At 36.8% G+C, this 72,089-nt stretch overlaps 1 protein-coding gene and 1 long non-coding RNA gene across 3 annotated transcripts; both read right to left on the bottom strand.

Moving 5' to 3' along the window:
• Positions 1 to 2,013: 2,013 nt before the first annotated feature.
• LOC138699639 (ankyrin repeat domain-containing protein 23-like) lies at positions 2,014 to 27,115 on the bottom strand. Its single transcript, XM_069825673.1, has 8 exons — positions 26,923 to 27,115; positions 21,397 to 21,670; positions 21,026 to 21,088; positions 12,534 to 12,608; positions 11,941 to 12,045; positions 5,198 to 5,272; positions 4,882 to 4,986; positions 2,014 to 4,544 (listed from the first exon to the last, which is right to left on the bottom strand). Exons 2-8 carry the CDS (start codon positions 21,667 to 21,669, stop codon positions 4,023 to 4,025), a joined length of 1,218 nt encoding a protein of 405 aa, XP_069681774.1. The 5' UTR covers position 21,670; positions 26,923 to 27,115; the 3' UTR covers positions 2,014 to 4,022.
• A 24,106-nt stretch (positions 27,116 to 51,221) lies between these two features.
• LOC138699644 (uncharacterized) lies at positions 51,222 to 66,782 on the bottom strand. 2 transcript variants are annotated; one of them, XR_011332055.1, is made up of 3 exons: positions 55,155 to 66,782; positions 53,979 to 54,099; positions 51,222 to 53,288 (listed from the first exon to the last, which is right to left on the bottom strand). It is a non-coding gene; the product is annotated as an uncharacterized lncRNA (long non-coding RNA). The 2 variants fall into 2 exon arrangements; XR_011332054.1 differs by lacking the exon at positions 55,155 to 66,782 and having other exon boundaries at positions 53,979 to 54,880.
• Between the last annotated feature and the right edge of the window lie 5,307 nt (positions 66,783 to 72,089).

Consider the following 72,089-nt stretch of genomic DNA (forward strand, 5'->3'; position numbering starts at 1 on the left):
ACTTTCTCGATAAGAATAAGCACTAGTTTGTTATATTGTTAAATGGCTATTATTATTATTATGATTATTATTATTATTATTATTATTATTATTATTATTATTATTATCAGGGAACGGATTTATATGGACTAAAAAATATGAAATATGTAAATATATATGTAGTTATTTTTACCAAAATATGGAATTAAATATGGATTTTTACCAAAATATGGAATTAAATATGGACTTAAAATTATAAAAAAATGACTATGTACGTTAAATATTGGTACATTTTAATCAAACTAAACAAAAAATATAATGGACGTACCTTATCTTCCAATGTAGTTTCAACAAAACACAATTTTTATTGTCTGTTACCATAACAATAGGTTACAAACATTTCTTTCAAGTGCTGAAAAGTGAATCTTCTTCTATTGTCTCTGAGGATAGATTTATACTGACTAAAAGAGCGTTCGACGTCACAAGAAGTAACTGGTACATAATTCAATTTCACAATGTCTGCTGGGGATAAGTCCAAGTTAATCTTCACTGTTGATTCACCACTCATCACAGCAACAACCTTTTGTAGTTCTTCATATCCAGGGTTTTTTGAAAGTACAGTGTCCACCTTAGCTCTTACTGCATCTGCAACTTTACCTCTACCACGATTCAGTTGTTCCACAGTACTATTTATAATTTCAAAACTTTCAGATAGTGAAAGGTGCCTATTTTGGAGACTTTTGAGCGTTTTTATGATGCATGAAAATGTATGCTGAATGTGAGCTAAGTCATTCTTCACACTTATGTCACAGGTAACTGTTTTCGCAGTATCAATTGAGACTGCATCTTCAGAGTCCAATGCAAGGAGAACATTGTTAATAGAGTCTATATGTTCGGCATAATATTCAACTGCTTCTAGCCATGTACCCCATCTAGTTAAAATTGGCTTTGGTGGCAATGGAATTTCAGGGTACATTTCTTTCAACACGTTAACTCTACTGGGAGCTTTGAGAAATACTTTTTTCACTGATGAAATCAACAAATCTACTTTAGGGAAATTGTCTCTGACCACTTCTGCCACACGATGAAATGCATGCGCCACACAAGTAAAATGAGTCAATTTAGGATATACAACAGATAATGCTTGTCCAGCTTTGACCATATAAGGGGCAGCATCGCTAATAAAGAATAACACATTATCGTACATAATACCCTTTGGCCACAGGATACCCATAGCTTCGTTGAACAGTTTAACTATAGTTTTGTTATTGCACTTTTCTAGAACATCACAATGTAAAAGAATTCGTTCAGAATATTGTTCACTTAACAAACCGATAACTACATTACCAACAAGTCTACCTTCTTTGTCGGGAGTCTCATCAATGGAAACCCAAATTGAACTATCTTTAATTTCATCTCTTATCTTCTGTATTGTCTCATCGTAGATGGATGGAGCATACGTCTTCCTAAGTGTTGACTCATCCGGGATTGTATGTTGAGTATATTTTTCAAGGAATTCCCTGAAGACCTTATTCTTTAGTTTGTAGAGAGGAATATCAGCAGAGATGAGAGAACGGCACAGGTCGATGTTAAACTCAGATCTTACATTCGATGTTGTTGGTTGTGTTAAAAACAATTGTCTCTGCTTGGAATTTAGTTGTTTGTTGGCCTGATGTTTACTAGTTGTAATGTGTTGTTGCACCAGGAACTTTTGTGTAGATGATACTGCACACTGACACAAATTACAAAATAATATTTTATTGTCAGTTGATAAACCATCTTCTTTAAATTCTGAAATGTAACTTGTTAGTTTTGATTTTAAATTGACTGAATGACGTACTTTTGGCATATTTACCGTCTTTATAGTATGATTTACAAAACTGAACCTATGTGTACTCTGACTGGCATTTAACTGTTGAGCTGCACAACTGAAGTCTGTTAAAAATTTTAAATTAAATTAATACAGTTTTGTAACTTACTTTCCCATTGTTGATAGGACTGCTAATTTTCAAATAACTCTGATGTTAAAGGGATTACTGAACATGTGTTTAAATCTCTATTGTTGAAATGTATTTTTAAAAGTTAATGGAATTTTGTTTTGTTTTATTGTTAAACCTAATATAATATGGACTGTTTTATATGAAATATGGAAAATATATGGAAATTAACGAAAATATGTACTAAACTCTAAAATATGGAAAAATATGGAAAATAAAAGTAGGATTTTTCAACCCTACACATTGTGAAACATAAAGATAATGCAAAATATAAATTATATTAGCTTTATAAGTAAATATGTATTTACATATAAATCCTTTCCCTGATTATTATTATTATTTCATATACGAGTACGTTGGCTTTCTTAACTCTTAATAATAACTCTTTAATAATAATTTTTAATCACATACCTTAATGTTCGTCCTCAGCACAAGACATTGCAACCTCGGGTTTAGTCTACGTGGATTAGACAAGTAAGTGTCATTTAATAATAATTGAAGCAGCTTATTGGTTGCATTATTGAAATTGAGGCGAGTGATTGGAGCGGCGACACAAGAAATTGAAAACAATAATACAATTAATTTCAAAGATCTGCCGAACGCATGAGGCCGCTCAAAGACCTGCCGAATGTTAACCATGAGAGCGCGGCGATAATACCATCCCTGTTTAATTTTCCAAGCTATTTGCAAAAGGTACGATATAATATTATCTTTGTTGTTACAATATCAATATCATTAAAAATCAATCAGTAGTTTACGACAATAAAGAACACTTAATTGTTAGTACAGGTATATCAGACTGTAGAGAAATCCCACTGAGTGAATTATTTAGACTTACACATCAGATGTTAAAACATTAGTGGAAAGATAACTTTTTGTTTTTATTATGTAAATGAATTTATCTGCAAGATAATAAACTTTCATTCAAGATCCATATATGGATAAATAAATATACAGATAATAAATAAATTAATAGCTATAATAGCTAAGCCTCCTTTGTGAATTTATGATTCAGAGTTCACCTATAAATAACTCTTTTACATTTTTCCGGATATATTTTATTAACAAAAGCAAGGAATGGCATCTTATTGATATTGCATATGTGCATAAAAATTATGTACCATCACTCCGCAAGCAATGATAATATATCTATTTTATTTATTTAAAATAAAAATGCAATTTGTAAAAAATCCACACATAAAAAGTATGTGGTTTTTTTTTATCTTGCATAAAGTGATTGTTTAGTTTTTAGATCTTCACGTTACCTATTGTTTGCAATGTATTAGGTACCGATACTTTTTATAATTGATAGCATTCCCTTTATTAATTGAAGAATGAATTCAATGTAATTTGGCTACCTTCGCATATTATATTTTGCCAGATTACCTATGTCCTGTGATCTAAAAGTACCGGTAATATAATTTATTTTTGATTCTCTAAAACTTAACAACAAGTCTATACTGATTATCGCATATTTATTTCACTTAGGAATTTGATTATAACAAGAACTTGTGTAATCAAGGTGCATATATTTATGTCTTGTGATCTAAGAGTTAATATGTTAATATAATTTTAGATTCTCTGAAACCTAACAATTTGCTGATTATCGTAAAATTGTACAATCTATAATGTGTATTGTGTAGGCCTATTTATAGATGTATCAGTATGTTTTCTATAAATTGCTGCATACGTATTTTCTTTTCTTTAATGTTCTAACACATATCAATGAAACTTTGAATATGTTTATTTCGTCCTAATTTTACGTTAAACGTCGAAAATGGCCATAATATGTCAATTTTAGATCATCACAGCGTTAAATTGCGTGATTTACGCACTGCTATTATTTGTCTGCTCTCCAACAATATGGCGGCAAGCGCAGCGTTCAATTTGCCCCGGTTTCCTCGTTTCGCGCAGCCGAGACTGTAGGGGCTTGGTAACGACAACCTAGAGCAATGAAGTAACTGCATTACACACAGAGCACAACACATTCCCGCTGATTAGTATGGTATAATGGTATTGCTATCGTGTTGGCAACACTGCGCCTGCTCAGTCCTGCAGGATGGCCTCCACTTCGGTGCGGCTGAACCGACGCGCCACGTCCAGGGCCTTACGTCCCCTCTTACTCCTCGTCCCCCGCTCAGCACCATGCTGCAACAGCAGCTGGACCACTGAGGAGTGGCCACTACATGCTGCACAGTGAAGTGCAGTCCACTGGTTTGCATCAGCAGGCTTATTAGGCCGCGCCCCAGCTGCCAGCAGCAGCTCACACACTGCACGACGTCCACGGTATGCAGCTTCATGCAGAGCAGTGCAGCCAGATGGTCCTCCCTTCACATCGAGCCGCGCCCCGGCAGCCAGCAGCGCCCTGCACGTATCCTGGCGGCCTCCATATGCTGCCAGCCACAAGGGCGTGCGGCCAACATGATCCACGGCGTTCACCTGGCTGCCTCCATCCAGGAGCAGCTGCACCTTGTGTGTATCCCCCCGCTCTGCTGCCCGGTGTAGCTCAGTTCTGCCTTGCCTGTCCTTTTCCTGGTGAGGCCTGACCTCAGATGCAGCTCTGTGCTTCTGAAGCAGACAAAACAATCTGGTCACAGGAAGCTCAGTCAGCTAAGTGACAGTTCCACTAGGCTGAGTGAAGGAGATGACAGTAGTGGCGACAGTAGCCATAACTACAGTAATGTCAGTAGTGGTGGCAGTAGCCATAACTACAGTAATGTCAGTAGTAGTGGAAGTAGCCATAACTACAGTAATGTCAGCAGCAGCAATAGTAGTAGTAGTAGTAATTCTTCTGAAATCTGAAATTAAGTTTGCTCTCCAACTGCAGCTGGTCGCAATCTGTGTTGTAAACGTTTGTGTCAATCATTCCTCAGTAACTGTAACCATGGCAACAGCTCGCACTTACTGCTGTCTTCTGGCGCTCCGCCTGCAGTTCTTCTACCGTTTTCTTCAGTTCCTCCCCCTTCGCTTGCAGTTCTTCTTGCAGGACACGCAGTGCTTCCTCTTTACTCTGTAATTAAAAACAAATCTGGTTGAGAAGAAATGTCGCTAACTTGACTAGTAACATGACTGCTATGATGATGATGATGATGATGATGATGGCAAGATTACGATGACTTTATAATAATATTACTATCATCATCATTATTAAAATGACAAATGACTGAATAGAACTGGTGAACTCCCTCGTAATTGTAACCATGGCAACAGCTCTCACTTACTTCTTTCAGCTGGCGCCTCATCTCTCGCTCAGCCTTCGCTTCTTGTCTGAGCTTCTCCAGCTGATCCTGGTAACTCTGTAATATAAACAATTCTGGATTAGAGAAAGCTCAGCTAGTTGGGTGATAGACTTGAAGCAACAGGTTTCATGAAGGAATCAAGCTGATGGCCCGGTATACAGCATCAGGAAATGAGACAACAGCTACCAACGTATAACGTTTGCATAAAGACTTTAATGTAAAACCTCTCATCCTGTGTATGGTTTTCCCTAAAGAGTTAAATAAATGTTACGTGTCTTCAAATAAATTGGACATCTGACGGAACATAATCTTCATTTTCATGATGAAGTTTTCAGAAATGGGCCAAAGATCGAATATACTACCTGTACATACTGTAATTCGCATTTTCATGATTAACCCCAAAGAAAATTTTGTATTTTCATGATAAGCCCTAAAATAAATGGGTCGTGAATCATCTAACTACCCAGAACATAATTCCGACTTTCTTAAGCCAAAAAATAAGTGGGCCGCTGATCATCTAGACCAGTGTCTGTCAAACTTATAAGGATGTGGCTCATTTTTTGGCGAGACTTTTCATTGCACTGCCGTATATGTACCCCGTTTGAAAAATACAAAATCCGTGTACAATCAATAAAATTATGATTTTACTGAAAACCAGTCGATAGCAATCAACTTCTAATGTATCATATCTACAAGATGAGAGATCGGAATATGCAAATCTACCTTCCAATTTATTTTATTTTGCTTCTCAGACTTGCCTTCCTAGCTGACATATCTTTCAAAAACTTTCAATAGTAGTTTGCAAGGCCTAGATGTTAACATAATAAGAGCCAGCGATAAAACCGACAGATTTGTAAGGAAACTTGATGTCTGGTTGACATCACTTCACAAAAAGAAATTTGATTAATTCTACTGTATTAATTGAGCTGTGTAGTACGTATGGGAGAATCCAGAAATGCATAAAGAGTGTTAGTTGGGAGACCTAAGGGGAAAAGACCTTTGGGGAGGCCGAGATGCAGATGGGAAGATAATATTAAAATGGATTTGAGGGAGGTGGGATATGATGATAGAGAGTGGATTAATCTTGCACGAGATAGGGACCGATGGCGGACTTATGTGAGGGCGACAATGAACCTGCAGGTTCCTTAAAAGCCATTTGTAAGTAAGTAAGTATTAAATGAGCTGTTCAGAAGTAAAGTGGTACAACGCGAGTTTATTAAATGTTCGGGAATGTAAGGTTTTTCGTTTGCTTGCATTTAAAAATCGTCGTTAATTTTTTTCTCTAAATTATCCTCATCTTCATCAAAAATATTTAAAACATCTTATGGTATCGAAATTATAATTTTTCTTCCTTGATAAAGTCATATATTGTGCCTGTAACCCAAGGCATCACTTCATCGATAAACAAATAGATGGAAACTGTAGTAAAGTGGTATAACTCAATTAGGCCTACATATACAACTGTTCCTCTGTATAACATTGTCCATAGTAATGTAAAGTACCCAAATAAGAGACACTTTTTTTTTTAATTGCTTATAAATGAGGGTGGGAATAGGCATTTTTATTCTGAATGAGTGGAATACATACAGAACTTTGTCTATTTTTAGAATATACAATACAAATTATAGTCAGTTTTTATTATTATTTTAAATTGTAAAAAGTAGTAAAATTGGGAAATATTATGTTATGGAAAGAGGTTTCAAATAAGAGATACGTGTGTTATTTAACTTTATTTTTGAACATGGACAAAAATTATCATCATTGGGTGAAAATTGAAGCAATAGGGTAAACACTGGTAATTTCGTGATAATTTCATGAAAACTAATTTAAAATGCAAATGTGTAAATATATCCTTATTCCGGTTTTTTCACCTAAAAGACGATAACTTGCTGTACAAATCTGGAGACATAAAAGATTGGATACGTTCTTGAATATATGCCAAAAACCACTTTTACAACTTAAGCTGAAAGGTTGGTTATTTCGTGATAACCTTGGTAATTTCGTGATATTGCATTGATAATTTCGTGAGAGGTAGAAGAATTGTGGAAAAATTCATTAAATTCAAATGAAATTCTCATTTATTGTTACAAGACTTCAAACATAGTAATTCCGTCTAATATTCATAGCAAGAAAACATAGAAATACATATCAACACATAATATGAATGAAATAAAAGTAAAAATTGAAATTGAAAAGGGATCTTCTTTGCCCTGAAAGAATGAACACTTTTATTACGGACTTTACTATAGCCTATATTACTAGGGTAACTCCAAAAGTAATGCATAACATTTGTTTAAACATTATATTTTTATCCTACAGCTTTGCTATTTTCACAGAATGTAGATGCATCCTTTAGGAACAAATTGTCACTTTTTCACATAATCCCTGTCCCTTTCAACTGCCTTACGTAACCTAGGAACGAGGGCCTGTAGACCAGCACGGTAAAAGTCTGGACCAACACGTCTGAGCCACTCTTTAGCAGCGTGCACAAGGGAGTCATCTTCTAACCTCGTTCCGCGAAGGAATCCTTCAGTTTACCAAAGAGATGGTAATCGCATGGTGCCAGTTCAGGACTGTAAGGCGAGTGTTTCAGTGTTGTCTATCCGAATTTTCTGATCTGGTCTGTGGTCTTGTGACTGACATATGGCTGTGCGTTGTCGTGCAATATCAGAACATCCTGCTTCTCCCGATGTCGTCGAACACGACTCAGTCGAACTTGAAGTTTCTTGAGAGTTGCAACATACCCGTCAGAATTAATGGTGGTTCCGTGTGGCGTGATGTCCACAAGCAAGAGTCCTTCTGAATAGAAAAACTCAGTAGCCATAACGTTTCCTGCCGAAGGTGTACTTTTGAATTTCTATTTCTTTGGTGAATTTGCATGATGCCACTCCATTGTCTGCCTCTGTCTCCGGTCCAAAATGGTGGAGCCATGTTCCATCTTCTGTCACAATTCTTGCAAGTAAGTCATTTAGCACTTATCATTGACACTTAGCATAATAACAAATCAAACAGAAGCTACACTGAACCCATTGCGTCTCCGTTTTCTTTTTTGTTATCACATCTTGTCTTCAGATTTCTAAAATTCCTATTGTAATACATTTTATACTATTTTAAAAATTGTAACACTTAATACTCAACAAAATTTCGCCTCAAACAGTTAAGATTTCTATCAGTAAAGCTAAGCCTATATGGCGACTACAGATGTATCTAAAATTCCAAAAACATTTCCTAAAATTTCACGAAGATACAATAAATCTTTGTACAAAATATCATATGCTTACCTTTAGTAATAAGCCTGTAATGTAATTACGAACATCCACAAAATTTGTATGCCTGAGAAGTCGACGCAAACTTGCTCTCTCCAAACATAAAAGCTCACTGAAGCAACTACAATAGTCACACAAAGCTTAGGTGTATGTTTCTGGAAACTGGACAACATATGCAATCCCTTGGCGGAAATTTGGATCTCGCAACACCATTGGTTAGTTCACAAAAGAGCAAAGAAAAAGTATCACGAAATAACCGAAATTACCAATGTTTACCCTATATAACATTGTTAAATCATGTAGATACATTAATAAATTCAGGAATATTTTAAAATTGAAGGGTTCAGTGCAACAGTGGTCTAACTGCTCTCAACAAAACTTCTGTTGTTTATTTGAAAATTTTCCAAGTGAAATTAAGATAGTTTACGAAAATAACACAAGTCGGTCAAGTCGGACATGAATGTACTAATATTACTTAGGCTACTATTGCTAACGTTAATATTTTGCTAGAGAAAGAAAATATGATAGAAAATTAAACTTCGATCTCCATATTTTAATTTTAAGTTGATTGCGCTTATTTTGTGACTCTTTTAATTGACACAATTCTTATTTCGCTGGATTGAGCAAGTTGGACAAATAAAAAGTTCTTCATGAGTGTTGCAGTCTTCGTGTTCCCTACGACGATATTTTGAACAGTGAGTCTACTTCTCTCCCCTGGGCCCTGGTGTCCTATGAAAAAAATCCAGTGCAAAACAAGCTCTCTCCATCATCATAATTTTATCCATATTCCGAGTCACTAGAGTTAATTAATTGCACATCGGATTCTTCATCACTGGATGAACTCAAGCATTGCTTCTTGGACTGATGTTTTCTGTGGCTTTTGTTGTTTTTCGAACAACTTCTTACGAGCTGCATCTTTTCTTTATTTTTCCTTATCTAAACTCTTTCTCATTTAAATTTAAAGGTCATATTGTTTCAGAAAAGTGTTATGAAGTATCATTCAATAATAATTTATATTTTCAGTCAAAACACTTATCAATATGTGAAGTCAGAAAATAATTCTGTTACATCATATTACAATTTAAAAGTCACAAATATTTTCGACTTATACAAAAAGTCATCTTCAGGTGAATCCTTAAGCAAACAATTTTGAAAATCAGGTGCATTTTGATCTAATAGTTGAATGCACATGCAGACATTTTACAAATATATACTTGTCATGACTGAGGTTAAATGGTTCACATACAAAATAAGACACTTATTTACAAAGATAACTGAAATCTCTGACTTTTGCGTGTGTATAAAACTATTGGCATCTATGGCCTGACATTAAAAACTTGTGCAGTCAAGTAATAAACTTACACTATATGTCATGGGGTTAAAATTAACATATAACAGTATATAAATGATGAATTCTGCAATATTAATGTGTTGTAGGGTGGAGGGAATTCATAGTCTGTTTCACCGCGGTGGAAGAAAAAGAAGTAAAGAGCACCGAACTTCTCACAGTTCGAAGTGGGAATTCTTTTAGAACTCGTCAGCAAATTCTGCACCCATATTAGAGAATAAAAGTACTGACGGAAGTTCTCTAAGAGAAAAGCAGGCTACCTGGTTGGATTTAACCTCATAATTGAACATGAGTTACACGTGTTCACATAATTCCACATAATTTGTAACGTAATTTATGCAGTGGTTATTTCATATTATTGATAATAATTGGGAAAATTTCAGTATACGGATATCTCACTGACAATTATCTTGAAATAGGCTACTAAAAAGAGCAGATTTGTATCTGTTTGTCGAATGTTCATCATCTTGCTTACGAAAAGACACATTTCAGTGCCAATGATTTATTTCGGAAAATTTCAGTTTACGGATACCTCGCTAACAATTATTATAAAAAAAAAAAAAAAAAGCAATTCGTCTGTGTATATCGAATACGCATCATCATGCATACGAAAAGGAAATTTTTAGTGCCAATTTATTTTGTGTGCACAAGGTTGGAATTTTGGAGTAAGAGGGAAAGGAAAGTATCCTTGTTCTGAATTTTATCCATTTATTTTGTGTTCACAAGGTTGGAATTTTGGAGTAGGTAAGAGGGAAAGGAAGGTATCTCTTAATTCAAGCGTAAATAGCCTAATTGTCCAAAACGTCATGTAGGTCCTAATAGTTTCAAATGGCAAATCTATACCTAATAAGTGATAATCTCGCATTCTACAAAATTGTCATTTAGTTTTACTATATTATACCGGCATAGAATAACTACTTTATTATTATGTTAACAAAATTGGACAGTTAGGCCTAAATAATATTTTGTCCTCAAGTAAAGTCCCGATCTTCCAAAGCAGAAACATATATAAAACATTAGTCTATTTTGAGAAAAAAAAAATCATTTTTATTATTCATCTACAAACTTACTCTTTCTACAATAATACCAATTCTGTTATTTCCGCAGTGATTTGCGTGTTCAAGATACATCATTTCATCTTCAATTCCATCAAGTACGTCAAATCTTGCCGCCATTTTGGTTTTCTAGACTTGACCATGTTCAATTCAAGATAATCGGTCCCACACCCGTGATCAAATATGATCATCATCAACTCGCTTGTTTAACTTTGATCGAGATTGATACTCCGCAAATTGGCGTTGAAGATGGTCAAGTGCCGACTTAACCGTGGTCAAATTTTAATCGAGAATGGTGCACACGGGCATTTAGCTATTTCCTAACCTAACCCACTCAAACCTTCTCACTCTCCTCGGCCTCCTGTCAGTTAGCTGTCGCCATTTTCGTCTTTCAGATATTGCCAATGCGGTTACTGTCACTACATTGTGATATATATAATGGAGTACCCATAATTATCATTCAATTAAGTGCCCATTTGAGCAAAACTTAGCGCTTGCACGTCTGCCTATTTTAAAGCTCTGTGCTTCTGCAGCAGACAAAACAATCTGGTCAGAGGAAGCCCAGTCAGATAGGTGACAGTTCCACTAGGTTGAGTGAAGCAGATGACAGTAGTAGTGACAGTAGCCTTAACTACAGTAATATCAGTACTAGTGACAGTAGCCATAACTACAGTAGCCATAACTACATTAATGTCAGTAGTAGTGATAGTAGCTATAACTACAATAATATCAGCAGTAGTGACAGTAGCCATAACTGCAATAATGTCAGTAGTAGTGACAGTAGCCATAACTACAGTAATGTCAGTAGTAGTGACAGAAGCCATAACTACAGTAATGTCAGTACTAGTAACAATAGCGATAAGTACAGTAATTAATGTCACCATCCATAACTGCAGTAATGTCACTAGTATTAGCAGTAGTATTTGTTGTAGCAGTTCTAGTCAGAAAACCGAAATTAAGTTTACTCTCCAACTGCAGCTGGTCGCAATCTGTGTTGTAACAGTTTGAATCATTCATTGCTCAGTAAATGTAACCATGGCAACAGCTCACACTTACTGCTGTCTTCTGGCGCTCCACTTTCAGTTCCTCTACCATTTTCTCCAGTTCCTCCCCCTTCGCTTGCAATTCTTCTCGGAGAACTTGCAGTCCCTCCTCTTTATTCTATAATTAAAAACAAATCTGGTTGAGAAGAACCTCAGATGTCGATAACTTGACTAGAAACTTGATTACTGTGATGATGACAATGATGATTTTATAATAGTGATAATAATAATAATAATAATAATAATAATAATAATAATAATAATAATATGAGCCGTTCAGAGCAGAAGTGGTATAAGTCAAAATTGGGTAATGAGGTTTAAAGTAAAAATTCTGTAAAATACAGCGCAAAGTAGCAATTAATATGTCCTTCGTGCTATCCACTGACTACTAATAGTTTAAATAAATTGAATATTAATTGCTACTTTGCTATGTATTTTACAGAATGTTTACTTTAACCCTTATTATCCATTTGTGACTTACATCACTTCTGCTCTGAACGGTTCATATAAGTATTATTGTTTTTATCATTATTAATTATGTGCAATGTCTGAGTGGAGCTCATAAACTCCCTCGTAACTGTAACCATGGTAACATCTCACACTTACTTTTTCCAGCTGGCACCTCATCTCCCGCTCAGTCTCCACTTCTTGTCTGAGCTTCCCCAGCTGAGCCTGGTAATTCTGTAATACAAACAATTCTGGATTAGAGAAAGCTCAGCTGGTTAGGTGATATTCTGACTTGAAGCAACAGGTTTCATGAAGGAATCAAGCTGGTGGCCGGTATACAGCATCAGGAAATGAGACAACAGCTACCAACGTATAATGTTTGGATAGAGGCTTTAAAGCAAAATCTCTCATCCGTCTATGGATTTCCCTAAAGAGTGAAATGTTATGTGCCCTCAAATAAATAATTTATTATATTATTTATTATATTATTACTAATTTCAATTATTGAAAATATGCAGGAACATAATCTCATTTTTATGATGAACTTCTAAGAAATGACCCACAGGGAGAATACACTAGCAAAACAAATTGTAATTAACTCGTATTTTCATGATAAACCGTAAAAGAACTGGGCCGTGAATCATCTTACTTCCCAGAATGTAATTCGAATTTTCATAAAATAAATGGGCCGTGGATCATCTAGACCAGTCGTTGCCATCAAACATTTTGAAGATGAGGCCCACTTTTGAGCGAGCCTTTTATTACAACCCCCGATGGCTGCATTTATACAAGTTAAACGTCTAACACGGCTACATATTTTATATTCAAACACCTTAGCAGGTATTACCACACCCTTTTTTGTGACATACCCATTCCCAATATTACGATCTATCTTAGCTTTCGCTCTTTTAGTCTATGTATCGAATTATGACGCAAACGTTTCTTCCCCTATTCCACTTGAATTCGTCATTCACTGACATGATCAGTACAACTTGAAAATGATTTTGTAGATGTATACAAACATAAATTTAACTTAAACAATAACAGTGATAGCACACGATTGGCGGGGAAGCTACTAGCAGGCGTTGTGAGCTATACCGCTACACCAGTAGTGGCGCGGCGATTCCAGTTCCTGTAATAACATCTAATCGCTTTTCTATTGGCTAATTTTTTAAATAAAATTGTCACTTCACCAATTAATAGCTAACAACCTCATAGACGAGAACCTGGCTGAAACTCAAAATTAATAATTATTTTTTACTTATAACAATTTATCTCTCAAGGGCTCGAATAAATCATGGTAAATTTAGCTATGTAGCCTACTGCATGACACCACAAATACAGAGTTTCCTTTTACAGACATGCAATTAAGTTTACACAGTTTTAAACAATATATTACTGACCATCATCCAGAAGAAACTGAAAACAATTATGACAGTCGTAGATGGATACTGAATCCGTTTTTAGACAGAAAAGCTGAATTGACTGAAATTCCACATAAGCTTAATATTAAAGAGAAACTCATTCCAATATGTACCTACTTGCCAATCTGGAATGAGGTAAAAATACAAGTGGACAACTACTCAAATACTTGGGGTGTACTATAAGTAGTAACAAGAGCTGCTGCCAGGAAGACAAGAGCGGGATAGCAATTGCAAAGGAAGCTTTTAATAGAAAAAGGAGCATCTTCTGCGGACCTCTGGAGAAAGAACTAAGGAAGAGACTAGTGAAGTGCTTTTGTGTGGAGTGGGGCATTGTGTGATGAGGCAGAAACATAGACATTGCGACAAAATCAAGAGAAACGATGAAAAGCATTTGAAATGTGGATATGGAGAAAAATGAAGTGTGTGAAATGGACAGACAGAATAAGAAATGAAGTTGTTCTGGAAAGAGTGGGTAAAGAAGGAATAATGCTGAATCTGATCAGAAAGAGAAAAAGAATTTGGCTGCGTCACTGGCTAAGAAGGAACTGCCTACTGAAGGATGTACTGGAAGGAATGGTGAACGGGAAAACAGTTCTTGGCAGGAGAAGATAGCCTATCATGTGATAGACAACATTAAGATATAATTTTCGGATCATATGCGGAGAATAAGAGGAAGGCAGAAAAAACGGAAGATTGGAGAATGCTCGATTTGCAGCGAAATCTTCTTACACTTGTAAACGATATCACTGTGTGTGTTAGGGAATAGAGTGTCCAGATTTGAGAAGCAAATTTCTCAAAAACAGGCACATATTGTCGAGTTAATTATTTTTCACTTTACAACTATTGAAACATTTTTGTAGAGTTATGTTCAACGTTGTTGGTAAGTAGACATCGGAAGTTAAGTCACTAAAAAATTGTATTTTAGGTGCCTAAAAACGCTCTAAAAGCAACAAAAATAGGGCAATAAAAGGCATTAAAATTATATTGAACCACCCATAATTCATAAAGTAAACATCCATAAGACCATCAGTAGCTAACTTAATAAAGCACACCGGAAAAGTACTTTCTCTGTTCTATAGACTTGTTTCACTTGCACTTATTCATCCACAACTTCACGTCCATAATTTGAGGTACAATAAACAACAAGCAACTTTTCAAGATTAACACACAAACTTCTGTCACGTTTATTGGACAAAATCAGTGTGACGATGATTAATGTAACAATAATGAGACGTCGGTAGAGCGCGAAGTCCTACCAGCAAGCATCATGTTTGTCCACCACAAATTATAGTTGGACCCACCGGGATTCGAAACCGGGTTATCAGCGTGGAAATCCAACGCTTCATGTATTCGACTAATAACTGATGTTTGTTGTTTTTTTAGTCAACTGTACAAAGACAGGTTAGAACCTCAGAAGTGACACCAATAAGGCATCACTCATGAGGCAAATAAGCCAGGAATTAATAATGTAGGTCAGTGCTGGAGTCAGGTAGCAGTGCTGGGTAAGGCAAGGTCGATTCCGGAGCAAGCGAAACAACAACACTGCATTGCAACTGGGTGTTCCATAGCTATGGCTACTATAAGAACTGCAATTTCTTAGTTTCGAACGCAGAAATAAATGCAGTATTGTTGAGTGAGTAGTCATATGAAGAAAAAGGTAAAGAGAAATAAAAGCAAGAAAAGGCCAAAAAAAAAAAATAGGCCTACATGTTAAAGTAAAAAGACGTAAACGACAAAAGAGGTAAAAAAACACAAGATCAAACTTCATCAGAATGCTTCATTTCTCATATTCGAGCACATTTACTAAAAGTTTTAAAATATAAACATTCAAATAAAATAGGCATTTTTCCTAAACATCCGATGTCTATTAATAAGGCATTGTTTGTTTTATTTTATAATACATTGCTCAGCTCTTTACATGACAACCCAGAGTGATTTGGTTATGGCTGGAATGTGTTCTCTGTAACGTGTTTGATCTGACTGTCTGTCCTATTGTTGTATCCCCTCACTTAATCCTCTGTAATCTTGTCACAGTCATCTGCCTTCTGTCCCTTAAGCGTGATTTATATGTTGCTGATTTTAACGTTATTCGCTAGCTTCTTTTATTGTTATCGTTATCTTGATGCTTTTCCATAATAAATATCTGGCTGGAAATTCGCTAGCTCATAAACATTTACACGGTCTTATCTTCTCTTTCACTTCTTAACTGTTTATAAAAGTGGAATAGCCTATTTTAATAATAATAGTTCTCTCACATATATTTTTCTTTATCAGTAGTAGATAATTATTTCTTTTTTTATCTTCAGTTCTGGGGACATAACTTTTGCTTTTTAGGGAACTACTGCAGTGGCGGCTCGTGGGTATTGAATTCATACAAAAATAAACCATGCAACGTACTTTATTTAAAGATTAGTTCCATGCGCCTTGTTTTGTAGATTGCAAACTTTTGAATCATATTCTTATTAAAATCCAATATGTCCTTTAACATTGTCTTTACAATGGAAAACATAGCTAATGCGGGCAGTCTCTCTTCTCTCATCGTATTTCTGAGATAGGATTTTACTCTCTTCAAACACGAAAAACAACGTTCTGGTTCGGAAGTTGTCATTGGTATGGTGATAGTTAAGCGTAGTAGTTCCACAACTTCTGAAACTAAGGCCTGCAAGTTCTCAGATAGAAGAAACTGCAAGAGCTTGACTGCGTCACTGATATTTCTGAATTCTTGTCTCTGATATAACACAGTGAGTTCCGTTTTTAGTTTTTCATCGAACATTGGACATACATTTAGGTTATTTTCAGGAAATGAGGTTTTGTAGCATTCAAATTTTTGTTGACACAGAAGAGAAGATAATATAAGATGATCTATGAACTCAAATCGGGTGTTAGCTTGTGTGAAAATGAAGTCACACACTTCCTTGGCTGCCGCAACCCTTGTCTGAATCCCTTCGACCTTACGACGCTTTTTAGGGTTTTCATTTTCACAGATCTCGCTGCTCAACTGTGCACTGTTCCGTATTGTCTGTATGGCATTAACAAAGCTTGATATGCAGAGTCGACCTCGGTAGCATAGTCGGTTGCGGGTTCAATCCCGGCCCAGGTCGATGACATTTAAGTGTGTTTAATTGAGACAGGCTCATGTCAGTAGATTTACTGGCATTTAAAAGAATCCTGCGGGACAAAATTCCGGTACACCGGCGACGCTGATATAACCCCTGCAGTTGCGAGTGTCGTTAAATAAACCATAATTTAATTTTTTTATATGCAAATTTGAAACTTAGAAATATCTAACTGGCGATGTTGTAGTTGGTTGTATAATATATCTACATGATACATCAATAAATGAAAAAAAACTGAGCCTGCATTTGAATTCAGGATCTTCAAAAGTACGCACCAGGGCGCTTGCCTCTTTTATTGTGATGTTGTTATGTTTCAGATTCCATTATGGTTTGAAAACATTCTAGCAATGGCTCCTTCTTCTCATGAACATCATTTACTGTTCTTATTTTAAAACTCCATCTTGTTGCCCCAGCTGTTGGAATTGTCTTTAAAACACATTAATCTAATACAGACTGAGTGGAGATCGAGAGAAGAAAGCAGGGATACTGGGTAAATTAGCAAAAAATATGCGAGCTTTGTACGCTATTTCGTTTAGCGGCTCTTACCATTATGGCATTCCACTGATGGGCACTTAATTTCACAATTCTCCTGAATTGTTAAGGTTCTGAATTGAATAGACTGTAAATATTGTACAGAATGAAACATTGTTGCACTTGTTATACTCACAACATTAAACAAAATGTATTTAAAACTGCGCGTACTGACAAACTGCTGCAAATTTTGCAGCGCCTGGATTCATGGCGTGGGGCAGCAGGGGGATGGGTAAAGGGTAAAACTAACGCCCAAAGCATCCGAGACGAAACTGACAGCTCTAGGGGAGGAAGTGGCTTCACCAATCCGTCCTTGTCTCTCGTTTCGCTCTGGCAGCACCAAGGGAGGAAGTGACTTCACTAAGGATACGGCCACACGAGCTACATTTGTAGCAAGTTTTCTGCTACAAATGAAGCTGCCGTAATTGTCGCAAAATGGGTGGCCACACGGGCGCTACAATTACTGCCAGTTTCTGCGTTAAATGTCGCTACGTGTGGCCACATGACATGCCACACGTAGCGACATTTGTAGCTAGTTCTTTTGCGTTTTGCAGCACTCAGCCGTAGTAGTGGAAGCTTTCTTCCGAGATGGATTATGAAGCCAAAGTCGCTTTGTGTGTGTTGTTAGTGTATATTATTACGGTGACACAAAATTGTAATGCGCATGAGAAGAAAATTTATAGCAGTGCCATAAAGTTAACTTTTATTCCTGTGTCGATTTTACAACAGGCAATATTGTTCGTCAGTAACAATCGGAAGTACGGTGTGGGTGAATGGTTTGCTGAAAGGCTGTATGAAGACCTAATTTCTCGTGGTTCTGTAGAAGGGTCATTGGGATTGTACGACAGATTAGACATGCTCTTCCCTTTTCAATACATGAATTTCTGAAGCATCTCCAAGTAAAAAAGAGTTTTAAACATGACCCAAAACACAACTCAAAGAGGCAAATTGTTTGTAACATATTTGAGAGATCTGTCTTGTAAAAGAATTGTGTTCTTTCTTTTTTACCAAATGAAGTCGCTGTGAAGGGTTTACTGGAACGCTATTGTATAGATTTTATTATTAAAGGAAACCTTAGGTCGAAAATGAAAGAAAAAAATGTGTACTCTCAAAGAACGGTATTTTGAAAAGAGTATAAGTGAACACATCTATAATAAAAGTTCTCTTTTTCTTGGTTTTGCAGAATGCTTATTGGACGTTGCGGCAATTTAAACTTGATCCTTATATCCCAAAATACAACTCAAAGTGGAAATGTCTTTATAAACAATACTGATTTGTGTCCTGAAAAAGAATTGTACGTTTTTTTACGAAACAAAATTGCTGTGAAGGGTTTGCTAGAACGCTTTTGTATACATTTTATTATTGAAGAATTCTTTAGGTCGAAATTGAAAGAAGAAAAATGTATGTACTTTTTAAAGAAAGATATTTTGAAGAGAGTTAAACAATAAGTCAACTCAGCTGGACTATACATAAGCGAAGTAATATTTATTGGCATCGTATTGTTAGTAACAAAATATGTCATATAGGTCTATATGGGCATCGTATTGTTATAAATCTGTCATGATAATAATTTCCCATCTAAAAGTCAATCTCCCTCTCTACTTCACTCCCTGATAAACACAAGTTAATTCTGTTGTTATGATTACATATACATACTGAGAATTTAACCATTAAAAAAAACGGGTTTTCCTTCAAATTTGAGAATGCCTTTCTCCCATTGTAGGCCTACATCTTATCCAATAGAAAAAGAGTTTACGTTCTCTTAAACATGATAGATCACGTTTCTCAGATTATTAAATTTCGGGGGAGGGGGAAACTGAAATGTGAATCTTAGGGTATGTTACAGTTTCATGTCTCATAAAGTTTTTTTACCAACAAAAGACAATTTTAACGCTAAAAGATAAGCGGGGTGGTACAAATTGCGATATCTTATAGCTAATTCGAGAGACTAATTTCACTCCACTCATCAATGTCACTTGTTTTATTTTTAAATACATTAGGCCTGAATAAAATGCCAAAGTGTTGAATGCCTGGCTGCAAATTCAATTACCAGAAGGGAACTTATTGGCGATATTTACTTTTCCTTCTGGTGAAGTAACAAAAAACAGGAGTAAGATTAAGAAAATAGTATTTAAAATTAGCTTACGCGTGTATCCATACGCATTTGTAAACTTACATTGCGCTAAATTATTGTAATTCTCTACTGTAAAATGAATAACTTTGATTTGTTATTTCACTCTTTTTAAAGTCTTAATCTGTGTGTCCTTTACATGACATTTGATTTTCGCTTTCTATCTCATTCCTAAAAAATTAAAGCATAACCATTCATTTTACACGGTTGTTTGTACTTTTATTACAATATTTTTGTTTTCTTTTGCATGATATTTATTCTTAGTTTATTGTCAGTTAGTAGATAAAGTCTTTTGACATGTATATTCTTTGACTCGCTGAGTCTACTTTGGTAATTACTAAAGCGGAAATAAATATTAATATAAATTTAAAGTTTAAAAATATGGATTTTATAATAAGAAATTCCCAGTAACTAACAACAATGTTAATTCGTTTAAGGTGGAACATTATTGGTCACAAATAGACCTAACATATCAGACGGCTCCAAACTTGCTACACTTACTGCTCCGTGTGGCCGCTTCCATTTAACTCAATGCTGCCCATAATTCCAGCTACATTTGTCGCAGAAAACTTGCTACAAATGAAGCTGCCGTAATTGTCGCGTGCATGTCAATGAAAGCGACATTTTTTTTTTAATTCGAGCCGCTAAATAGAGACTGTATAATAAATGTATTTCACGACATAAAACGAGACAAGAGCCACAAATGTCTGGTGGTGGTGCTGCAGCTCCGCAGCCCCCCTTCTAAAGCCGCCCTGAGAACTAGCATTGAAGGACCAATTACACAGGACAAGGACACGACACATCATGCCACACATGCGTCTTAGCAATATGGTTTGTAGATAGCTGCTTATATCACCACTCCTGCGTGTACTAAAGGCAGATGTATTCAACAGTTGTTCAGAGATTCATTGCCTGAAGTCCTGACATCCCATTTCTTTGCAAGCTGCTAGTCAATCAATCGGCTTATCGCTTTGACTGAGCATTAATGTTGGACACGTTCAACTTGTCATTGAGTGTATTTTAGTCAATGGGAATTCAAAATAAGACGCTAGTGAAATAAATAAGAAGCTTCATTAGAATATTTTGCCAGCAAAATTGACCGGCGAAAAAGGAAACTTGTTCAAAGCAAATGCAAGCAGAACCATATAAATCACACTTTAGCTATCCCCTCACCTAACCCATTCAAACTTTCTCACTGTCCTCGGCCTCCTGTCAATTAGCCTATTCGGCTTTCAGATATTGCCAATACGGTTACTGTCACTACATTGTGATATATAATGGAGTACGCATATTTTTCATTCAATTAAGTGTCCATTTCAACACACCTTAGAATCTGCATGTCTGGCTATTTTAAAGTTTTTCGTGCTTACTGCTCCAACCTTTAATATACCCTTTAACTGTCCAATTACTAGGCTATGTCTGTAAACATGGTAACAGCTCGCCACTTACCTTTTCCTGCTGGAGCCGCAACTCGTGCTGTTCTTCATATTTCTGCCTCAGTTCTACTTTCTCCTGTAATCACAAAGGAATCAGGTTCAGAAGTAGCCCAGTCAGTAAGGTGGCAGTACGGTGAGAAACAGAATAACACACAACTATTGAATGTACTGTCATCTACTAAACAATACGACTTTCTAATATTATCTTCACATTTTGTACTTGGTTGGGTATACAGATTGGTCTTAACTCTTCTTCATTTTCCCACTCACCCATTTCGTGAATGTCTGGTATGAGCAAATACTTCTGTGGAATAAAGCCTTAACTGTGACCCAAAGTAAGGTGTTCAGCAGTAACTGTAAATATGACAACAGCAGATCTCTTACCCTTTCAGATTGTTCTTTCAACTTTTCCAGTTCAGCTTGCGTCTGTCTCAATTCCCTCTCTTTCTGCTTCAATCTCTCTTGCAGCTCCTTAAGGTCGTTGCTGCTCCATACGTTATCTTCTTCCTTCTTTGCCTCCAGACCATGCAGGGACCGCGAGTCCATCCTCTCTTTGAGGACTCTCACCTCCTCTATGAGAGGAAGCAGCAGTCGTACCTGTCCCTCCAGGGTCTTCACCCGTTGTTTGAGGTCGGGTATTGGGTTGGATTTTGCCATCCTACACACCAGAAAGTAAGAATAACAGAAGCCACTAGTGACCTTCCGTTAACAGCTAATTCATCTATCTTAAGGAACGGTAACTGATGTGTGGGATTACAGGTTTCAAGGTAATTTCTGTGCATCAAGTACTTAGCTTTGGTCAAATATGTTACCAAGTACGTAAAACTTCGCTCTCAAAGTTGCACCGGAATAATACATCTTCACTCTGCTGACTAATATCAAGGGCTAGCTCCAGAATATCATATTTCTGGGGATACATTATATACCTTCCCTTATTTAGATAAATCGTCTCTAGGTTACCTTAACATTTATTTCTGATTTTCTTTTATTTGTAATTCAGTACAATATTTGACAAGTAAAAACTTGCAACAACTTTACAAGTTCGTGACCGTGGGAACCTACAGTTGCTCTGTAACACATTTTGGGATATCAGCAGTGCTAGAACAATACCATAACCACCAGGGTCTGGACGTTGCTAGCATGTCATATTTTATTTCAGAAGCTGCAGACATTGTTAATATATACATAAACTAGTCATAGATTTCTGGCTGCAAAACACACAGTTTGAAGATAAATTTTACAATTTGGACTTCTTTCGTTTTCAGTTAATTTTTGTAGTTTTGATACATTTTTAACCATTTGTTTATATTTTTGTTTTCATCTTAATTTTTGTTTTGTTTTTTAGTTAAATTTAATAAAATTGTATTTTATTTTGTTTTGTGGTTGCTTCATCCTCTCCATTTACAGTAAAGGTAGGATGGAATTTATTTTTCATGGAAGAGGAATCCAACAACAGAGAGTAAGCGTGGCCCACAGAAGAATGCCAAGGCTTTAGAGAGAGAAAGCTGCAGAAACCGATCAACTGTTCCTCACTTTACAAATACAACAAAAAACCAACATAATGTTTTAAGATTTTCCGGGTTTGAGTCAGATGTGACACTGAAGAAATATCTTCTTCACTTTCTAAGATTCTATACAGAGAGCAGTTTATCTTGGTAACTTTTATTTCCACATTCCCCACCCTAGAGTCAAATACCAAACTGTCGCGAATGGTTCCAAAGAGAAATGATCAGCAAGAACAGTACTGTTAACGCGAACTACACCCAGTCACAGTAAATCATCTCAGAATATAGATGTTTAGCGAAACAATGTATCTCATTTTTTTTATCCACGAATTCATTGTGCTTGAGAATGGAAGATCTGCAGCCATCACCAAACTGTTACCTGATGTTAATTTTGCTTAAAATAAACTTATTTCACAGCCGCCAGTGGTGCCCAGACGGTAGCACGTTTTCCTGTTATCCAGAGTTTCCCTCGGAAGTGAGTTCGATTCTCGCTTGGTCTGATTACCTGCTTGGCTTTCTTCAGAGATTTATTCAAACGTAAGGGGAATGTCATGTAATCTATGGCGAAAACTTGGCCTCATCTCGCCAAATACCATCTCACTATCAACAATTTCATCGACGCTAAAAAACCAGTAGTTGAAACGGAGTCATTTAGTAACCAAGTTAAAAAACTTCTTTCACTCTCTATAATAAATGTAATTTTGAGGTGGCATGCTTCCTATATATATATATATTTTGCAAAAGTTTCAAGTCTTTGATACCGTTCTTCGCCAGCACACGCACAGTATTTTATAGCGGTAGCACACGCGTTGGGTATTTTTTACCCCAAAATAAATAAAGTGTTGCTAAAAACAAAATATAATTAATACTGAAATGCTATAATTTTATAATTGTTAGGAATATTTTAAAGTAATTTGAACACCTCTTTTTAATTTAACAATTAATCATATGGATACTGACTTTGAGTGAAAGTCTTCCACAGAAAAACACCACAATATTATATTTTTTATCTCAGTGCTAACACAAATGTAAAAATGAAATAAAAAGTATTTATGGGCATCATTCGTCCACTCACTCACTATCACCACTTCCGGTATCAGCACACTTCTCACAAAAAGGCACCGAATGTTCTTTACAAGTTATCTTGTTGCACCTATGGCATGAAGTATTAGTTTTACGATCCTTCTTCCTAGGACATACCTCACATCGACTTCAGGACATCTTCATTCGTTTCCGTGTTGGTTGGGTTAGTTCCTCCACACCATTCATTCTTCGAATAGTGGATCTGATTTCCAAAGGCAAATTCTTCAATGTCAAGCGATGAGCCAAATAATTTTTCACCAATCCAAGAGCCAGTTCCTTCAGAAATGATCGGCGGATGATTGGTCCTCGTGAAGTAGCATTGTGAGTTTTATAAATAACTAAAGCATTAATTGCTGTGATGTTGAGAAGACCAAAAAACACGGTAAGTGGCCAACGTCGGGATTTCCTGGAGACGTTGTATGTAATGCATAGTTCATCCACTACATCAATGCCTCCTTTAGTAGCATTGTAAAAGGTTATTATTTCCGGTTTCTTTTCCTCTCTGGTGTCTGGATCAATTGCATCATCATAATGCATAGTGGAAGCTACTAGAACAACTTTTCCTGGTTTTGGAACATAGGAAGTGAGAGTCAGTCTATCCTGGAATCCAAAAATACTGGAAAATTGTTCACGCCTTTTCTGCACAAATTCAGGAGGAATTTCACGTTTATTTAGTCTTACAGTTCCAACATATGTTAAGTTGTGATCACTGAGAAGTTCTTTGGCAAGTGGCACACTCATAAACCAGTTATCAAACGTAACATTTCTTCCAGTTCCACTAATAGGAGTAATCAGCCGTTTGACCACATCAGATGGAGAATTTGATTGACGGTATTGGCCTTCTGGTTGCATACCACAGTATATTTTCAAGTTCAACACATAGAAAGTGCGGGAATCAGTTAGTCCAAATATTTTTATGCTATATTTGGCTGGTTTGCTTTTGATATACTGTCTGAATAAGCAGTGTCCTCGGAAGGGCTCGAATTTTTCATCGATAGTGCAATATTCAGCAACTGTATAACTTTTCTGGAAGTTTTTTTTATGATAGAGTCAAAAATACTTCTTATTGGAGCGAGTCTATCAGTCGCTTTTCTAATTTCTCTTGTAATAATGTCGTCGAAACGAAGGCACCGCAAAAGAAAGAAGACTCTGTTTATTCCCATTGTTGCTAGAAACAAAGGAATTTATATTCCATCAGTTGTCCACAAATCTTTAGCGTTGAGTTTAGCTGACCTCAGTGCACCAGAAAAATATAACAGACCAAAAAGTGTTTTTATCTCAGTCTGATCAGTTATCGAAGCATCACGTTCGCGAACGAAGTTGTTCTGGATAGATCTGATGTAAATATTTGTGTACTTGACAATATCATCTATGATGTTATCATCTATTAGACACGACCAGGTTTCTAGTGGTGACTTTGCTTGGCGAGCTTGTTCCTTACAGACCGGAAGGTGAGTAACTATATTGCACGCTCTGGTCTTAACATTTCGAGGTGGTACACTCTTCCTCCAAGAAGCCCGTCTTTACCTTTGTAAGTAGCAAACTGAGATAGTGGAGCGTTGTCGTCACAGTCATCACTACTCTCTGCTTCCTATTCCTGTTCGTGCTCTGTATCGGTATTATGTTCACTTTCCGAAATATGATCATCTTCATCTTCCGATTCACCTTGAATAATTTCTTGTTCGTCTTCTTCATCCAGCCAGCCTACTATTTGACGACTTTGTCTAGACTCTAAGTCCATTTTGAAAATGTAAAATACAAATGGAACACTATCAAAATTATTCGCTACTACTGCTTCTTAAGCACACGCGCGGGGTATTTCTTACCCGGTCTTTATATAAAGATGTGTAAACTTGTGCAGCCACAAGAAAACTCACTCAATCATACGTACAACAATGCACAAAGATCTGAAAGAAAGATACTGAAAACGCGGGATGAATTTAAAATTGATGGACAGTGTTGACAACAAATAAAATAACGCCTGGGTATTTTTTACCCCAGCGCGTGTGCTTACGGGTTAAATCACGTGTCATCACCACCAAACAAGATTCAGGATAAACAAAACAACACGTCTTTATTTTGTACCGCAAATCCAGCCCCAATTTTCATAAATGAATTTTATTAAGAGCTCTATTGTAAGTTCTACATTTGTCGCTGAAAGTTTATTTTACCTGTAATTCTGATTTCTGAAAGTCTAACCCCTCTGCTAAAAGTAACCTATGACCTCATTGCATAAAAGTTTTTTGTGATTTTTTTTTCATTATTTATTTAATTTTGAACCTCAACACACATTGGCAATCACTTTGAAACAAGATTTTCACTCATAGGTCTAACTGAATCAAATGAAAAAAAAACATAGTTGGTCACTCCATTGATATTTGTTAATTAAATCTAAATGCCAGTTTATCGCTTAATAGTAAAATTCGGCTTCAGTCTTGAGTATCTCACAAAGAAACTGGCTAAAGAAACATGCAGTGACCTCCGATTACCTAAGTGGCGGTAAACCTTTATTTATGACCAGTGGCGTCATTAAGAGGGACGGGGGTGAAAATTGAGACCCCCCCCCCCACGAAGTTAAAAAAAAAACAATTAAGTACTAATGCTATAAACGCTTGATAAATAAAGGACGAACTAGTCAATGGTTTTCCTTAATTGAAACAAAGGCGTTACTCTTTGCTACATTAGTGGTTCTTATCTATTGTAAATAATTCATTAATTAATGGAATGCTCACAACATTGAATTTTCCACGTCATTTGTTTTCTAAGATGTCAGTAAACGTCTGCGATGTCATTAACACTTTTATCTGAAATGTTGATAGCTTTGCAGTTCATTCTGTGCTACAAATTCATAGCTGAATCTTCTACTCTCCACAGGACACGGTTTGGAGATGTTTAAATTCCAATTCTACAGAGATGCGCTGCCAGACAGTCATGTCCAGTTATTGGTCTGAAGAAAGCCACTGCTGTTATTATGGGGGAATTAGGACTTAAATATTTATGTTTTTTTATGTCTGATCAGAATTTTATTTTCACTGAACTTTTTTTTTATTATTTAATACTTTCCGTTTATAATTTTTCTGTATTAATAATTTTGCTGCATAATGCGAAAAACTCAGAATAAAATCTTTGTTGGATTGTTATTTGTTTCTTGCTCAATGTTTCAATTTTCATTTCCTTCCAATCCACATATATGAGAAAACAGACTATTCATTGTAAAGCAACTATTTTTGTCTGTTTTTCTACAAATCTAAACGATCAATTTCTATGTGGTTATAATATGTGATTATGAAGAAGAAGCTGATGTTATATAGCCAGAACTTACCTGTGAGTTGAAAATGAAGTTATGTTAACACTGAGCGAAACGAAGAACGGTGCTACCAACAGTGACGGAGTTCTTGTGAATTCCGAACACAATCGTCCACAGACTTTGTACACGGAGAGAAAAGTGAAGAAGTTCGAACCAAAAACTACTTCGTTGAAAACGAGAATGAGTAGTGATGCACGCCTGCTTCTGAGGAGTTACATAGTGCCTTATCTAATATTAACAAATATCCAGATAAAGGTGTCAGATAGCTTACACAAGCAAGGAAAAGGAGATCATACAAATGGCGCTTAAAGACAGGCAATAGGAGAAAGAATTGTTATTAAATAAAGTTAAAACGTAACGGTAAGATAAAGCAGTGAATTTCATTTTAAAATAAATATTAATAAGATAATAGAATAGATAAATCACGTGACTGGTATACCACAAGTCAAGAGCTTTTTATCGTGTTCAGAGGTTGCACAACAATCCACTTACCGTGTGATAATGATTCTGTCTTTCTTAAATACCGTATAAAATCTCATTCCTATCGACACATTTTCCTCCGCTTCCAAGAGTTGAAAATAATCCTGTAGTAAAAGTTTCTTGTGGTATTCCATAGAGAAGAATATCACGGCCACTCATCACTTTTAGTTGGTTTCGACATTGCATTGTCATATTTGTTCATTCATCGATGGTGTTTTGTGAAAAGAGCTCTATCAACAAAATCAAGAGATCGAAAAAATTGTTTAAGATCCATAATTTCATAAAATGTGTTACTTACGTTATGTTAGTATTTTCATATTTTTTCATACATCAAGGAAATGAGTTGATATAAAAATGATTTATAACCATTTATTAACGTAAAATCACAAAATTATTGATAACGCTGTTCTTAAAGAACGCCATCGATATGAAGACAATGCTAATACGATTCTGGCAAATCCGGGCTGTATGTTGAGAGGTACAGAATTTAGCTATCCCTCTACAGTTATGTGTGGAGACACGTTTATAATCAGATCATGCTTTGTCGAAATGGAAAGATAGAAAACTTGATTACTGCAACATAACACTTAGCATTTAAAATAAATGTTTTCAATAAACATTTGAGATACGATTTGCCATTGGACTTGTTTGGCGTAACTAGCATTACGAGCCCCACAGAGTAAGTAATCATGCAAATCTTGAAGATGTTATACAGGATGGACCACCAAGAAATCTGCTTATAAACTACACTAAATGAAACACATTACGCTACATAGCAAATAAAGAGTCCGTGTAAACTACAGCAAGAATCTATAGGAAAACAGACAATGTTACAAAATAGGCTCACAGAAATCTTCATGTGGTAACAGTTGCCAGGGTTCTTCAGAAATCCCTCAATTATTTTTAATAACGTTATAACGCACGTAAAATCATAACTTTGTTAATAAAAGAATGAAGCGCAACATCACGGTCTTGTTTCAGCTGTTTTCTTTCGGTTGCTCTGGCAACGTGTAGGCTTATCTGAAGATACAAGAATAGAAATCATCTCGTAGGGAATCCTTTACTCCCACAGTCTTATTTATTGTCCTGTAGCCAGTACGCCCTATCACTATCTTCCTTAATAATTCCTTTCAGGCACTCCAACTGCTCGTGTTTATATTTTTGTAGGGCGATCATGCAATACGATTTGAAATTGTATCTGTTGTACTGCGAACATCTTCATTAAGTGAATTTATTTCTTTATGGTACAGTATAGAACTTCTAAAACATATTATTTAAATAATTTCTCAGTCTTGAAGTTACTTATAGATATGAAAAATGTCATGTTTTTAGATTAATTAATACTTCCATGCGATTTGTTTTCCCTATGAACGACTCCCTTGTGTGGGTTGCCTATCGTTCAGGCTTAAGATGAAGGTCTTTGTACTGTAACAGTTAATAAACAATTCAACGTTATCAGAACATAAACGCGTTTTGTGATACCTTTTACATGAACACAAGAAATTTAATTCATTGTTTATTTTGTACAATGTTGTTGTTGTTGTTTAGTCAACTGTCCGAAGAGAGGTCTGAACCTTACAAGTGATACCATCAAGGCACCACTTATCAGGCAACTATTCCAGCAGACAATGGGGTTAAAATTACAGATTTTAGTGGGTTATTTTACGACGCTGTATCAATATCTCTGCTTATTTAGCGTCTGAATGAAACGAAGGTAAGAATGCCGGTGAAATGAGTCCGGGGTCCAGCACCGATAGTTACCCAGCATTTGTTCATATTGGGTTGAATTAAAAGCACCGGAAAAAACGTCAACCAGGTAACTTGTTCTGACTGGGATTCTAACTCGAGTTACATGGTTTCGTGGTCAGACACGGTAAACGTTACTCCACAGGTGCGGACTAGAATATCAAGCACAGCCTACATTTTTATTCTGATAAAGTTGTTAGAGCGCAATGAAACAAAAGCATGAAATGTAATGTTATCTAAATTAACGATATTTTTAAGAAGGTTTTATAAACAGTTTGGCATTCTCTTTTAAGAAGAATTTGGTGTGATAAATCGATTTTTGGATATATGTTTTTCGTAATCTACATAGTGTAATTATTTAAATTGTGTATGACTTTTATAGCTATAGAAGGTCTGGAAGTATATTAAAAACGTTTAAATGTTAAACTCTGCACTACCACGAATTCTTTTAAAGTTTCGGTGCATTTCTTTTGAATATATATTTTTCTATGATGTAAAGACTTTTCTCAAAAACTATAAATCACAGTGCTATGATTTTTTAGGAGTTTTTCATTGCATATTGCAGAACATTTAGAACCACAATTATATTAATTCATTACTTAAATTTTTATTTTTAGGGTATTATATGAAGAAAGAAAATATTTTTGCAACACTAAGTTCAAAATTTTACAAATAAAAAACTAATATGCATATCGTATTTATCAGTATAAGGTGCTTAGGAAAATATTTGGGGGTAAGAGGGATTAAGTTATAGGATAATTAAAAAAGTCACACAATGCAAAACTGTCCGCATTGTATTCTTCACCTGACGTAATTAGGAACATTAAATCCAGACGTTTGAGATAGGCAGGGCATGTAGCACGTAAGGGCGAATCCAGACGTAGATTTGAAGAAAGTGGGATATGATGATAGAGACTGGATTAATTTTGTTCACGTTAGATACTGATAGCGGGCTTAAGTGAAGGCGGCAATGAACCTCTAAGTTCTTTAAAAACTATTTGTAAGGAAGTAATCTTATAGCAGTATTAGCTTCATACAGACCGAGCGAGGTGGCACTTGCGATCCGGACTCGCATTTGGGAGGTCCGCGGATCGATCCCAGGACCGTCCAACCCGATTGTGTTTTTTTCGGTGATTTTCCACAGTTACTTACACAAATGCCGGTTTGGAATTTTCATTTCCACGGTACATTTCCTGTGCCCTACCGTGTAGAAAAATAATTTAGATATCATGTTATTCATCTTCATCTCATTCCATAGACATATTCAGGTCAAGACGCATGTCTTCGTCCGCTTACGGGAGAGGGCGTCCTATCTGCAATCGTCCCTGGGTTCCCAGCATTCCGCAATATTTCTACCAAGATTCATCCCCTAAGAGTATCTCCAAGGGCGCTTCGACATCTTGGAAGGACAATTGGAATGGATCGTTGGCTGCTTGGTCACCTTGGCATTATGAACATAGAGCGGGAGGTAGGGGGGCCTCCATTGGATGAACGAGTGAGGAGTCACATGCGACCGGTGGCCTAACCCGTCCCTAGCAACCGTTACCTAACCTAACCTCACCTAGCTATATACAGTAAAAATTTCAAATTAATTGCATAATTAGGATTCATATTATGGCTTTTTCACACACAAAGCGTACAACTATTAAATATTTGTAACATACTTATGCGTATATCTTACACTTATGTATTAGATTGTATTTTCTTTCCATTGAATACAGTTCTTTGTCTTTACGAATAAAAGATTTCATGCCTTTAAATTAAAAACTATGCTGGTAATGATTTTTAAAAAAGTTGTATTTCCAATGAAATCTTCCATGAAACTGACACGAGAAGAAAATAAAATCGCCTTTCAAATATTGTTACTGAAATAAAAGAAACACAGAAAATCAAATAATCTCTCAAATATTGTCAACAGAAGTTAATATTTTCTTAACTGGCGAAGAATTTGTTTTAGAAAAGTGGTGTTACCTTACGAAACGAAATATGTTTCGTGCCGTCCACGATCCTCGATCCGAGGAAGAACAGAGCAAGTCTTTGGTGCACAGCAACGAATATCAGTCTAATTGTAAGCCCGCTATTTGTAAATCGTAGCCAATAGAGCTCCCTTGCCACGATTGCTGATTCTCTTGCTGTTCTCTACATTAAATGAATATCGACTAATTCAGCATCTGTGAATCCTCTCATTACGTCGAATGTTGGCAAGCCAGGTTTCTACCAGGTCAATGACCGTTTACTGACGAAGTAGAACATATGATTGCAAGACGTGCGTATAGTCTAAACTGACAGGCGTTCCATAGTACGTTTACGATCACGTCTGATCTGAGTTTCGTTATGAGTTTTATGTGTTAAATCGAGGGCTTAATGTGAAATTAACGTAATTACAAAAATATTATATTTTCAGATTTTTACACCAATCGATAATAATTCGTTCTTCTATTTGGTCACAAAATCGCAACTCAGTTCCGAACAGTCTTGTATGGAATAGAAATCATAACTACAAAACATGATTCTATAGTTCACGTGAAATAAGCGTATAACCTGTTAGGTAATTTTGTTGTGACTAAAACATCGATTGTGGGTATGTTAGTTCCACATTAAGCCCTCGAAATTAGGGAATAGCTAAGTGACGACGGGTCGAGGTATGTGCATATGTTTGAATGATGTAAAATGCATCTTCTCTCCCGTGTGTAGTGTGGAGGGATATCGAAGTTTCACATACAGAATGTTTCTAAATTAGACTGACAAACTTTTGGATCTGATATCCCAGTTAGTTTACTCCATCAGCGGAGTATCATTCCTCGACCGCGTTTGTTTATTGCCTGAGCTCGGTATCATGTATTAATCCAATTTGATTACTACTAATGGTTTATGAAGATCTTGCAACACTCAATGTCTGGGCAGTAGCTGAAATTAGGGAAATGCTTGGCCTGGCCGAATATTTGTTCGTAGAAATGCAAGCAAGTCTTCATAAATGTCTCTTAGCAGTTATTTATAAGCCTCCCAAAGCTGGACATTCATCTGATTTAGAAAGCCCGTTAGCCGATCTTTTACCGCAATATGAACATGTCTTAGTTATGGGGGATTTCACTATTAATCTTGTGGCTGTCAGATCAAATGGGACTAATCAACTCCGTAATTTGTTCGAAACTTTCAATCTAACAATTCTTCCACTCAATCCTACCCACCACACACCTACTTCCGATACTTTAATTGACCTAATCATTACGAATAATTCTGATATAATTCTAACTTCAGGACAGTTACCAGTTCCGGGAATATCTGGTCATGATCTTATTTTTGCCGAGTACTCTCTTCAGTGCCAAAAAAATGCAGCTAAGGTAATTACTTACAGAGATCTAAAAGGCATTGACAACGACCAACTAACTTCTGACACCCTACAAATGCCATGTCATACTATTTTTAATTTAATCACAGTTAACGAAAAAGTTGCAACCTTTAATGACATGGTAATACAATTATTCGACAAACACGCGTCACCCACCGACCCGCCTCATGGCTAAATGACAATATTCGTAATCTTATGACGTCACGTGACGCTGCTTTCCGGAAGTACAGACACAACAAATCTGCCGAAAACTTTAACAACTACAAAAAACTTAGAAACAGAACCACACAAAGCATTAGGAATGCTAAACGCCGTCACGCCCTGAGTCTCGTCGACCCGTCCATTCCCCTGCTGTGTCTTTGGAATAACTTACGTGATATGGGAGTAGGGAAGACAGCATCAGAAGCTGAAGTTATAAACATACCACTTGATAAACTCAATGTATACTTTACCTCACCTCCCACTATACCACCTGAAAAACAGTCAAAACTAAATACAATTAATACTCTCCTAGCTAATCCTCCTCCTTCTCGCGATAAATTTTTCTTCTCGCACATTACTGATTCTGAAGTAATAAGGGCTCCTAAAAGCATTAAATGTAAAGCACAAGGCACTGATAACATAAGCATAGTCTTTATCAATAAGTTAGTCGGTGTCGTGCTTCCCGTAATAACCCATATTTTCAATTCTTCGATTATCACGTCTGTTTATCCGCAACTCTGTAAAACAGCTTTGGTACGCCCACTTCCTAAAGTAAATTCACCTACTTCTGCAAAAGACTATAGGCTAATCTCCAGTCTTCCTGTTTTATCTAAAGCCCTGGAACGCATCATTCATAAGCAGTTGTCAGACTACCTAATAGAATTTAATCTTTTAGATCCTTTACAATCAGGATTCAGAAATGGCCATAGCACTTCTACTGCTTGCTTGAATGTTACTGAGGACATACGAACAGCCATGGATAAACTACAGGCTACTGGACTATAGCAAAGCCTTTGATTCTGTTGACTTCGATCTACTATTGACTAAACTACAAACGCTACATCTTTCTGATAGTGCTACCACCTGGATGTACTCCTACCTTACTGGCCGCCAGCAGGGTGTCATATCTAATAATCGTTTCTCAACCTGGTGTACTGTAGACACAGGAGTTCCTCAGGGATCAGTATTAGGTCCCTTGCTCTTCTCTATTTATATAAATGGAATTTATAAATCATTTAAGCATTACAGATATCAAATATAAGAGGAACATAGGTTAAGGGTGTTTGAGAATAAGGTGCTTAGGAAAATATTTGGGGCTAAGCGGGATGAAGTTACAGGAGAATGGAGAAAGTCACACAACACAGAACTGCACGCATTGTATTCTTCACCTAACATAATTAGGAACTTAAAATCCAGACGTTTGAGATGAGCAGGGCATGTAACACGTATGGGCGAATCCAGAAATGCATATAGAATGTTAATTGGGAGATCGGAGGGAAAAAGACCTTTAGGGAGGCCGAGACGTAGATGGGAGGATAATATTAAAATGTATTTGAGGGAGGTGGGGTGTGATGATAGAGACTGGATTAATCTTGCACAGAATAGGGACCGATGGCGGGCTTATGTGAGGGCGGCAATGAACCTTCGGGTTCCTTAAAAGCCATTTGTAAGTAAGTAAATAAGTAAGTAAGATATCAAATATATGCAGACGATGTTCAATTGTATATTTCAGCCCGTCCTGTGCACTAAATGATAGCATTAATAGTCTTAATGAAGATCTTGATTCCATCTCTTCCTGGTCTCAACAATTTGGGCTTAACCTAAACGCATGTAAATCACAGGCTATTCTGTTCGCGAACCGTAGATTAATTCCTGATGTCAACGACCTGAATATTCCACCTGTGAAACTGAATAAAACAATGATCCCGTTTAGCTCTACCGTAAAAAATCTCGGAGTGCATTTCGAATCTAATCTCAATTGGGATACGCATATTAAATATAAATGTAAGAAGGCATTCTCTATTCTCCATTCACTAAAAAGATTGTATCATTATCCATCCAAATTAAAACAAACGCTGGTACAGACACTCATTCTACCTCACTTCGATTATTGCGACGTTTTGTTCAGCAATCTCAGGATTGATTCCGCTCAAAAACTACAGCGTGTTCATAACGCGTGCGTCCGCTTCATTTGTAATGTTTGATACTACGATCATATCTCACCTTCTTTCGAGAAGTTATCATGGCTTAGGTTACATGAGAGGAGAAATCTGCACTCACTTTCTCTCTTATATCGAATTATGCACACTTCATCCCCCTCTTATTTATTCGCTCGTTTTCATACTCTCTCTCTCGCTATCATAATATTAATACTCGATCACAACGCGATAACACGCTAGAAATTCCACTTCACACATCAGCTCTGTATTCCTCATCGTTCACTGTTGCTACCTCTCGTCACTGGAACTCTCTGCCGCCTGAAGTCAAGGGCTGCCGAACATTGAAATCTTTCAAATCCAAGTTAGAAAATTATCTTATGACGAGTTGCCAAACTAACTTACTATTATGACAAGTGTTGTATTGCATGTTTCCACGTATTCACATTTTTTTAAATGTTCTAGTAATATTTAACTTATTTTATATTTTTGTTTTCATATTTTCCCATAATGGTATATCTATAATGTGATAAGTTGAGCTATATATAATCATAATTTTCCTTACTGTGTGTACTTAAAAGTATTGTATTCATTGTATGCTTTGTACTGCACTATTTTATTACTACTATTAGTATTATTATAATCATAATTTTCCTTACTGTGTGTACTTAAAAGTATTGTATTCATTGTATGCTTTGTACCGAACTATTTTATTATTATTATTATTATTATTATTATTATTATTATTATTATTATCAATAATTGTCTTATTTTTTATACTTTGTACGTCTCATTTATTTTGACCCGCTGTTCACATTTTATTATGCTTTCTTCTTTCTTTCTGTATGTTATATATTATGTCTGATTTCTACTTACTTTGGTTTAAATTTTATTATTATTATTATTATTATTATTATTATTATTATTATTATTATTATTATTATTATCTTATTCAGTTTTGTGTGTAAAATTGTAGTGTACTTTGTAAATTTGTAGTGTTTTTGTAAAGCATTCTTTACTCCTGGTTGAGTGTTAGAGAAGGCCGTATGGCCTTAACTCTGCCAAGTTAAATAATCATTATTATTATTATTATTATTATTATTATTATTATTATCATCATCTTTGAAAGGGTACGACAAAATATGGCACGTGGATGCAATGCATGTCTGGAAGTCAATGGAGTGTGTTCCAGCACTTCAGATTAGACAATGAAGCAATGGATCCATCCTGCTAATTTAACACTAAAGTGAGTGTTTTTCCTTTACATTCGCTTTGTTTTGTTTTGTGTTTTTTCTGTATTTTGGATCAATAAATTGTGCCTGTAACATTAATGATTTGTTGATTCACTTTTCACGTAACTAATTATTTCAATCCCTTCCTGTACGATGGAACCACGTAATGACATAAACCCTTCTTGCTTTGAAAGAAAGTGTCGCATCCCATGGGTACCTTAACAAAAACTGCTTGAAAGAAGGTCATCTATCGAACCCAAAATTTGTCGGTATAATTTAGAAGCACCCTGTGTATTCATATCGCCGGATTCGGTTTCCGCGGCTTCAGTTGTCGGTAGTTTACGATGTCCTAAATATTATATGGAAAATTCCAGAAACAAATGATTCATATGTTTCAAAATGCACATCGTTCTGAGTGCCATGGTGAAAACTTCATTGCTCCATAAAAATAAATAGAATAACGTACAATGTATATTATTATTGAAAAATATTAATAATACAAATTAAGTTAATTGTCTACAACGACTCACCATCGATTTATTAGTTTTGCCATTTTTAGATGGATTACGTGTTTAATTGTGACTTTTTGTATGTGTTGACTGTTTTTCTGTGTTAACTAGTTACAATAGGCCTATAGGGCCTAGTTTAATTTTAATGTTTTAGGTATGATGTCATATCACTTAAATAACCCCCTCAACTAATCCAATACAGTGCAGTACAGTGCAGTGCGCATGATCTGAGGACGAGCGACCTGGTTCACAAGAGAATGACTAGTTGAGGTAATAAAATTAATTTTCTTTCGTTATTTATCCAATCTTTGTTTCTTTCTGGGACTTACAAAGTATCTACGCGACAAAACTTCTTTCTGAGACTGTATGTAAACGACGAACTTTTTGTATACAGTATACGCTGCTATCCACTATAGGCCTTAGAACGTATCACCCGTGAATACAGGGAGGCTTATTGTCTGTGTCTGCTTAAAAAAAAATCCAGATGCCGCCACTGCTAGATCCTTTTAAAAGTAATTATATCAGAGTACGCAATTCGAATTAGTCTGATATTTTTACATTTTAATTTACTGGATTAATTCTAAAATTAAAATTTAGGGCTTAATTATTAAAAATCTTGACAACATACCGTCTACATATGGTTTTCAAAAACTAACTGCTTTGTTTTTTTCTTTAATTGGTGGCACTTTATTAGAATTAGAATTAGCCCGTACAATCCCTGTAGGGCAAGGGCCTTTTGGCTGGCAAGGTGATTATTCTGGCATTCTCGCGTAGCCAGTTCGGGAAAGATCCTCATTCTTATGATACTGCATCTGTCAGTAGTCTCCACTCTCGGCCTTGGTTTTGTAGTGCCGTCAAAATTGGGAAATGCTCAACACAGTCGAATGCTTTCTTGAAATCTATGAACGCTAGGTATAGTTCTAAGTTGAACTCTTGAGCTTTTTCCATTACTTGAGTTACTGTTTGTATGTGGTCTATTGTTGAGAAGCCCGCTCTGAAACCTGCTTGTTCGACGGGCTGGTTCTCGTTCAGGCATCGATTTATTCTTCTTGTTATTATAGTCGAAAAGAGCTTGTACAATGTTGACATTAAGCTGATTGAACGATAGTTGTTTACATTGCTTTTTGATCCCTTCTTGTGCAGTAAGATGATGCTGTTGGTTTGCCATCACTTTGGTATTTCTTCTGTTACGATGATTTTGTTGAAGCAGTCTGTCAGTGCTTCTACTAGTTCGTCTTCTCCAGCTTTCAGGTATTCATTTATGATTCCATCTTCGCCTGGTGATTTCTGGTTCTTCAGGTCTCTTATGGCTTTCCTAACTTCGCTTCGTATTATTGGCGGGATAGGTGGAACTTCCTCTTGTGGTTTTGCCGTGAACTGAGCCATGGAGTATTCCAGGTTTTGTGTGGAGCTTTAGTAGAGGTCGCTGTAGAAGTCTGTTGCTGTTTGGCTGTGTGGAGCTTTAGTAGAGGTCGCTGTAGAAGTCTGTTGCTGTTTGGACTATGTCCTTTCTTGATATTTTAGTTTGCTGGCACTTTATATGTCTGTTTAAATAAGTTCCAGGTCTCTTATGGACCCTTGCTTTTCGCAGTCGTATGGAGAAATATGATTAATGTGACACTGACGTTTTCATCTTCCTTTTACCTTCATCAGTGATGGAGATAGGTGAGGTGAGTGTAGCCAGTGGAGGGTGATCACTGAGTTAATTCTTGCATGACGGGGTTGATATGAGTATGTAGCTTTTCCAGATAATTTTTCCATAATGTTCGAACGTAGTCACTAAATAAACTGATGTTGAGGTCACTGTACAATTGGGTATTTCAGATGTGGTAATCTGCTCCAGTGATGGTTCTGCATACTGCGCGTTGGATACCGTCAAGTCTTCGAAGAGGGCGGGGGTGGGCGTGAGACCATGTTTCACATGCATACAACATGAGTGATCTGATGACGGATATGTACAGTTGTAATTTTTTTTATTGGTATTGAGCTCTTGAAGATGGGATACAGGAACATGAATCTTTGAAAAGCTCTATTTCTCACGGAATGAATATGGTATCTGAACGTTAGTCTCTTGTCAAGGAGGACTCCAAGATATTTTGCTCATGAACTAAAGGGGACGGCTTGATTTTGAATATGAAGTGGCTCATTTATACGGGGAAACGTCTTGTGAATATGACTACCTCTGATTTGGTGTTATCTATTTTAAGCCGCCATCTCGTTGACCATTGCGTTAATTTGTCGAGAGCTTCTTGCATATGTTTGCAGGCATACTGTATGTATGTTAAAATGCTTCGTATATATGACTGTATCATCTGCATAGATAGCATGTTGGCATTTTGAATGTGAAGGGATATCTTGAACGTAAGCTGAATATAGAATTGGACTTAATATGGAACCTTGAGGTACTCCTGCATGAATTGGTTTGGAGGTGGAAGTTTGTTTGTGATAACGAACTTGAAATTTTCTTTCTTCCAGAAAGTTTGCTATTAGATGAATGTATACATCAGAGATTGAGAGTTTTTGTAACTTATACAGAAGTCCATCATGCCAGATAGTATCGAATGCCTGCTCTATATCTAAAATGTAGCAAAGGTATGTTGAGATAAGAATTCTGTCTCTATGAAGTGCGTTAGCCTGACCAATGGTTCCCGAGTGCTGTGTTCAGATTTTAATCAAAATTGTTCATTTTGGATTACATTTGGAGCAGTTGAAGATTGGACGTAGTCGTGATAGCAGAAGTTTTTCCAGTATCTTTCCTAGGAAGTTAAGTAAATTGATGTAAGTCTGTATCTTGTATGAAGTGTGGGGTCCTTTCCTGGTTTGTGGATTGCAATAATTATGGCTCCTTTCCATGCTTGTGGGAAGTAAATGAATTTGAAACAGGCATTGTAGATCTTCGTTAGGTGTATTATGGAGCGTCGAGCTAATTTCTTCAATGCTTGTGGAGGAATGTTGTCTGCACCAGCTGCTTTCTGGAGTGGAATTTTACAGATTATGTTTTGTACTTCTCGTGGGGTCGTGACTGGTAGAGTATGTCTTGGAGGCTGTTGTAGTATACTCTTCACAATTTGCGTGACTTCCTCTGTGAATTTAGGTTGGGATGGCTCTTCATGTGGTTCAAAACGATGTTGAAACGAATCTGCAAGAATTTCAGCTTATTTTCGAGAATCATAGGCTATATCATTTGGTGGTTGGTATTTTGTATGGCTGTGTTATTTCAGGTATTTGTTTTACCTAATAGTTTTTTGTTAATTTCCAAAAATCTTTTTTAGTTGGTGGTCAATTTTCTATTTTGTGGCGAAGGCGTTTATTTTGTATATTTGATGTTTTCTTCGTATGGCCCTTTGATATCTGTAAAATGCTCTCTTGGCTTGTGGATCCCGGAATTCCTGCCATCTTTTCCTTGCTTTAGCTTTGGCTGTAAGGAATGGTTTCAGGTCTGGAAATTCGTTGAGTGATGTAGGTATTGGTGATGTAGTAGTGACAGAGTTGTAGGTTGCGATAAAGGTGTCTGTAAATAATTGTAGTGCTGTATCTATATCCGATGGTTAAAAAATACGGAGATTTACTGTTATTGACTCGTGGAGTTATTTTGTATAGTCGTCCCAATTTGTTGTCTTTGCTATTACATTTTTTTATTTCATATTTTGTGATCGGTTTGTTTATTATAATTAGGACTGGAATATGATCGGAATCCAACGCTGTAAGACATTTCTGATTGGTTGGGATAGTATTGGTTTTATATAAACAGATGTCTAGAACATCTGGTTTATGTATTTGTGACCACGTGTATCGAGTTGGCATTAATGTGCCTGCAATCGCATAATGATGTTTTATAAAATAGTCCAATAGAAATTCACCTTTTGGTGTAGTGATACGGGAATTCCAGGCTGTATTCTTTGCGTTAAAATCACCACAGCAGACGAAATTGTTATGGACGGAAACTAATGAGGTCATATCAGGTTCGTTCATTTGCAGATACGGTGGATGGTAAACAGATGTCACTAATAATTCAGTATTATCGAAATTAATGTAAACTCCAGTGGCTTCTAATATGTTGAATTGTGGTAATATTGCTCGTCTATGAGGTATATTGGATTTTATAATTATAGCGTTCCTCCACCATTTCTCTGATGTCTATCTGTACGATGGATTTTATAGTTGCAGGTTTTAAATTTCGTATTTGGTGGTAAGTGTGTTCCAGTGATGCATGCTATATCTATATCATATTTGTTTAGTAGTTGTTGTAGTTCGTAGGTTTGATTTTTTACTCCATTTGCATTAAAATTAAATAATAACAGATTTTGTGTGCTACCATTGGTTTAAGATCCATCGACAGTGGAGTTCATATTTGTGAATAGAGTAAATCCATCTAGTAGAACCATTATTTTAGACAAAGGGTCAGGTGTCGCTTTGAGGCGTTGTATTATTATATTAATTGTACGAATAATTCCCTTTATGTTTATTCCTCGGAGAAGAGCAATGATATCTTTTAATGAATCGGCAAGAGATTCAGGAACAGATTGTGAATGTGCTGAAGATGAGGCGAAAGTGTTTTCGAAAAGTGACAAATTTCTCGAACTTGGTTGTCACAGTGTAGGAAAGTCATCTTGTATTGGTATTGGTAGATGTCTACTTGCTGTGGAGTTTATGTTTTGTTTGTTTCTCAGTTTCTGTCGCAGCAATTCTCGTTGTTCTTGTTGAATTGGGCACTGTCCATAACTGGCAGTATGTGATCCTTGGCAGTTGGTGCATTTAGCTGATTATTTGATTCCTTTCGAAGGGCAGTCTACAAATAAATGATCGTTTCCTCATTTTACGCAATGAGTTTCTAGATTGCAACGTTTTGATGTGTGTCCAACCCCCTGATATTTGTGACATTATGTTACGTGAGGAGTTGGTCAGTAGGCTTCAATAGTTGCCAAGTGGTTGTTGATGTCGTGTAATTGATAAATGGTTGCAGAAAATTCAATGTTTGGAAGTGTTATAACCCAGACTGGAATTGGGTGTCGCTAAGTGGATCCGTCTGGTGTATGATATTGCTTCGTCATTTACAGCACATGTTCTATTGCATAGCCTAGTTTTTCTAATTTTTCCTTTACAACAGCTGAATCAACAGATGCGGGGAGTCGTTTTAGTACTACTTGTATGAGTTTGTTTTCTCGTGGTTCATGGGAATAAAATTGAAGTTTTTCATTTTGTAAGATATTATAGTGTGTCATAGTCAGCTGCATGAGGTGTAGTATTTTATACCGTCAGATGTGTAACTAATTTTTATGGGTTGACTCAGCCTACTTTGTATTGTCGTGTTTTGTTCAAAGAAATTTCCATCTGGTAATTTTTTTAAAACTATTGGTGGCATTTTAATTATTTTAGTAGTATTATCTGGGGTAGTAGATTGCTTATTGTTGTCATCTATGGGTTCGTAAATATGTTCTTGGTCCATTTCTTGTTCGAGAGGAGAAAATGAATTACTTAATGGCATACTTGGGTGTATATTTGACTGCCAATGTTCGTTTCCCTCTTGGTTTAATTTTTGTTTCTTTGTCTCCTTCAGGCCGGTGGAGAGAAAGGACTCATTTTTACGCAGCGGAGAAATGGTTAGAACAATGTGCTGTGAGTTGGAGTTGTACCGGGCAAGGATAGGCAGCTGGGCGGCAAGGTCAAGGATGCAGCGGGGCGTGAAAGGGATAGCTTTGGCAGGTCTGTCTGAGTGTCTCTTCTTTCACATAGTGATCGCGATACTACTAATTATTGGTGGTACCGAAGTGAATCCAGGACCTGCAAGCGGCAACGAGGCAACCAATGTCAAGTGTTGGAGCTGCAGAAAGAATTTACGAGTAGGTGTGCTGTGCAATCAGTGCGAGACGTGGTTCCATTTTATTTGTCAGAAGATCAAGCGGGAACAGATAGTAGAAGAAACGTGGCTGTGCAAGGACTACGGGAACGAGGCAGGCAATAGGGAGCTCATCGGTCTTCGGAACGAGGTGAAGAAGCTACGCGAGAAGCTAGAGACGGCGGAGCAACGGATCAAGTATTTGGAGGAAGAAAATAAGATGTTGGGACGAGAAAAGGAAAATGGCGAAGAGAGGGAGAAGAAGAAGCATGGTGCGGCAAGTGTTATCATCGGAGACTCCATCATTCGACATGTAGGAAATCTTCAACCGGAGCTGGCGACAGAGTGTTATCCTGGGATTAGAGTGAAAGAGATGAAAAGCGTGATCGAGAATCAGGAACGAGGGAACATGGAAAACATCGTCCTTCAAGTAGGAACAAACGATTTGCGAAGAGGTGTTGATTATATCATGGCAGATGTATATGACTTGGTGATGGAAACGAAGAAGAAATATCCGCCACCTGGGATCGTCATCAGTGAATTCGTCAGACGGAGGGACGTGAACTGGAGAAAAGTGGGTCGTGTAAATAAAGCTTTCGAGTGGGTAGCGGAGTATCTTGGTGCACGTTTCGTCGATCCAAATTCCTGGGTAGATGACAGATGCTTCGGAAGAGACGGAATCCACCTAAATCGGAGGGGAGCTGCAGACATGGGATCCCTCTTCGCGCGGGTAGTTACTACAACATGGGGCGGCGAAATCGTGGACCCATTATCGGGCAGCAGGACCGAAGGACCATCAGCGGACGGCGGGGGCGAGGGACTACCGACGGTCGCGGGGGTGAGGGTCTACCAGCGGTCGGAGGGGTCGAGGGACTACCAGCGGGCTGTGCGGTCGAAGACCTATCAGCGGGCGGCGGAGACCAGCAGTGACGACGAGTTGCCACGGAGATTCAGAATGTTCAAGTAAGGACAGGCCTATTAAGACTACTGCAGGTTAATTGCCGAAGTATTAGAAATAAACTTATTCCGTTCTGGAACTTGGTCGATGTTTATAATCCAGATGTAATGATTGGGACGGAATCATGGCTTAGGGAAGACATAAATGACTCGGAAATTTTTAGGTCGGATTATAGAGTCTTCAGAAAGGATAGAAGTGAGAAGGGAGGGGGAGTTTTCGTTTGTACTAAGATTGAAATAAGTAGCAGTCTTATGTGGATACATGAGGAAGTTGAAATATTGAAATGGGCAGGACACCTTAGGTGTAATAGCATGTTACAGACCACCCAGTGAATTAAACAATTTAACTTTGCACAAACTAAATGAATATCTTAATACAGTATCAGAAGACTGAAACGTAGTAATTGCTGGGGATCTAAACCTCCCGAAAATTAACTGGAACGGGATTTCAGGTACAAATTCAGATGCACAGACCCTTGTTAATGAATTGATCTGGCGTAAAGATTTCACACAGGTAGTAAATGGCCCGACGCGTGACAATGTCCTCTTAGATGTTTACCTACTAAGATCTGTCTCTCTCTTTGTCAACTCTGAAAGTCTTCATAAAATAAGTAATCACAATAGCGTCTTATTAGAAATCTTCTGGGAAAACACAGTAAATCCGAGGTCAAGTCCAGTGTCTGTCTGGAACTTCAACAAAACCGATGTCCATGAATTACAAGCGTTTCTACGACAAAAGCATGATGACTTTCTAAGGACTGAAGGAAATATGGAAAATGAGTGGCATAAATTTAACAGTATAATTTTCGAGGCATTAGTAAAATGTGTACCTTCGAAAATAATTAAGAAAAATCCGGATCCAGAATATTACACTAATTATATTCGCTACTTAAAGAAAAAGACAAGGCGCGCATTCAGTAAACGTAAGCGAAGCCATGAGCATTGGGATAAATATGTCGAATTAATTAAGAAACATGAGTGTGAAAAAAGGATAGCTCAGGAAATTTTTCTAAAAACCATTTTAAAAGAACATGAAAGTAACAATTGGAGACAGTTTTCTAATTATGTACGCTGAAGAAAAGGAAAAAATGAAGGAGTAGTGCTTTTACGAAATCAAAACGGAGAAAGAATAACTGGTGACAAAGAAAAGGCCGACTTATTAAATTCCTATTTCATTTCGGTTTTCAATAATAATAATAATAATAATAATAATAATAATAATAATAATAATAATAATAATAATCCCGCTGATAGGAGTGGTTGTGTCACAGACCGTGAATGTGAACCAAATTCGACTTTCAAAATAACTTCCAAAGGGGTTAGAGAGAGAATAACGAAATTAAAAAATCGGAAGTCTCGAGGACCAGATAGTATTGCTACAGAGATTCTTAAATTAGGTTCCGAGGCCATAATTCCATATTTAATGCGTATATTTCATGTTTCCATAAACAATGCAGCTATTCCATGTGACTGGAAATCAGCTATAGTGGTACCCATACATAAAGGTGGAAATAAATTAGATGTCGGAAACTACAGACCGATTAGCCTTACATCTGTCGTATGTAAAGTCCTGGAGCATTTGATATCGGATTATATTCGTCATGTTCTAAATGCGAAAGACTGGTTTTACAACCGCCAGCATGGTTTTAGGGAAGGCTTCTCATGTGATAGTCAAATTACGTCGCTGGTTCAGGATCTAGCTGAAGAGGTAGATAGAGGCGGAAGAATCGATGCAGTTGCGATTGATTTTTCGAAAGCATTTGATTTGGTGCCACATGACATATTAATAGATAAGTTAAGTAGGCTAGGAATATATAAAAGAGTGGTGCTATGGATCCAAGAATTCTTAAAGGGTAGAACTCAGAGAGTTAGAGTAGGTCATGAAATATCGGAAATTGGAAATGTAAATTCAGGGGTGCCACATGGCAGCATTCTGGGTCCATTACTCTTCATAACATACGTAAATGACTTATGCCAGAATATTACATCAAATGTGAGGCTATTTGCACACGATTGCATTATCTATAGAAAGATTAGAAATAATTCAGATGTGGATGCTATTCAAACAGACTTGAATAAAATTTATAACTGGGCGTTAATGCATAGGATGAAAATAAATGGTTCTAAAAGTAAATCTATAACATTTTGTAGAACCCGAGAGGAAACTAGTCTTAATTACGAATTCAGTGGTGTTATAATTCCGCAAGAACAATGTTGTAAAATGCCTAGGAGTGTATTTAAACTCCAAACTTTCTTGGGGAGAGCATGTTGATAATGTTACGGGTAAAGCATGGAGGGCACTTCACTTTATTATGAGAATCTTGAGAAAGGCTAGCCCCAAATCGAGGGAAATAGCATATCTAACGTTAGTGCGACCGTTAATGGAATACGGAACTACATGTAGGGATCCCTACAGAATATATCAGATAAATTCCTTAGAAAGAATCCAGTATAGGGCAGCTAAATTTGTTGAAGGTAAGAGAGAAGATGGAAACGATACGATAAAAGAACTTAAATGGGAAACTTTGGAAAACAGACGTAGGAAAACTAGAATAATATCATTGTATAGAGCACATATAGGTCAGAAAGCATGGGTAGACATAACGGTTCGGTTATAAAAGCCAACGTACTATGGTAGGAACGATCATGATTTTAAAATCAAATGTAGGAAACAGAAAACGGATGTGGGTAAATTCTTATTTTTAAATAGAACTATAAATGATTGGAATGACCTACCTGCAGCGGTCTTTGAGGGCTGTCCTTCCTTAAGGAGATTCAAGAATAACTTAAAAAGTTGTGTATAAAGTGCAAATTAAAATTAAGGTGACATTTAACATTTAATTTTTAAGATGACATGTATTTATTTAACCTGACGAGTTACTTCCTCGGTTTGAATTGTAAATTATTTAAAAATAGCGTGTAAGAGGGCCTTAGACTATAAAGGCCGTATTCATAGACATTTTTAGCGCGGGCTTTTGGTGGATTATCAGCGTTTTTCTTATTCATAAACCAATGTTAGCGATAGGATATGATTTGAATTCTGTTCTAGTAACCAGTGGATAGCCGGGGCTAGTTTAGTATTCTCGTAGCGCGTGCTGCGAAATGTCTATGAATAGCACCCGAAATGTTTAGTTTAAATGCAATTCTGTTTATGAGTATGGATAAGGGTGTAATTATTTGACTTATTTGAACTGTTGTATCAGTGAAACGAGGTGAGTCAGTGAAGTTATGGTTTTACAGTGCAGTGAATAGTTCCGATCAGTGATAATTTATAGCGTCAATGAAATGTGTTCTATAGTGTCAGTGAAATGTGTTATAGAGTGTCAGTGAATTGTGTCCTAAAGTGTCAGTGAAATGCGTCATAGTGCCACTACAGTGAGTGAGATGAGAGTAAAGTGAAAGACTATCTAAACTTATGTATGGCCTATACATAATTATGTAGGTTGTATTGTAAAATAAGGTATTTTATTTATGTTTTATTATTGTGTTAAATTGCATTATGTATTCTTATTGTATTGTGTATAAAATTGTATTGTGTATTGTGTATTGTAAATTTTATTGTGTATTGTTTAACATTTTATTGTGTATTGTTTATATTGTGTATACCACTGCCACTGGGTGCTTGCCCACTTGCAGTGTAAATAAATACATACATTTCCGTTTGTTTAGGTTCTCTCTTTGAAGAGGAAGCTGAAGAAATGTTTATTGTCGGTGTCATTGTTGATGTGAGACTTGTACTTACAGTTTTGTTGCTGTTTCTTACTGTTGTTGTTGGCGATGTTTTAGGGTACGTACACGTTGGAGCGATGATAAACGATAAAAGAAGCAGCGATGCTATATCAGGGAGACTTGAAGCATGCATTGTCATTGAGGTGTGCATTTTGGAGTAACGATAAAAGCGAAGAAACACGATAAAAGCGACGAAAAAGAAAAGTACCATTTTCTTCGCTCTTTTCGTTTATATGATCTCTGATTAAGATAATATTAATCTGTATAATTACCGGTGGTTGCCAATATATCCGAATATTAATCGATGTATTATTATTTCGGCATATTAAATTAATTATTGTAGATATTGGCAAATTGATCAGTCGTGTATTTATTGGTCATATGTTATGTGATCACAAAAACCAATCACAACACAACGAATTTATACTATCTTTGGGATGAGAAACTGGTTTAATTTTTTTCGTATTTAACTTATATTAACCTTGAACTAAGCAGCTGATATTTCCTATATATCTTCTTTCATTAAGTGAATGCATAGAATATCATCTACTGATAAATCAAAATGTTCGCTTCCAGCGTCCTCGTTGCTCCGATATGAACACTTGATTCTTTGATAATACCAAAGCGTCGCTAGCTCATTTCTTTTATCGTTTATCGTTGCTCCAACGTGTACGTACCCTAACTCGCAGTCACGATAGTGAATACTCCTGGTTGACTTTCAATGATGCTCAGGTTTTCCTTTGGTCGTCTGTAAACTCGTACGGGTGTAGAAGCTGTTCCTTCGACAGAATCAGATGATTGTGTAGTAGATTCGTGTTCCATGTTGTCACGTTGAGTCGAATTGGCCATGTTGTGAGAACCCTCTATCGGGATTCCACTTATGAAGATATTTTGCTGATATTCTGCCAACACAAGTTTTACGTTTTATAATCACTAATAGTTCAATTATGTATGTATATATATATATATATATATATATATATATATATATATATATATATATATATATATATACACACAAAAGTAGCACTAAATAAGACAACACGAAAATAGTTCTAATACACTAAGTTTTCTTCAATGACTTGCTCGTAAGAAGTAGCGTCAAAAAACACGTCCTTTCACCAGCAGTGTCTATCGAAGTCTAAACTAAATGCACACCACATGTCTTTATCTTTCCTGCTTTTACAGCTAGATAGCAGCTATATGCAGCAAATGGCATACATTATAAAATATCTTTTACGTCATAAAACAGGGTCACCTGGTATTAATAAAGAAATGAACCCATACCCAAATATGTCTTGGAACGATTGCGACATTCCTGTGCGTCCTGTTGGACTATTCTCTTTACAGACATTCCTGCACAAACAAGATGCATTATGGTCCAGATTAAGACAAATATAATATGAATATGTAACCTCCCGTCCTACAACGAACATCTTAACACTTTCAATCCTTTTAATGTAAACTCCCTTAGTAAATACATAGATATTCCGGATTGTTAATTTGTTTTGGTTGTACAGATAAGTTACATATTATAATGTATTAATGAGAAGTCATTTGAACGCATTTTCTACTTGATTAACAACCTGCTCAGCGTTCATATCGAATTTCCTCTGAAACTACATTACATTCTACTTATCCAATATTCTTAAGCATCTATTAACATACGAGGCGCATCCAGAAAGTAAGTTTCCCGATTTTTTCCCCTTGAAAGTAAACGTAATTAGCCGTGTCAATTGCGCATGCGTAAAAGATCTATGACGTATTAATCATATGCCAGCCGGACAGATCCCGCCTGGTGCCAGTAGCGTGGCAGCAGTGGTCCGAAATGGAAGCCTGCGAGGTTCGGTCTGTGATAAAGTTCTTTAATGCACAAAGCATTGCGCCAATTGAAATTCATCGGCAGCTCTGTCAGGTCTATGGGCCGAACATCATGAGTAAGCAGATGGTACGTCGCTGGTGTAGGCAGTTTTCCGAAGGTCGTCAAAGTGTCCATGATGAAGAGCGCAGTGGGCGACCGTCCCTCATCAATGATGATCGTGTTGAGCTGGTGCGGCAGTGCATCATGGAGAACAGTCGCTTCACGATTACGGAGCTGAGCAGCCATTTTCCGCAGATAACGCGATCCTTGTTGCATGAGATTGTCACTAAACACCTGCTGTTCAAAAAAGTGTGTGCCAGGTGGGTGCCGAAAAACCTGACACCCGAACACAAAATGCAACGTTTAGGAACAGCACTGACATTTCTGCAACTGTATCACGATGATGGCGACGAGTTCCTCGACAGGATGAGACTTGGATTTCGCACTTCACCCCGGAAACCAAGCAGCAGTCAATGCATTGGCGGCATAGTGGATCTCCGGTCAGGACGAAATTCAAACAGACGCTGTCAGTACGGAAAGTGATGTGCACGGTGTTCTGGGACAGGTAGGGCATTCTGCTCATTGACATCCTTCCAAGAGGTGAAACAGTGAACGCTGACCGTTACTGTGAAACACTGCGAAAATTGAGACGTGCCATTCAAAACAAGAGGCGTGGAATGCTTACTGCAGGTGTTGTGCTCCTCCATGACAATGCTCGTCCACATACGGCTCGGCGCACAGCAGCTGTTTTGACAGAATTTGGCTGGGAGTTGTTTGATCACCCACCCTACAGTCCTGATCTTGCTCCCAGCGATTTTCACGTTTTCTTGCACCTCAAGAAATTCCTGTCCTCCGATGAGCGTTTTGGCAACGACGAAGATCTAAAGACGTCTGTCACACGCTGGTTCCATTCACAGGCGGCAGAGTTCTACGACAGAGGGATACAAAAGTTGATCCCACGATACCACAAGTGTCTGAATTCTGATGGTGGCTATGTTGAAAAATAGCTGAAACATTGCTGTACCTGTTGCCAATAAATGTTTTCCTGAAATTGTGTGTTCTTTAAAAAAATAGGGAAACTTACTTTCTGGATGCGCCTCGTAATTCCAGTTCCAAATTAAAGTCCATTAAAGCACTTAATATACAAGGTGTGCCGTTTATTTTCCGGCACTCTGTTTTCTGTATTGATTTCTTTTCTCCTTTCCTTACTTCCTTGTTTTAGTTTCTATTTTTTTTAATAGATGGCGTTTTCTTATCCGCCATTTTCTGTCCAATTTCTTTATTGTATAAAGAGCGAGTTTATTTCTTTTATGAACTATTTTTTAATTGGTCATTAATCCTATCTTGTTCCTCATTGGTCATGGATGATTTAAAAAATTTTATCTGTTACGGTCGTCTTCCCGGACGCACGGGATGCGGAGCTTGAGTTCAGTGACTGACTGGCGCCCGAACGAGAAACTTGGTATCCAGCCTGAGGGAGACGGCTGCAGCGCCGAGTTATCTGGATACCGACATTACAACCTGGCATAGTGACTTGGTATGGACAGGCGCGGCCTGATCCAAGGATTTTGAACTCTTTGTACTACTGCCTGACGCAAAGACGTTTTATGGTTTAATCTAGACCAAGAGGAGTAGAATAGAAGAGAGGGGCTCAAGAGGCGGATTAAGTGTAATCTGTCAAGAAGCTTCTTTTTACCAGCAGTGGAGCGCCACATGCACAAAAATGGCGGTATTTTCAAACGACTTCCTGCACCGAAAATAGCGGCAATTTCAAAATACTTCTTTGCACATTCCCATTACATTCATATTAACATGAATGTTTGAAATGTAACCATCCCTATTACAATTCCCTTCTTTTTTTTTAAGATCTTTAGCCAGAAACCTTTTTTGTAAATTACAATACCATAAGTGTTTTCAGAACGAGATATCTCATGAAGTAGAATAGTAGACGTAGGAAACGGACTGTGAAATTGGAAATGATTTAGACATGACCAAGCAAATCTGTTATGTTGGAATGTATCAGATTTATTTATTAACAATATTTCATTTTGTACATAAACACAAAGGTCTTTATTGAAATTAACTGTTTGATGTTTTACTGTAATAGAGAAAAGATCGTGAGCTCACGATAGGTACTATATATATATATATATATATATATATATATATATATATATATAATATTAACAACATAGTAGTAAATGTTACACAAAGAAAAAAATCATACCTAAACATTCTTAACACTCTACATATTTATTAATGAAGTAATCTCTGCTCTTTGAAGTCAGCTAACCGCTTAATTTCCTGATATTTTCAGATATACTACCATAAGTTATTATGGAAAATAATTTCAAATCACCCTTAGTAGAAATTGGAGTCTACAATGCTGTGTTCTTATTGTCTCCAAATAAGTAGCTATAATGTGTAAAGTCTTCTGGTTACATTGAAGGCAATCATGCACAAATATTTTTTTAAGATTAACACTTAATGACATTATGTCAGTTTGTTCATGAACTTCTACATTACATTTTGGACTATATGTGGGGAATATTGGAAAATATTGTATTCACTAGTGTAACTTTGTGTTCAAACATTACGAACATTAGTGTTGTAGTTAGTTAATTTAAGTTCCATTTCTCTGAGAAACACAAATATAACAAACTGAAGACATAAAATCATACACAGTACATGATAAACATAAAATTAAAACAATAAAAATTAATATTTAATGACATTATGCCAGTTTGTCTGTAAACTTCAACATGAAATTTTAAGCTGTCTGTGGGGAATATTAGAGAGTAGAGTAAGAGAGTTAATGGGTTTATTGCCAAAAACTCAGCATTTGTTGATTTCAGTTAAATTGTACAGGTTTAAGAATTCCAACGTACATGTAGCACCTACTACTGTATTTATTTCCTCAATGGCATAATTTGTCATTTAATATGAAAATATTCTAAATGCTAGTGCAGAATACAATAACTTTATGTTCCAACATTGCGATTATGGTAAATAGAGTCTACAGTACATTTCACAGGCTTTGTTGAAATATGCCAACAACATAGGTCCTGTGTTTGATATTATGATGTTATTTCAAGAAAAAAAATATATATTATTGCCTTGAGTTACTTCGTATTGTAGTTAATTTAGGTTCCTTTTGTTTGAGAAAAATACCAAATCATAACAAGAAACATAATGTAACAAAAATACAAGAACAATACAAAATAGCAATAAATAGCAACTAAAATTATACATGCAAAAATCTTAAATCAAAAATACACAAAGAAAACATAGTCATTTGGCCATAATACCACAGTATCAGTAAATGTGCACATCACTTTTCTGCATCCAGTTTCACAAGCACATTAGGTGCAAAACTTCTCACATCTGCAGTTCTCGTTGACATGAAGAAGAGGAGTGCCAGCGAAGATAAAGTTGTATTTGAAAAGTAATGTTAATATTATTTTACATATACAATCCTGCAGACAATCCTCTCGTTCATGATTTGTACAGGAATGTCCCTGGTTAACAGAATTCAAATGTAAAGCCCTTAATATCTACTTACACAGTACAAGTGAAACAGAATTGTTAGAAAATTATTGAGTATTCCTTGTAAAGCCACTCTTCTACGAAAGTTTGCCTTATATACAAATGATGTTGGGTTTTGTGAGAAAATACTGGATAAGCTAAAATATGCTTGTGACAAAATGAGTGACATAGATGAGCTGTGCTGTCTCATATGCGATGAAATACCACTAAAATCAGCTTGGCTTGTAACAATAATGATGATTTTGTTGATGGGTTTCAAAGATTTGAAAAACACTTGTCAGGTAAACCTGCAAATCAGATGCTTGTGTCTATGGTGAGTAGTCTATGTCTTTATTACAAGCAGGTAATGAATTACTTCTTAGCAAATTCTGCTACTCCTGATATATGTTCAATAGTGCAACACGGACATTAAACCATTTAGTTGCTGCAGACATTTATTGCTTGTCAACACTGCTTTTAAAGATATTTCATCCCACATAAGGCAACCTACTTTGTCAGTGTGAGTCATCTTACTACAGGCATTCCTTAGTATGTCGAATAATTTGTCACTAAAACCAACATCAGTGGTATACTTTCGCAAAACTCTAAGCAATGTAGCCTTAGAAGGGAAATTTAATAACTTCCTAATCATTCTATAGGCACTTGGGCTCTGTTAATAAATATTAAGAGCCTTTGCTTTCAATTCCGGTGACCACCGAACTCTCTGTACATACCTTGCATTTGAGGAGACACAATTTTTTACCAATTCATATAATGGCCCGGGAACCTTCTTCCTTAAAGTTGCAAGGGCAATGTCAATCTTCAGATCTCTCTGTGTAGTCTTGAGGACTCTTCCTCTAAGATGATGCAGTTGTACTCGAAGACTGCAAATTTTCCTCCTCTTCAGTGTTACTATCGGTGTGGCCGTGGTTTGCATTCTTGGGGGCTCCCCAGCCTCTTCTCACTGCCTCTCCTCTCTTGGGGGGGTCACCAGCCTCTCTGGCGGGGGTCCTCTGTTTCTTCCCGTACAAAATAAAACAACCAAAAGGTTACAATTATGAACTGACAGCAAGAGTAAGTAGTCCTGTACCACCAAGGATAGAGGTTACAATTGAAGCGTTGGGCCGAATAATGGTTTATGTTACAATTTTTGCCATTATACTTTATCTTAGAATGTTATCAAGTTATTTCGTTTCAGGAACAGATTTGCGGAAATTCTTTCAAGATGTGCTCACAGCTTGCTCTTGATGTCAGAAAGGAACAGTTTAAAATGTGTTACTCTCTTATAGTCAACATTTAAAAACTGTGTTTGTCATTGTCTTCATTATTATTCTGTTCATAATGTTACAAACTTCTCCGATGTGTAATATGACTTTCAGTAACATACAATCTATACTTTGCTTAGTGTACAAAACATATTGATGGAATAACGGTGTATGTTGCCCGTCCAATAGTAAATTATTTATGAGTGGAATGACGATGTAACATTTTCGTTCCTCCTGCCCAGTTAGCAGATTGCAATACAGACCATTATTCGCCCCAAAGCTTTAATTATGGGATCTACTTAGCCTGATACTTCACTATTTGTGTGAATGGCTTTTCTTTATGTATTCATTCACAATTTGCAATTACGACAGAATTTATAGGTATAGATATGAAGCACTGAAATTGCATAATATAAAAGGCTTGCAGTTACTTAGGTAAGTTACCTTGACCATTGGAGATAGCTTCAACTTTGCAAGGTATGGCTCCCGAAAGCTGTTGTGCAGTTTGTTGGGCTCTTTAACCATCAGATCTTATATGCCCAATGCTTCTAGGCATGCCTTGCATCTGAAAAAAATTTAAATAAAGTGTAAAATAAATATAAATTATGAGCACAGGAAAACAATTTCATGGCACTTAATAAAATCACTTTGAGAACCAAGAAAAATTAAAATAAACACCTCCAGTCAGCTTCACGTTAAAATACTAATTATCTCACCATTTCTATTTTAGGCCTAATTTTGGTCCAGGAAAAAATTCATGTTTAAAGACAACATTTGTAAAAATACAATGTAGGCGAAACAAAAAATAAAATAAAATATAGGTGGATAAAATATGTCATAAAATGGTTTAAATATAAGCTACATAATCATAGCTCACTGCAGCTGTTCCCTTTCACTTTATAGGCTATTAGAGTGATTTTATAAAGTGCCACGAAGTCATGTTCCTGTGCTTACGGTAATTTCATACACATATACAGTATAGCCTATATAACATTTAATTATATCATAAATAGACTTGTATTATTATTATCACTATTATTATTATTGCAATTTATTATTATAAATATTACTATTATTTTTATAATAAATGTTATAAATATGTAAAGGTCTCAAGTAATAATACCACGCGAGGAATATTCAAGGAAAGGGTCTATTACTCAATTTTTTTCTATTGGAATATTGAAACTCCGGTACCAAGCTGCACACGACACGACGTGGTTTGCTGCAATTTTATTGGTTATATTCAGTGTTTGAAATAACTTTTTTTCTCCCGTGTGTGGTGCGCAAAACAGCAAAGTTTCTCCTGCACTGTATAAAAAGCTTCGAAAATAAAAACAAAAAATGCATCTTCTATATATATATATATATATATATATATATATATATATATATATATATATATATATATATATATATATATATATTCTATCAATAAAAATAATAATAAAAGTCTGTTAATATGTAACTAGATGTTACAAATTCTGTATATGTGTGTATGAATTAATATCTGATAACCTAACCTATATAATTTAAAATGATGCACGTGGCTAGCAAAATTTACAAGTATATCAAATTAGTTATAAGTGATAACATTGCTACATATTGTAAATGATAACTCACCTCGTCACTATCCCAGGTATTTTGAAGAAACATTTCGAGTGGTGACTACTCTTCTTACTTCCGCAGTACGGATATTCGCATTTAATTCGTCCAGCCATCCTTCCCTCGCCTAGGCAAGAAAATTCAATATGTCTTCTTCTTCAGTTCTTGAAATACGGCAAGAAATTGTTCCAGGACTAACAACTTAAACCAAGAGCACGCAAGTTCATTCTCCATTTCCAGGAGTCTAAAATCAGTGACGGAATGTTGGTAAGAGGCGATGTTAGCGCTCATCGTGGCAGTGCCATAGAATTAACAGCGATTAACCAGGACCTCCTATATTACCGGACCTGACACTGGCATCCAAGATGGCGGCCGGAAGAGGGATTTCGTAGATTGCAATGAGTTAAAATAAATACGGCATTGATAAGATTATTTTAACAAAATTCTCAATGAAACAATTAATAATAAAGTTCCTTACCTACATAAATGAACATAGGTATAAACTCCAGAATATGGATTGCACCCTTTCCCTCTTACTTCAAAATTCCAACTTCGTGCACACAAAATAAATTATTGGCACTGAAAAGTGCCTTTTCGTAAATACAATGATGTGCATTAGACAAACCCAGACAAATCTGCTCTTTTTAGTATTTTAAGACATAATTTGGTAGTTGCAATCCATGTTCTAAAATTTTCCCCTTCAATACGTTTGTAAAACGCGCCAGGGCGAGTGCCTGCTGTTTCCAACAGGTGGCAGCACGCACAAGGCGCGAAGGAGTCGGGCATCGGATGGACGGCAGGTGGCAGCAGGAAGGGGGCACGCGGAGAAGTGGCGGGCATCGTCTCGTCCACTTGGTTGAGAGGTGTGCTCGCAGGAAGGTGTGATTGGGAGACAAGAGCAAGGGGAAGCACGACTATACTCGTGGAGATTAGAAACAGCCAAGTATTGCGTGTGATAGAAAATAAACTACAGGCGTGTTTTAAAGGTGTACTAACAATTCAGAAGTGGGATATATCTGCGTGTCAGTCAAAGAAAAGCTACTAGGTGAGTTAGCTAAAGGCGATACTAACACGTGGTAATCTCGTTCTTTGGTGAAATCTCTAAGGTGCTGTAAGAGATGGCGAGTAATCTAAACCAGGTTGAGGATAGCGTGCTGGATTACGAAATGGAGGTCGGGGACCGAGAATCGAGCCCCGATTCCGTGGCGTTTTCGTCATCTGGCACGTGCAGGGACCACGTGGACCGGAGCGTCGCGTCTCTGGAAGACGACGCACCGGCAGCGGATCCGGTCCAATTGGCGGTGGCCCACATCCTCAACCAAGGGGATGTTGCCAGGGCGATTCAGAGCATGATGCAAGAGCAGGCGGCCCGTATCCTCAAGGAGGTAGAGGAACGGGCGCAGGCTACCTTGCGTCATGTGACTGTTCGCCAACCTGAGGCTGGAGGCGCCAGCAAAGGGGCAGCAAAGAAGAGGAGTCCCGGAAGGCCAAACAGTAGCGCACGTGGGCGGTGCTGTAGAGAGAGCACCTCGTGTGGAAGTGCGGCCAGCAGCTCTAGGGGGTCATCGCGCCCTACGGCGAGAGCAGGGGGAGAACTTGTCGATGCTTTCGATCCAGACGATTGTGAGTGTAACGTCGATCGTTGGCTCAACAATATCGACCAGCTGGGCCGCATCCATGACTGGAGCGATTATGAGAGGGCGTTCTTCATGCAGGCGAAACTCCGAGGTGGGGCGAAGGCCTGGTATAATCGCCTGGATGATTACGACATCTCGTGGCCCGAGTGGAAGAAGGCATTGAGGCGCGCCTTTCCACGGCAGCATGACTTCGGCGAGTCATTGGAGGAACTGGTAGCGAGGCGCAAGCTACCAGATGAGACCATGACGAAATATTACCACGCCAAGCTTGCTCTGTGCGAGAGGTGCGCATCAAGGGCGAGGATGCCATCTCCTGCATCATCAGGGGACTTCCGCTAGAGCTCCAGGGGAACGCGCGTGCTTACAAGTGTAAGACTCCAGACGAACTCTACTCTGGCTTCCTGAGTACGATGGACAGCTACCGGGAGAGTGGACGATCCCAAGGAGAGGCGAAGAGGCGGTGCACGGAGACTGGGGTGTGCGGCATGTGCTGAATGCTATTGCCACACCCAGGGCGAATGGTCAGGTGGAAAGACAGAATCGCACTATACTCAATGCGATTGGGGCGAGCACAGAGTGTGAATCACGGTGGGATGAGAAGCTAAGTGAGATTGTGTGGGGCATGAACCGCTGTGTCAACAGCAGTACTGTTTTTCTCCTGCACAGCTCATGTTTTCTCACCAAGGCGGACCTGTCTGGTGGAGTACAGGAAGTCAATATGGCAGAAGAGGGCGAAACATTTGAGGACATTCAGCAGGCGGTCCTCAGGCGTAGGGACAAGGCGGCAGAGAACCTGACCAAGGTGGAAAGGGCGATGAAAGCGCGCTATGACCGAGGGCGGAAGGTCGCAAATCAGTATCAGGTAGGTGATCTGGTGCTATGGCGAGAGGCGAACACGTGTTCTGGCGAAAAGGGAGTCAAACTCAAGTTGTTGAACAAGTATGGTGGTCCGTACAGGGTTTCCAAGGTGCTAGGAAATGACAGGTATCAGGTGAGTGCTGTCAAAGACATGCGGGGATACCGCAACTTTTCAGGCGGTATCACAGCTCAGTTCCTGGAGGTGAACCAGGAGACAATGGTGACGAGGAGACTTTGACTGACAGACAGGACTTGATTGACCTGCTGGAGAGTTGAGAATTAATGGGGACATTAATTTTGCAGGATGGCCGAATGTAAAACGCGCCAGGGCGAGTGCCTGCTGTTTCCAACAGGTGGCAGCACGCACAAGGCGCGAAGGAGTCGGGCATCGGATGGACGGCAGGTGGCAGCAGGAGGGGGTACGCGGAGAAGTGGCGGGCATCGTCTCGTCCACTTGGTTGAGAGGTGTGCTCGCAGGAAGGTGTGATTAGGAGACAAGAGCAAGGGGAAGCAGGACTATACTCGTGGAGATTAGAGACAGCCAAGTATTGCGTGTGATAGAAAATAAACTACAGGCGTGTTTTAAAGGTGTACTAACACGTTATTGTATTATTCAGATTTGTGAGGAAATAGAAGACAGTAATACAATACTGAATAGCTGCTACTTCAGGATTTAGGAAATCTTACCTGGATTATACAAATAGATTTCATCAGCAACTGGAAATTATATAATATGGAGTCCTGTCTTCCTAGTCACTAAACTTTGTCACTGTATTCACTGAGAGTGGTTAAAATAAAACTAGATATTCACTACCTACAGTTTAACACTGTGCCCACTGATGTTTATTTAGAATGCAATGGCACTATTCACTATATCCACTGATGTTGATTCAGAATGAAATGACACTATTCACTGTAGTTTCTCACTATATCCACTGATGTTGATTCAGAATGAAATGACATTATTCACTGTAGTTTCTCACTGTATCCACTGATGCTGATTCGGAATGAAATGGCACTATTCACTGTAGTTTCTCACTATATCCACTGATGTCGATTCAGAATGAAATGACACTATTCACTGTAGTTTCTCACTGTATCCACTGATGTTGATTCAGAATGAAATGACACTAATCACTGTAGTTTCTCACTATATCCACTGATGTCGATTCAGAATGAAATGACACTATTCACTGTAATTTCTCACTATATATCCACTGATGTTGATTCAGAATGAAATGACACTATTCACTGTAGTTTCTCACTGTATCCACTGATGCTGATTCAGAATGAAATGACACTATTCACTATAGCTTATCACTGTAATATCCACTTATACATAGGCCTACACAAGGGATTAGACAGGCTGAAAACTAAAAACGATGAAGAATTCACAGCTTGGAGAGCACAGCACTGTAATTTATTTCTCACTGTATCCACTAATGTTGATTCAGAATGAAATGACACTATTCACTATAGCTTATCACTGTAATATCCACTTATACATACACAAGGGATCAGATAGGCTGTACCTGTACAACTAAAAACGATGAAGAATTCACGGCTTGGAGAGCACAGCAGCCTATTTTTTGAACTTGGAACACTTTCGTTGGGTTTTATTTTTGTTTTTCAATGCCTGCTTTTCATTTTGGACCTTGCAGTAATTATTAATAAATAAGTTGGCCAAAACCTTGCTGCACTTCACTGCTAGTTTTCTTACCACTGAGTTGTTGGGTTGGGGTAAAATATTCACGATGAATGCTTCTTGTCCACTTATCCCTTAAATCTATATCTTTTGGAAACAAAAATACATGTACAAACGGACTTTCTTTATTGTAATTCGATTTGCAACCTGGGACACTACACGTGTGAGGCGTTTTAAGATTAACAATATAACACTTTCAAGCTTTGATCTCTACGAAAACAATGTACATTAATTATAATGTCACAATTCTATTATTATATACTAACTTATAAACCCTTCAACGATTATACTACAGGCAAACGATACAAGAAACACAATAAACATTCACATCAAGTACGTATACTTTCACAGTTGCGTTAACCACTCTATTGTCCACCATGTTTGTTTACTTCCGCTTACAGTGTCAGGTCCGGTAATTTAGGAGGTCCTGGATTAACAGGGAATATATGCGATTGACCCCCTCTCTTCTATTTCTACTCCTCTTGATCTAGACTCACTACGAGCTCTGTTCCTCGACCCAAAATTGAACACTTTCGCGCATTGCCATCTTGAGGTGAAGAGATATGTGACTACTGTATGTTTACATCACGATCCCGTCGATTTCAAATAACATAGAATATTACTTAATGATATTTAATATTATTTAATGTGTTAGGAGTAAGTATGTATTAATTTAATCAATAGAGCGTGTGTATACAGTGTTTATATAGTTTATTGTAATCGTTGTTTTGCGTTATATGTGAAATTGTGGTGTACACTTTAGCTGTATATAACTGTACAAATAGTCTTTATACATGATAGTTTATTTTAATCGGACTTCTATGTTAAAGTGTGTGATCTTATGCTGCATACAAATGCACAAAAAGTGTTTATATAGTTTATTTTCATTGTACTTAAGTTGAGTATGTGAAATCATGTTATATTCTAGTGCTGCATGGCCTACAACTGGACGAATAGTGTTTAGGCTATATAATTTATTTTCTTTGTAATACTGTGTAAAACTCCGTAATTGGAATCATATTACATTGTTGTGCTGCATATAACTACGAATCGACGTAAGAAGGATTCGGGAATATCTTTTCACAAGTAAGTTGGTTACATACTGTACATTGTAGGCCTATAAGGATATTATAAAATGACTGACAACGATTTTTACATTTTTATTGTGATAATAAAAGGAGGTGTTTTGTAGGAATAAGCGCAAACTTGGAAATTATTTTTATATATCCACTGCAAAATCCTGAGCTCTCAGTAAATGGTTATATACTGTTAAACGCGACAAATTTATACCATAGGCTTTGCTCTTTTCATTTCATAGAATTGTGTTTCTGCAATTCTAATTATTGTAAAAAGTTACTGAAAATGTGACGCAATTTCATAAGTTTTTAATTTTCCAACACATATCATAAAGGTAATCATAAAACATGATCTAAAGTATCACAGGCCTACTCTAATTAGAATTTCAACACTTTGAAATAATTATATATTCTATGTTTATTTATTAATATATATTTAAGTACGGTATTGAAAGTTATTTATAACAGATATATATTTTGAAATTCGTCATCATAACTAAAATGTTCATAAGTGAATGTTTTTGAAAGTGATGAAATCTATCTCCAAATTCAGCATTCTTACCACTTCTAATGGTATATTAATATGGTACAAGGTTGGGAAGTGCTTTTTACAAAATCGAGGAATGGTTTGAAGAACAAACAGACCGAGTTTTTCAATTTCAGAGATTTTGTAAATACACTTCACAAACGTGTATTGTATAACATTTTTTGTGCGATCGTATTTTTTAAATTTCGAACATTTATAGTAATATTATTCTAAAGCCTTTGCAAAACTGCAATGTAATGGTAACTAAGTAACAATAAGTGCCCTGTAATCAGTCTATTTTAGTATATTTGTATGTTATGAAGAATGGTTTCCCTAGCAACAAGTACATGTGGGAATTCTAACTTTCAAGACCTAACGACAATAGCTGTAAATACAACAAAAAACACGATCGTGCAAAAAGTATTGTTTCAAATTGAACCACCACACTGCAGAGTATTAAAGAGATCATTAGAATCAGATAATCATGAAACAAAAAAGTAACAGTAGTACTATATTAATAAATACTACAGCTCTATGCCCTTAGCCCTAATTCGCAAAGATGACGAGGATTACTGACAGTTTCAGCCTTACATCTTTAATTATTTGCTGTATACTACAGGAATGCAGGTGATTACGTTTTACTATTTATATTTGATTTTATACTTGTTAATCTTTTAGCTCATGTTTGATTGTTTTTATTATTTATAGTCAGGGTGCGAGAATACCATACGTAGGCTACAATTATTATTATTATTATTATTATTATTATTATTATTATTATTATTATTATTATTATTATTATTATTATTGCCCTGATGAAATGTAAACATTGAAAGTAAGAATAAAAAAGTAATAATTATATTTTGTGAGGGGGTAGAAGTTGTCCCTAACTGGTATGTTAATATGAATTTATGATAAGGGGGATAACTTTCCAACAGGGGGGAAATCCCCCCGTTAATTCGCACCCTGTTTACAATAATAAATCACAGTCTACTATATACAGTCACGAAGCTTGGGATGATTATTTACCAACGAGTTGCATTTCTCGCGATAGTTGCTAGCCGCTTAGAGCGCTGTGAGTACTACGAACAATAGACTGTGTCACTGCCATCGTGATCTACAGGCCGTAAGGAAGATCATGTGACTCGCTTAACCCGATCACGAAGGGCGGCGTTTCAACCATATAAATTAATTTGAATGCATAAAGACTAACATATATTTCTCTAAAATGTAGTGTAATTGCATTAATAAAATTCAAAACAATGATTAGGGGACACTTCAGACATAAATCCTTGCGAGTTAAGGTGTAATATTATTTTTGGTGTGAAAATTACGTTGTTCGTATGTGTAATACGTGCCTTTATTTCGATTAAATATTGCGAAATTCTTATACATTCATTTATGCACGATTCAATAATTTTCAGTTGCACCGCACGAATAGGGATATCTTATGCGAAGTTTTAACGTTAGATGGCAGAAGCGTTCCATGCGGCACTACATGTTGTAGAGCTATATTATGTCATATGCTACAGCTGATTACGTTCTGCCGCTTGTTTGTTTTCTGTGCGTGTCAAAATTATATGTATAATTATATTGTATAACCTCGTATAATTTAATATAATTCATTATATTCTTACACCATAATTTAATTTAATTTCCAATAAATAATAGCGTAAACTTGTGTAATACTGAGCGATTCCTCTTAAGAGATGGATGGGAAAATCTGCAGTATGTAGAATATAGGTACGTGTAAATTGAACCTAAACGAGAACTTTGAGAACGAGATGCACAAATAAAATAAATAAATAAAATAGGAACTTGGTCGAAGTTGAATATTACCTCTTTAATAATTAGTATTGTATCTACCGTACTCTAAAAACAGGATATGCAGCCACCAATGTGTGTTTTTTTTTTATAGGGAAGGACTATCGACACTGAATTCCTCGTATTTTTTTCTCTAGTTGCGGAAAGATCAAATGCAATGTTTGTTAAGATGATATATGATCGTAGTAGTATCACGATTATTCCTGTGTATTGTAGGTTAAAGACATGCAGTTTTGAATACTATGTAGGCTGATTTTGAAAATTTGAAGTAAAAACATGGTTTTAATAATTAGGCTACATCACATTAAAAACATTATTCACGAAATGGATTTCACTATGGATCATCCTGGATAATAAACGTCCCAGTTAATCGAGAGTTTACTGAAGGCGTAAAATGCTGGCGACTCCTAGGCTAGAAGTACTTAATATAATCTAAGCTAACACAGCTTGCTGTCGAGGTTGCATATGCTTTTATTAATTTTTCTTTTCCCTCTTCCAAAATGAAACTGTAGCCAGCAATTCCTTACTTGAAGTAGTTATTTTTGTTTAATATCGAGGCGCAATATAATTACTTACATTTCTTTAAGGTTTAAAGCATATATTCAGAATATTTCGGGACCTGAATGAAGACAAAAAGCTTTCCCTAGTTTTTACAAATAGGAACGTAACAAAAATTTGGCATTTGAGTTGTTTTTAATAGTATTTAATGTATTAATACACTACGTAAATCCTTAATGTTTATATATCGGAAAACAAATGCACACGCAAAGCGCATCCCTCAAAGTTGGTGCTAGTTCAGGATATCCCTATATTTAGATATGTTGAAATTATAGATTATGTTTACTGAACCAGTTGCTCCTTCCTGTCTAATTTTAGTGGTCTCCAATGCCCTGTCATTACATAGGCTATGTATGTTATGTTGTTGCGTGTATGTCATTTCTTTCGTGCCCGTGCGGATTCTTTAGGTCTCGTGTTTTCAAGTGTTCATACCAGCCCCTCGCTACTCTCTCTCCCTCGTCTTATGTTCGTTACTACCCAGGCACTCCCGTTATCCCTCTCCAATATTCTCAGTAATGACAACAGCACGTCTTCAAGTTGGCTTCAGCCAGAGTCACAGGGCCAAAAACGGCAATATTCTAGAGTTTCTCATAGACACTCCCGTTTCCCCTGCCCACGAATAGGAGAAGGACACTGATTATTTCAAATAAACAACTATATCTGTACCAACGTATTTTCTTCCTACGTCATCGTATAAACCTCCCCCACAAAATTCGTCACTCCCTCTCCTTCACTCCCGTTTCCCCTCTCTTCACCTGATATCACAGCAAGCAGAAGAACGTCCACGCAGACCGAAGCAAAACCCCTATATCGTAACATCACCCTTCCCCACACACTTCAGCTCCCCTTGTCACGTCACTCCCGTTTCCCCTATCTACACCTGGGACAGTCATCAGCAGAGGGACGTCAGCAGGAGGCCGACTCACGACAATGTCATATGGAAATTATAAGTTATGTTTACTATATTTAACTTATATTCCTATATTCGCAATTATACATTATAATTAAACATAATGTCATGTATGACACCCGTCACATTCTATTTGTCTGTATTTTAATATTACAATTGAGTACTGAATTATTGTATTTATCTACTACCTAAGAGACGAAGTAACACAATCGTACGTACACTAATTTCATAGGAGTGGTATGGTAAATTTTCTGTCTACAATTAAGGAAGGTAGATGTGCTAAATTAAAATCACAATATAAATTCGTTTTTACTGAACCTCAAAATAGCTTCCATTCTAAACTTACAATGTTGATGCGAACAGATTATATTAACACGTAAAATTCTCTTCACATTAAAATAACACAGTTTTGTAATTATTTCTGCAACATATTATGCAACAAGAAGTAAACGGAACTTATGGACACATTACACTAAATAAAGCTTAGCAATGATACGCAATAAAGTTATAATACTGTATACTATTTCACTGAGCTCCATACACTGATATAGAAAACCCGAACAAACATTACGGCCTGGTCTAGATCGAAAAGGCATTGACTGTGCCGTATTTCGCTTTGTTGTGAACAGTTGTGTAAACTGTGAAATGTTCGTTATCGGTTGTAATAGCTGTAAATGGCTAAAATACAATAATTTGAATAATATTATGGGACAAGGAGACGTTTATGGTACTATAAATATTGTAAGAAAAAGAGGTCAGAGTTATCCTTCTTCCGAAAGATCCAGGAAGGGGAGTTTATAAAACATAATATATACTTTATGAAAATAATATATAAACCTTATGTATTTCACATTTCAATAGTGGAAGGAAGGTGTTAATTTTTTCAAAAGAATACGATATCGAAAGTACAATACATTTTATCGTCTGCTGGGGAAAGGGTCTGTGATGAGACGATAGTAGCGATCCTGGTGGTGAGCAACTATCTATGTTTGCATATTTAGTAAGTATTGAGCTTCGTGACTGTATATATTAGACTGTGAATAAATCCTAGTGTGTTTTGTGATTGCGTTCTATCAGCATTGCTTTTCGTCCGCTATTGTCACGATCGCAAGATGCACACAATGTGCAAGATTAAGTTAAAATTTTCACTCGGTTATTGATATATTTCAGGAAGCCCATTTTACGGATAATGAATTATGCACATGCAGTATGAATAGGCCTAATTCATAAAGTTGATGAGGATTGCAGACTGACAGTTTCAGCATAACATTTTTAATTATTTACAGGAATGCTGGTGTAGTTACCTATTTATAGCCGTATTTATTTTTCTCGTTGTTCTTTAGCTTATGTTTGGTTGTTCTTATGATACACAGTAATAAATCCTGGTGTGTTTTACGATTGCGTTCTATCAGCATAGCGTTTCGTCCGCTATCGTTATGACCTCAAGATGGCGGCGAGCGATCGCTTCTATTTGGGTTCAGTCATATCTTCTGCGCAGCAGGTACTGTGGGGACTTGGCCTGACGACGTCGTTTTCGGTTGTGGTGTGTCCAACCGATACGATGTAAAGGGAATTTGCTTCGTGACGCGCACAAGGAAGACGAGTTTAAGTTGAGCTGGAGACTGCCCTGCCGGTAATTATAAGTTGGATCCGGCCATTTGTGAGATTATTATTCATCAATATAATAATTATATATTCTGTTTTTTCTAAATTTCATTTTCTTTAACTTTCCTTTGTCTAGAAATTTGCGCTGACACTCGTCAGTTTAATATTATCTGATACTTATTCCTTCTTTCATTTTGTGCAACTTTATTCTAGATGGCAGAATTAATCATTAATTAAACTTAATATTATATTTGTGTAAAATCTGTTGCTTTACATTGTTATTTGTGATGGCGGATGTCAGTGAGGTCTATATGACTTGGCAAGTCAGTTTCCGGAGGGATAGTAGTTTAATAGTAGATTGATAGGCTATTCTGGTTTTGTCTGGCTCTAGTGCAGATTGTTTTTCTTGGGACGTTCCTTTTTCTAAGTATATTTATAATCTAGTCACGTTATTTATATTTACTGTTTTTATATCATATAAAGATTTACATTTCTAATTTTCTTGTTGTTTTTTTAATATAGTTTATAGCGGTTATTGCGTGATTTTTATTTAATAAATGTTATCAGGTAAATTTTAATTTTTAAGGTGTTTATTTAATTTTCCCTCACCCAACGAGATATTCAACCTTATCCAACAATTTACGGCGGGGATAGCCAGGAGGCTCCTTTACAAAGGAAAGTGACGTAACAATCTAATCGTAATTCAAACTCAAGTCTCAAATGCGAACTATGTTCTCCTGTTTAATACATTTCTCAAGTTATGAATCAGGACTTTACCCTACTTTAAATCAATTTCCTATTTCAGTCGTAACACATTGTCCTCGAGGGATTTGCAACACATATTTCGATCTACAGAGAAAGAAATCTAGAATTGTGACTCACCGCGTCGAACGCAGGACCCACCGCACACGACTCGCGTCGCCGCCTGACTAAACAGAGGCAATAGCAGGACCTCCTATATTACCGGACCTGACACTGTGAGCGGAAGTAAACAAACATGGTGGACAATAGGGTGGTAACGCAAGTGTGAAAGTATACGTACTTCATGTGAAAGTTTATTGTATTTCTTGTATCATTTGCCTCTAGTATAATCGTTGAAGGGTTTATAAGTTAGTATATAATAATATAATTGTGACATTATAATTAATATAAATTGTTTTCGTAGAGAAAGCTTGAAAGTGTTGTTATGTTGTTAAGGTTAAAATGCCTCGCACGTGTAGTGTACCAGGTTGCAAATCGAATTACGATAAAGAAAGTCCGTTTGTACATGTATTTTTGTTTCCAAAAGATAAAGATTTAAGGGATAAGTGGACAAGAAGCATTCATCGTGAACATTTTATCCCAACAAACAACTCAGTGGTTTGCATAAAACATTTTGATTCTGATTTTTATATCAGAGAAGATAAATTTCCATGTGCGGATGGTTCGTTTATAACTGTGCCTAGAAAAAAGTTGAAACTTCAAGAGGGAGCATATCCTACAATTTTTGAAAATCTACCTTCTTATTTAACTAAGCAATTGCCACAGAAAAGAAAAGACCCCAGTCAACGTTTAGCTACTGTCGTAGCACGTGACAAACAGCAGTTCGAAGAATGGAATGAAAGGGACAACATAATTGAATATCAAGAATTTAAGAGTCAGGTGAGCAACAGAAATATTTCCCCCTTCATTTTTATAGATAAAGAAGATTATGTACTATTATGCAAAATTGAGGACAACTGCTTTACAGAAGTACCAAAAGTAGCTGTTTCCATTAAGATTTCATCATCTCTGAAAGTCCAGGTTTTTCATAATAACATGAGCCTTCCCAACACTAAGTTTCATTGGTGTCTAGGCCATGAAGGAATGTGTGATAAATGGAGCAAATTTGATTGCCTGTTGAGCCATTTAAAATCTTTTAAATTTGAAGATATGGGCACTAAGGAAAAGTTGTCTGTTTTATCAAGTTGCTTTCAAAATATTGACGTAGACACTTTTGAACAAAAAGGTCAGAATAAACTGAAATTTTTGCAAGAACAGTTAGAGCTAGCATTAACTACACAGCCGAGGTATTCGTCGCAGACTTTGGTGTGGGCATCTACATTTTTTTATTCTTTTCCTGGTGCATACCATTTTGTGCAATCAAGTAAGATGTTAACACTGCCACATCCTTCCTATTTAAGAAGACTTTTGTGTAAAATGGGGACAAATAACTCTGGGATAAATTCTTTCCAAGTTTCATACTTACGAGAAAAATGTAAATTGCTTGAGGAACATGAGAAGATAGTTACCATAATGTTAGACGAAATTTATGTAACACCTAAACTGAGCTACAAGGGTGGTAAAATAGAAGGACTTGCAGTAAATGAAGGCAAGGAACTTGACATTGCCTCTACAATTCAAGTTTTTATGATATCTTCACCTTTGTCCAGTAATGCAGATGTCATTGCCCTCTTTCCGGTAAAGAATTTAACTAGTGTGTCGTTGTATAACATGACTTGTGAAGTTTAGAATGTACTGGAAAATTGTGGTTACATATCTCTGTGCCTTAGGCATATATCAGACAACAATCGCGTGAACAAAGGTATGTTTCAGCATATGTGTGGAGGCTCTTTGAAAACTAGTGTAAAGAATCCAGCAAATAATGAAAGGGGTCTCTTTTTACTATTCGATTCTGTGCATTTGTTAAAATGTATTAGAAATAATTGGTTGAATACCCAAAGCCAGGTATTCCATATTCCAGAGATAGACCATAATCTGTCAGTAGTTCCAGCAGGTTGGATAACCGAACCCAGTAGTGAGTGTCCTACATCATCCTTCTCTTGTACCTATTTTACAAAAAAAGCTAGCTTCAATGATCTGATAAAGCTTTATTAATCGGAGCAAAGTTCTTTAATCAAAGAAGCCCCTGCACAACAAGAAAAGCTCTCTATCCATTATCGTTTGAAAAGCAGAATGTGTCCTTGGCATTAAAAGTATTCAATGAGAAGAACATTGTTGCCCTAGAACAAAAGAAGGCAGAAATTTGCTGCTCCGATGGAACAATAAATTTTATAAAGCTCATTCTTCGGTGGTGGAAAGTTGTCAATGTTAAGAACCCATTTAAAGGGAAGCACTTAAGGGATTCCGATTGTGATCCTATTCAGGGACCTGAGGATCCAAAAGTTAGATTTTTAGAGCAGTTTTTACTGTTTTTAAAGTTTTGGCAATCTTCAGCAATGAATGGGAAGCTCTCAAATGACACTCATACTGCACTGGCACACACAGTCGAGAGTTTAATTTACATGTGTAAATACATATTCCATGAAATGAAATGGAAGTATGTACTGCTGGGAAAATTTCAGACAGACAAGTTGGAGGGCAGATTTGGACAGTACCGTCAGATGAGTGGTGGTAATTATCATGTTTCAGCAGAGCAGGTTCTAGAATCAGAAAGAAAATTGAAACTTTATAGTGTTCTAAGGATGAAATCAGCATCATTAGGAGAACTGTCAATAACATCCTTTGTATCAGCTTGTTCAGATATGAATACCCGTGCTGTCCAAAATGTACCAGACAGTGTCTTGAATAAGTTTGATGGTGCATTAGAACATCTACATACAGTTGAAATTGACAGAAGTACACAGGAAATTCTAATATGCATTGGTGGCTATGTTGCTCATAGTGTAATTAACTCGTTAGGATCGAATACAGAAAAGTGTGTATCATGCGTGTCAACTTTGTCTACAGCCAGGGACTTGATAATTGAAAACAATACAAAATATTCTTATTTTGATGCCTTAAACTGTGGTGGTCTGAAATGCCCTTCTGATTTTGTTGTTAGTTTATGTACACTTGTGTATAAACTATTTAACATTTTACTAAGCGAAACATTTGAAAATGACTTCTTACAGTTGAACTGTCAGAGGAAGCTTATCATCAATTTAGCAATGGATTTCTTTGAATTGAATACCACAGATTTTGATGTAATGTGTAAATGTGAAATGACTTTAAGAAAACTAGCAGTGAAGTGCAGCAAGGTATTGGCCAACATATTTATTAATGATTACTGCAAGGTTCAAAATGAAAAGCAGGCATTGAAAGACAAAAATAAAACCCACCGAAAGTGTTCCAAATTCAAAAAATAGGCTGCTGTGCTCTCCAAGCTGTGAATTCTTCATCGTTTTTAGTTGAACAGCCTATCTAATCCCTTGTGTATGTATAAGTGGATATTACAGTGATAAGCTATAGTGAAGGGTGTCATTTCATTCTGAATCAACATTAGTGGATGCAGTGAGAAATTACAGTGAATAGTGTCATTTCATTCTGAATCAACATCAATGGATACAGTGAGAAATGACAGTGAATAGTGCCATTTCATTCTGAATCAGCATCAGTGGATACAGTGAGAAATTACAGTGAATAGTGTAATTTCATTCTGAATCAGCATCAGTGGATACAGTGAGAAACTACAGGGAATAGTGCCATTTCATTCTAAATCAACATCAGTGGGCACAGTGTTAAACTGTACGTAGTGAATAGCTAGTTTTATTTTCAACTAATCTCAGTGAATACAGTGACAAAGTTTAGTGACTAGGAAGACAGGACTCCATATTATATAATTTCCAGTTGCTGATGAAATCTATTTGTATAATCCAGGTAAGATTTCCTAAATCCTGAAGTAGTAGCTATTCAGTATTGTATTAATTACTGCCTTCTATTTCCTCACATATCTGAATTTTACAAGAGTTAATTGGGCAATTGCCAATATTCATATATAAAAACATATAGGCCTAGGCCTAATAAAATAACATATTGAAGCTTTTAATCAGTTGTTTTATTTATTATGTAGGCATATTTTTATGTTACTGAATGTACTATATGTTCATTTATGTAAGTAGGGAACTTTATTATTTAATGATTCATTGAGAATTTTGTTAAAATAATCTCATCGATGCCGTATTTATTTTAACTCATTGCAGTCTACGAAATCCCTCTTCCGGCCGCCATCTTGGATGCCAGTGTCAGGTCCGGTAATATAGGAGGTCCTGGCAATAGCGCTCAGATTCCAACCACAACCGGCAGAGTGCAGTTATGTATCAGGAGTAATTCAGCCAATGAGAATGTACACAGTAACTTTTTTCCTTAGATTATGTTTAATAATTGTACGAAATACAGGATCACACAAAAATAAACAAATGTGCATATTTTCATAAATTATAACAATTACAGAATGGGGAATGCGTCCCAATTATGTACGTCTTTTTATTTCTAAAAAATGTTCAATACATGGGCCCAATTCATTTCCCTTCCACAGAGGACAGAGAGTGGACTCAGAAGACATTGAGTGGACAGCTGAGAGGACAGAGAGTGGACTCAGAAGAGATAGAGTGGAGTGTGAGGACAGAGAATAGACTGAGAGGACATAGAGCGGACTCAGAGGACTTAGATTGAATTGAGAGGACAGAGAGTGGACTGAGAGGACATAGATTGGGCCGAGAGGACAGAGAGTGGACCGAGAGGACATAGAGTGGACTGAGGACAGAGACTGGCCTGAGAGGACATAGAGTGGACTGGGAGGACATAGAATGAGCACATAGAGTGGACTGAGAGGACACAGAGTGAACTGAGAGGACAGAGATTGGATTCAGAGGACAGAGTGAACTGAGAAGACATAGAGTTGACGGAGAGGACATAGAGTGGATTGAGAGGACAGAGAGTGGACTAGGAAGACATATGCCCGTGTGCATCATTCTCGATTAAAATTTGACCATGGTTAAGTCGGCACTTGACCATCTTCAACGCCAATTTGCGGAGTATCAATCGCGATCAAAGTTAAACAAGCGAGTTGATGATGATCAAATTTGATCACGGTTGTGGGACCGATTATCTTGATTTGAACATGGTCAAGTCGAGAAAACCAAAATGGCGGCACGATTTGACGTACTTGATGGAATTTAAGATGAAATGATGTATCTTGAACACGCAAATCACTGCGGAAATAACAGAATTGGTGTTATTGTAGAAAGAGTAAGTTTGTAGATGAATAATAAAAATGATTTTTTTTCTCAAAATAGACTAATGTTTTATATATGTTTCTGCTTTGGAAGATCGGGACTTTACTTGAGGACAAAATATTATTTAGGCCTAACTGTCCAATTTTGTTAACATAATAACAAAGTAGTTATATTCTATGCCGGTAATAATATAGTAAAACTAAATGACCATTTTGTAGAATGCGAGACTATCACTTATTAGCTATAGATTTGCCGTTTGAAATTATTAGGACCTACATG

Source organism: Periplaneta americana, chromosome 1 (assembly GCF_040183065.1).
Source record: "Periplaneta americana isolate PAMFEO1 chromosome 1, P.americana_PAMFEO1_priV1, whole genome shotgun sequence".
Lineage (NCBI taxonomy): Eukaryota > Metazoa > Arthropoda > Insecta > Blattodea > Blattidae > Periplaneta > Periplaneta americana.

Coding starts and splice junctions, on each gene's coding strand:
- LOC138699639 (XM_069825673.1), bottom strand. CDS start 21,669: ATGGCAAAATCCAACCCAATACCCGACCTCAAACAACGGGTGAAGACC. Junction 21,089..21,396: donor TGAAAGAACAATCTGAAAGG/GTAAGAGATCTG, acceptor TTGTGATTACAG/GAGAAAGTAGAACTGAGGCA. Junction 4,545..4,881: donor CGGAGCGCCAGAAGACAGCA/GTAAGTGCGAGC, acceptor TGTCTGCTTCAG/AAGCACAGAGCTGCATCTGA.